The sequence below is a fragment of the Artemia franciscana genome, chromosome 3 (genome assembly GCF_032884065.1).
Source record: "Artemia franciscana chromosome 3, ASM3288406v1, whole genome shotgun sequence".
Taxonomy (NCBI): domain Eukaryota; kingdom Metazoa; phylum Arthropoda; class Branchiopoda; order Anostraca; family Artemiidae; genus Artemia; species Artemia franciscana.
In genome coordinates, this window is record NC_088865.1 from 18,034,293 (window position 1) to 18,106,381 (window position 72,089).

A 72,089-nucleotide genomic window follows, 5' to 3' on the forward strand; every position below is an offset into this window, starting at 1 on the left:
GTCACTTGTGACGAGGCGGGAAGAGCCAACAACCAAGAGCTCATATGCCATAAGCTCTAGTAAAATTCTAAGAATCAATAGACTGATTTAAAAGGAAAATCAGAGGCTTAATGCCGGTCAGGATTTAAAATAAGAGCTTTGAGACACGAGGCCCTTCTAAATATCAAAATTCATTAAGATCCGATTACCCACTCGTAAGCTGAAAATACCTCATTTTTTCTAATTTTTCCTCTTCCTTCAGCTTCCCAGATGGTCGAACAGGGGAAAAAGACTTTATCAAATTAATTTATGCAGTTCCTGACGCGCCTACCAATTTTCATCGTCTTAGCGTATCCAGAAGCACCAAATTCGCCAAAGCACTGGAACCCCCCCCCCCCTAACTCCCCAACAGAAAGCGGATCCAGTCCGGTTAAGTCAATCACATATCTACGATATTTGTTTATTCTACCCACCAAGTTTCATCCCGATCTCTCCACTCTAAGCGTTTCCAAGATTTCCGGTTTCGCCCTCGAACTCCCCCCAATCCCAACAGATCTGGTCAGAATTTAAAGTAAGAGCTCTGAGACATAAGTTCCCTCTAAATATCAAATTTCATTAAGATCCGGTCACCCGTTCTTAAGTTAAAAATACCTCAATTTTTATAATTTTTCCAAATTAACACCCCCGTTCCAATTATTTCAATCACGTATCTAGAGCTTATACTTATTCTTCCCATCAAGTTTCATCCCGATCTCTCCTCTCTAAGCGTTTTCCAAGATTTCTGTTTCCCTCCTCTAACCATCTATGTCCCCGGATCCAATTCGAGTCGAAAATGGAGCATCTGAGACATAAAATCCTTTTATATATCAAGTTTCATTAAGATCCGATCACCTATTCGTAAGATAAAAATACCCCAATTTTCACGTTTTCGAAGAATTCCGGTTTCTCCCTCCAACTGTCCCTAATGTCACAGGATCTGGTCAGAATTTGAAATAAGAGCTCTGAAGCACAAGGTCCATCTAAATATCAAACTTCATTAAGATCTGATCACCCGTTCGTAAGTTACAAATACCTTATTTTTTCTATTTTTTCCGAAATACCCCCCCCCCTCCAAACTCCCCAAAGAGAACAGATCCGATCCGGTTGTGTCAGTCACGTATCTTAGACTTGTGCTTATTCTTCCCACCAAGTTTTATCCTGATCTCTCCACTCTACGTCTTTTCCATTATTTCCGCCCCCCCCCAACTCCCCCCAATGACACTGGATCCGATCAAGATTTAAAATAAGCGATCTGAGTTACGAGGTCCTTCTAAATATGAAATTTCATTAAGATCCAATCACTCCTTCATAAGTTAAAAATACCTCATTTTTTTCTAATTTTTCAAATTGATTCTCCCCCCAACCCCTCAAACAGAGCGGATCCGTTTCGGTTATGTCAATCACGTATCTAGGACTTGTGCTTATTTTCCCCACCAGGTTTCATCCCGATCCCTCAACTCTAAGCGTTTTCCAAGATTTTAGGTGTCCCCCTCCAACTCCCCCAATGTCAACGGATCCGGTCGGGATTTAAAATAAGAGGTTTGAGACACGTTATCCTTCTAAATATTAAATTTTATTAAGTTCCGATCGCCCGTTCGTAAGTTGAAAATACCTCATTTTTCCGAATTAACTGTCCCCCAATCCCTCCCCCCAGATAGTCGAATCGAGAAAACGGCAATTTCTTATTTAATCTGGCCTGGTCCCTGATACAGCTGACAAATTGCATCTAAACTAGCAAAACCGGGACTGACAGACCGACAGAATTTGCGATCGCTATATGTCACTTGGTAAATACCAAGTGCCATCAAAACTATAAAAACTGAGAGAAACAATTAAGGAAATAAGTTGAGTGAAATGTTACTGATACATGGCCTGGTTCTTCCACTATCCTCGAATTCTTTGGAGTTTCCTCCAGTTACCCCGAAAGAAAATTCGGTAATCGTGAATCTCTTCGAAAATTAACGTTCGTAAATACATGAACGATGACATAGAATATAAATTATTAATTTTTAATAGCGTCAATTTTCAGTGATTTCCGGCATAACCCGATTTTCTGTTAGTAACAATTTAGAAAACCCAGAAAAATTTAGATATAAGAAGCATTGACGAAGCCACCAATCTTGAAGTGTCTGGAATATCTATAGCATTATGAAGAGTGGCTGAGAAATAGTGGCCCATATTCAAGTGCCCTCTAAATGGTGAATTACAATGATAGTGCCCTGCTTATTCTAAACCAACATTTAATCCTCCATAGTCCTTATATCCTAACCAACTTTCCAACTATGTTGTCTTCTAAGAAGCAGATACAAAAAAATTGATGATCTTAACTACATAGAAGTTTACTGAATTGAAATTTTACAAAAATATTTTAACTCGGAAAAAAAACCTGGACAGCAAAAAATTTAGCTACAAACGTTGTTCAAGCAATAGGTGGCTGGTGCAAGAGACCAGAACATCACGTTGAGTAGGCCTCAAAAAGTTCAGTGCCACCATGAGTGGTAGATCAGGCTGTTTATTTAGGAATTCCAGGGACAACCCAGTACACATAGCAGATGAAGGAAATAGATACATTCTGATTTGGATTGGAGCATGCCTTCAACAAAAAATCTAATAGTTGAGGTGAGATAATAAATAAATTTAAATACATGGATGGACACATATATGCATCTAAATCCAAAGACAATAGATAAAATAGCCCATTGTTTTTATCCCTTGCGTTATTAACTAGTTCAATAGGAAGTTAAACAAATATTATCTGCTGTCCTGAGCTGCCCACTGAGCAAGGTTTATAGTATTATGAATAATAGCAGCCTCCTTGAACTGAACAAAATGTTCAATCGCTACAAGATAAATATTAAAAAGGGAAAAAACCGATTGGAGAACCTAAAAGTTTAGGTAGCAGAGTTGGCAAAACACCTTCAAATTTCAAAATGTTGAAGTAAATTTCCTTAAAATTCCAAGAGTGATGGTTAGAGGTGGCATGGATAATATTGCTCAGTCCTACTTTTAACAAAAAGTATGTGTATTTTATTCAGTCAATTCAAACACTATTTTTACATATTTTTTTATATGCACAGGTTCCTCAATTAGTCAAATTTGAACATTGAGAACATTGGTGGAATCCATTAAATTCACTAAAACTAAGTGTTGCTATATTCCAATTCAATTTTTGTATTAAAGTGATGAGAAAAACTTTTAAACTAAAGTTGACACAGAATTCGTGTCGTCCATGGCGACCGATCATCTAGGGGCAAACCAAAAAAACAGGTTAACCCCCTATGTGGGGGTGTGGGAAACAGGAGCTTCTTGGAAGGAAGTAAAGAAAAACTTTGAATAGATTGGGATGGCCAACACGCGCAGCTGTTTTGGCCTCAGGTGGCTTGGCACTGCAGTGAGTTGTTAGTAGAAGTAGTAGATTATTTGTTCGAATGTCTCGTGCAACAGTCCTTTTCAGCTATCTTTTCTGTATTCCTGGGTTTACATTATTGGTTGCATGATTTTTTTTTTCTTGTTTTCCTAAATCAACAGAAAAAGCAGTAAAATCAGTTACTTCTTAGGAAACGACCATTAAGATCTTTCTAATTGCAACACTTATCAGTGCCTAGAATAAAAAAAAACTATGTGCAAAAGCGTACATGCAAAATATTGCTAATATTACTTCTTGCATTTATAATTTCAAATTACGTTTTCTTTCCAATATAAGAATGGTAACAATATAACCATACATGACGTGAATAGTTACTGCAAATGCTTCCTCTGTCATCTAAGCTCTCACTCGAGCCACTTCTTTCGAAATTTGGCGATCGTATTCCCCATCGAACTTCTGAAGTGCTGATTCGTCTTGAAGGACTGCTTCCAGCATCAGAGGGAATAGGAGATGTCACAAATTCTCTGTATTCTGATTCAAAGAACTTGCTCCTACTTAAGTTGGACATTACTGCAGCACATTCATTGCCAGTACCTAGGAAATAAAAATTAAATTCTAATGCATTGCTTTACATAGGCTCATATTTGCATACACCCAAAATTGTAGGAAAAGGGACAGACAGGACAATAAGTTGTGACATAGCCCTCATGATTACTCCTGGTCTCTCTTTCTGTGTCTGTGTGTCCGAGCAGGTGTTTGCTTATCTCTGTGTCTGTCCTTGTATACTTTTGCGTTCGACTCTGTGTGTTTGTACGTTTTTGTCTCTCATTCACTCTCTATGGCTGTGTGTCAGAGTGGCTGTTTGCACGTCTCTCTCTCTCTTTACCTGTATATCTGAGTGCTTGTCTCTGTGTCTATCTTTGTGTGTCAGACCCTGTGTGTTTGTAGGTGTTCTGTCTCTCTCTTGTAAATTACATCATTCTACAAATCTTGGCCACGAAAAAAGCAGTGCTCTTAAATGATAGGGTGTTAGACCAAAGACATTTAATGGAATGTGGTCGAAGAATTTCATCAATACCAAACAACTTGCAAAAGCTGGATTCTTTTTTGTTGATCACAGTAACCAGGTTCAGTGTGCTTTTGGTACAGGTGTGGTTGGAAACTAGGAAGAGGGCAATCTGCCTATAAATGAACATAAATGACACTTTGAAACATGTTCTTTTGTTCAAGGAGTAGATATGGGAAACATTCAAGGGATACCTCTTGCTTTAACCAGAGGCTATGATATGTGTGAGCAGCATATGGGATCAAGAAGCTATAGTCAAAAGTATATTAAATTTCATCTACAACCACCAAGGTATACCTCGCAACCTTTACTATTACAAGAAGAAGAACGTCCTTTGTCTAACAAGAGGTTGTCAGACAAAGGACGTTTAATGGAAGGTGGTCAAAGGATATCCAGAGAACTTACAAAAGCTGGATTCTTTTTTATTGGCCACAGTACCAAGTTCAGTGTGCTTTTTGTGCAAATGTTGTAGGAAAATTGGAAGAGGGGGATATGCCTATAGATGAACAAATGAAACACTTTGAAACATGTCTTTTTGTTCTTGAGTTGATGTGGGAACATTTCAAGGAACTTCTGCTTTAACTGGAGGTTATGACATTTGTGAGCAATATGTGTGACTGTCTTCCCATGTGTCAAAAAAAAATTCCGTTTGTATTGCCAATTAGCCTAAGAGAAACTTCAGTGAGTATTTAGTGGTTAGCCACTTCTGAAAGAAATATGCTAAACAAGCAAAAGTAGTACCAAGAGATTAATTATTTTCTACTCTTTCCAAATACCATAACTGCTTTTCTGACAATACACTCCACACCCACCTAAAATATTACTTGAATGATTTTATAAAGTGGACATCAGCCCCTACAGAGTTAACCATGGTAGCTGTGGCAGGTGGTATTTTGACCCAGACACAGGATTGTCATTGCCCATACACTAAGGTGTGTGAGATCTTCCTTTAAAGAACAATTTTATTATGGAAGCTGCTGATCCAAAGAGTTTGGAATTGTCTGCAAATAGTTCCAAAGCATTCTTAACCACCTTAAGAGTGTCATGTGTAGATCAAACAGAATTGGGCTTAGTTTGGTTCCTTGGGGGACACCACTCTTGACTTAGACTGTTTTGTAGTAGATGAGGTCACCTCTTCCATCATATATGGCAACAATCTGAGTTCTATCAGATACTGAGCTATGGATCCACTAGTCAATGTCATCATCTATCTGATATACAGACAGCTTTATCATTTGGTAATAATAACACATTTTATTGAAGGTCTTGAGACAGCTTGAATAATGAGCACAGCATCTCAGCTACTGTACCAGCAAGTTATTTAAGGAGCCAGGGATGTAAGTTATCTGGGCTTTAGCTTTTTTGGGTTCTAGTTTGCTCAACCTTTTTATAATCCTGTCTGTGGTAATGTGAATTCTTGGTATTGAGTGCTCAACTGGCTTAGGGGTATGACATGGTGGCCTTGCAAGGAGGTCTACTGAGAGGTTAGATGCAGATACAGTGTTCAACGGACCTCCTCAATTTTGAATAGATTATCCTTAAAATTTTGCCATGCTAATTCAATATCATCTTTGTCAATCACTTGGTTCCATGCTACTTCCTGTTGCAAGTCCCTGACCCTCCTGTAGATTGTATATACTTGTTAGGTACATTTCTTTGTTTGTTGACTTAACAGCAGAGCATGACAGACACAGAGGTGGTCACTGATATCAATAGGAAGTGCTCATGGGTTGTTAGTTACAGTCAAATCTAGTATAGATGAGATGTGTTTTTTATACTTGGTTGGTCTATTATTTGATACAGGTTTTGTTGTAGGATAGGGTTGAACCTGTACAAGCTTTATATGTCAGCCATCTCTTCACATGACTTCAAGCCATGTAAGCCTCCATATACAGTTGATGTTCCTGCCTGTCCCTATTCATACAAATGAACTTTCTACAAACTTCTTACTGTTACCATTATCAGACTGGCTTAGTTTGCTTGTAGTTATTTCTTCTATTTTAGCTTCCACATCCACTAGCAAGCGTTTGCTAGCAATGTCACTATCCAACTTAAAAATTGTGCCATTTATGTACAATAAACCTTGCTTGAGATCCTTTCTAAACTGACCAAGCAAGGTGGTTACAGTTTTAGAGGTAGTTGTTTCAATTAACAAAGATGGTGACCAAACCTAAGCCTGTGTTTTCACTTACCTTACACAGTGCACAGAACAATTCAAATGTGAGCCTTTCAGTCATTTTTCAGAATAGACCAAAATTTGACTTCGAGATACCAATACAGTCTGTACACAAACATTAATGACAACTGCTGCATAATAAGGCTGAAGATTATTCATCATGTTCAGTCCCACAGCTACCACATACATTGTCATTCTTCTTAAGACTTACCTAGGTTCTCTTTGGGGATGTTTTGGGTGACATTACCAATTCCTTCTTGAAGGACCAGGTAAACAATAAACCACAGAACAAGGTTCAGTGCCAGTGCACACTGGCCAACTCTTTAAGGATGGGATTCAAACAATTTGAAAAAAGTTGGTCTCAAAGTCATGCATACACTTTTTTCTTGAACTTAGCTTTCTAAGAGGCACTTGACAGTTGATTTTTATATAATTCTTTTCTAATGTACTTTTAAATTCTTTGAAATCTACACTGAAACTGATTCCCATGTATATTTCTAGTTATTTTTTTACAATGCTGTAACAAATTCCCATATGACTTTGGAATAAAGGGGAGAAAATCTATAAACATAAATACTAAGCCAACTTGTGGGAAGTGTGGGTACTTAAACTGCCTTTCCTTAGCAGTTTAAGGATGAAGTCTGGCTGGTACTAATATGACTCGTCTTGTCAACTACTACTCCCTTCTTTACAAATTAAAGGAGATGATTCAAATAGTTTTTAATACTATGAGTCTGTGAAATAAAATGAATAATACATCTGTCACTATTACTTTAAATCATAGTTACAAGCAATTTAAGGATTTCTCCTTGCAAAGCTCTAGAGTTGATGATCTAAGTTGTTTTTCAATTTTCCTTAGTGATCAGGTGCAGTTGGATGATCAGTAACTTCCCAGTTAAGTATATACTATCTGAGGACCACTCAGCATCTAGCCATCTTTTGAAAATGTCAATGGATTCAGCAGCAATTGTTTCTTCAGTGACTTTATTCCAACTGTTGACAATTCTTGAGGTAAAGAATTGAGCAGAGACTCTAGAGAAGGTAGACTGCTTAATAAGTTTCTGTTGAAAACCTATAGTTTTTGAATTAGGACCAACAGTAGGAAATAATGCTGAGAGGGTCATTAACGTATAGGCTAAAATGGCATCACCTCTATTTCTCCTGTATATAAGTATTGGGAGTTTTCACCTTTGCTAGTCTTGCAGGGTAGGAAAGCTCCTGCATGCTAAATATCACTTTAGTGGAGTGTCTCAGCACATCTTCCAAAACTTTTATGTTTCCTTTAAAATAAGGGGAGGCTAGAGGCATTCCAACTTCAAGTTTGGGACACACAAGTCACTTACACAGAAGACTGATGACTTTAGGGGAACAAGTAGAAACAGTACACTTGATCAGCCCCAGAGTTGAACTAACATCAGTAGCAGACTTCTTAGCATGGGTACTGAATTTTAGTTCATTGTCAATAGTGACTCCAAGATCTCACTCATTATTTACAGAGCAGAGTCAGTGGCCTGAGAAAGAATAAGAGCAACAAGGATTCATTTTTCCAAAGTGAATGACATGGTATTGGCAACACTGAATCCAAGAAGCCAAGCCTCAGCCCATTGACCAAGCACTCCAAAGTTATTTTGTAGAAGGGCATTATCTTCACAAGACAAGTCTGGTCCAAAAAGCTTAAGTTCATCAGCATAGAGCATTAATTTACTGCTTATAGAGGAAGGAGCATTATTGAAAAAGATATATTAAATAGTATAGGACCCAAAATACTTCCCTGAAGAACTCCAATCAAAACAAGCTTAGAGGAAGAAAGAATTTGGTTACCAGAGTCATCAAATAACTGAACACATTGAGGTCACAGATAAAGAAAATCAAGGAGCCAGAGCAGGGATTTCTCTTCAAGTTTGACTGCTCATGACAGATGTCAAAACATGTAACTATTGTGATAGATATCAAAAGAGATCACAGATGAAGATATCTTGGAAATATACTATACATAGACAATCTCTAATGACCTATTGTAGTGCTCTATTTTTGACCAACAGACTTACAAAGCAGAGGCAGACCCAAAAAAACTATAGTATATTTAACAACAAATCTATATACAGGGAGACCCAAAAAGATTCGTACCCATATTTTATTTGATAAAAAATCCATTTTTTAGCAAATATCCTTTCTGTTGCAGGACATAAAAGGTGGACCTTTGGATGATCGTTTGCAGCTATAGTTGCCCCGAACATGTCTTAGACCAATCAGCAGAAGATATTCTCCCTGGAGACCTATTTTGTGACAAAATCATACCAGAGTGTACAAATTCAGTTTCAAAAACTTTTCAATTTTTGCAACTTATTTTGCGACCTATTTTGGACAAAGTTTTCCAAAATAGTTGTGGACTTATGTTCTAAAGCCACAGGGGGAACTTATTCAGGGTGGAAAAAGAGGAAAATATTACTGCAGTGAGGGACTCAGTAGGATGCAACCCTAGGAAATCAGTGCATAGATGCAGCCAAGAACTCGGAATAACAAAGGAGTGCAAGGACATGCAAGGAATGCAAGGACAGAAGAAAAAATTGCTGCAGTAAGGGACTCAGTAGGACGCAGCCCTAGAAAATCAGTACGCAGACACAGCCAAGAACTTGGAATGACAAGGGAGTCCTATGGCGTGTTCTCACGTTTAATTGGACAGTGTAGTCCCTCACTACAGCAATGTTTTCTTCTTTCCTTGCACTCTCTTTCCTGCCTGAATAAGTTCCCCCTGTGGCTTTAGAAATAAGTCCACTACCATCCCATGCTCACTGAATTTCCTAACCCAATTAACAATTGTGATTTCGGTGGAAAGTTGCAACAATGGAAGTTTTCAAAACTGAATTTGTACACTCTGGTATGATTTTGTCAAAAAATAGATCTCCAGGGAGAACATCTCCTGCTGATTGGTCCAAGACATTTTTGGGATAACTATAGCTGCAAATGATCATCCAAAGGTTCACCTTTCATGTCCTGCAACAGAAAGGATATTTGTTTAAAAATGGATTTTTTATCAAATAAAATATGGGTACAAATCTTTTTGGGTCACCCTGTACCGTGTACATATCAAGCCTCTGTTAGAGGACATTCTGGTAGCAGCAAACCATCAGGAAGATTGGTGATTCCTTCTTGATGCCCTAGGTGCCTCTGAGGCACAAGCAGATTGAAGGTCTGATGTATATCTGGGACCCTTCAGGAGGGGGTACATTGTAAGAAATGAAAAAGGATATCATATTTAAAATGAACATGAAACAGGGAATCTAACAGAGATACTTTTATTTTATTAAGATGTTTCCTTTTGAGGAGCCTCTGTGCTAGCCTACGCCTACCTAAAGTAAGAATTTCATTATTATTGTGTTTGTGGAGGCTTGAATTCAATGTAAACAAATGTCGAACAATCCACTTTGGAAAGAAAAATGAGAAATGCCCTTATCATATGTTAGGGATGGATGGATCAAGGCAGACTATTATGTCATCTGAAGTGGAGAGAGACTTGGGTGTCATAGTTGATAATGAATTAAAATTCACTATACACACACAGACAGCCGTAGCCAAAGCACTCCAAACCCTGGGCATTATAAAAAGAACAATCACTAGCAGGTCACCTATGGTGATGACTAAATTATATAAGGCATTGGTCAGGCCTAATTTGGAGTTTGGCATGTGTGTTGCTAGCCCCCTCAACAAAGGTGACCAGCAGAAGTTAGAAACAGTTCAGAGATGGGCTACAAAAGCAATTGAGGGATGCAAATATTTAAACTACTCATCCCATCTGAAGAGGCTGAAACTCCCCACTCTTGTCTACAGACGTAAAAGGGGTGATATTATCATGACACATAAGCTCCTGAATTACAACTCTCCATTAAATACGCTATTTCAACTTGAACAGTCTGCCAGAACTAGGGGGCATAGTCGGAAACTGTATCAGAAGAGAGCTGCCACTAGACTACGCAATAACTTCTTCACTTATAGAATAGTGAGTTTGTGGAATTCTCTCACTGAAAAAGCAGTCACTACCCCAGCACAGCTGCCTTTAAAAGAGCCGTTGATGGAGAATGGTCATCAAAGCCATGGCAAACTGAGTGGGATGCCGTTGTGATGTCCAACCATCATCATCACTAACCAGCAATTCTACAGGATTTAATCCTTATTTTGCTGGACAATGCGATTTAAGGTAATTTAAGGTGTTTTCTTTTTATATTTCATATGTTACTAGGGATATACCTGGAGCATTAGGAGGAGGAAAGATGCATTGTCAAGAAAGTGAGCATATTTACTAGGGTGCTAAACCAGTTACCAACCCTCTACAAATAAAGCAACATCCCCCCCCTCCCCAGCAAAATAAGAAAACTGTTAATATCTTGCAGATCTAACTTTTGAATGGCAATTTTTTGTCTTTTCCTTCCTTATCCATAACATATGGCAGTACTTCTAGTTGAGTTTGATGTATCTATTAACAAAAAACAGAGTATAACTTTTGCCAGTGCTAGGAACTCTGCAAGGACTTTGAATTTCTTTTGAAAGGCATATAATTATTATTAATGATTAGATGAAATTTTGATGAGTTTTGAGGAATAGTGTACTTTTTAAATGGTCAATTTCCTTATTATTGGATTAAGCATAGTAATTCAAATTAAGTTCCCCTTTTTTCAAGCATAGGGTATAATACTTTAGCTAAATTGTCTGTTTTTATTTAGGTAGGAATAAGCCTGTAACAAATTCTGGTGACAATGGCAACAATTAGGATTTACCACAACCATATATTTATTGAATAATTTTTTGAGCTGAAGCCTGAAAGAGCAAACAAAAAGAAGGTCATAAATATGAACTAACAATTCAACCAATCAGAATACAGACCTTGTCCCACTGCCCACAGGGTTCATGGACTAATTTGCTTTGCTCTATAGGTAATATTCACTTGCAACAATCACTATTCAACCAAATTTGTTTCACCAAGGCCTTCCTATAGCCATAGAATCTTTTAAGACAAATTTAATCTTGAAATGGAAAACTGTAATCTCCAATCTGTCGGAAGGCATGTTTTAAAATTAACAGAACATAAACATAATATTTAGCAAATTGCACTGATTCACTGGTTCACAGGCTAGTTTAAACTCAAAAGTGAAAGCAAAAGTGGATAATTAGCATTAATGGATGTGTGAGTTTTTTAATTATCTTTCAACTTCCTACTATACAGAAATTACCAGTGATGACATTCCAAATGAATCCACATGGCAATTTTTGAAGAAATGCTGAGCAATGCTATGGGATGTAAAATCCTTCAATTGCTCTAAGTTGTAATTTAAGGTAATTTAAGGTATGACTGGAATTAGTACTTCAAATATAATTTCATTCATATTGTGCAATCCCAACATTTCCCTCAGCTTCAAAACCCTCCCTACTTTATGCATTTTTGTAAATGTTCAGTTTTGTCACAAGCTGTGTAAAGTGTGTATTACTATATATAGCAAGATTCTGATTACTGCATAGGCTATTGTTTCTTTGTCATTATTAGAGAAGTGTGCCCATTTTTTAGCTTTCTAAAATCCCTCTCCAATGAGACTAAAAATATGTAAAGTGGGCTTGCTTACAGGTAACATTACCTATAGAGCAAAGTGTATTAGTCCATGTGCCCTGCAGGCAGCAGGGTCAGGTTTGTATTCTATATTTATTCAACAAAGAGTGACAAAACTAAAAAAAAAAAAAAAAAAAAAAAAAACCTCAAACAAGGTTTATTAAATAAATAGGCTATAGAATACAGACCTCACCCTGCTGCCCATGGGGATCATGGACATATGTATTTTGCTCTATAGGTAAGGTTACCTGTAAGCAAGCCTACTTTATGCATTTTCAGTTTGCCCCATGGAGGAAGAGGGTCAACCAGAAATGGATGTGCTCCTAGAATTAGGATTTCTAAGTGTACTATAGTTTAGACAGCTTGTGACAATACTAAATATTTACCACCACTTTTTACTAGAATGTTGATAACATAGGTATATAAATAAGCTGTGCTGAAGTAGTCTCAGCAAGAGAAAAAGGTTTCATCTTTGAGGGTCTTTAAAAGGGGTAAAATTGAGTTTGTGACGGAAACAAGTGTTATATTTGGATTCAGGATGAAATTTCGATAGTAAAGATAAGTTTTTTTCTTAGCAAGGCTACCTGAATAGCCTACTATGTTAATCAAGATAGTCAAATGCTAATACTCTTCTGTTCCTATTGTACTTTCTTTAGAAGATAAGTATACTTCAGTTATATCATTTATATTCTGTAATTCAAAGACCAGACCTAGACTTTCTCTGGCTAAAGCAAAGGCCTAGCCTACATTAGATGCCTCAAATAGGCCTTGGCTACTTTTTTAGGTGAGAGTCAGAAAAACGAGCGTGTTTGCATAATATATTAGAACTATTTCAAAAAAATTTAGAAGCTGTCACTACCTTTAAGAGGTGACCCTACTAAATTGAAGGAATTAAAAATAAGTAGAGGAGCCAAATTTTCTTTGATTTCTTCATAAAATTCTTTCGAGGGTTGTCGAAATGCAAAGCCGTCACCGAGTCCTATTCTTTGGGTGTATTTAGTTCTTACGATGAGCCAAATGGCTCTCTCATTTGAATACGCCATTTCTAGCGGAATAGTACAGCATTCAGGTATAGTTTTGGTGTTAACCTTTCCTGAGGATCCATGATGTATGATTTGAATTAATACTTCTTTTGTTGGCTTTGACATGAATCAGAGTCCAAATTCATAGATTTGGGGAGCCTGGATCAAACATAATAAGTAGGCTTCAAAATTATTAAGATTCAGCTATGTTTCAATATTAAAAGTATATTATCACACTCTTGAGGAAGAAAGAAATCAAATTTTTTTTTCTTTAGTGGAAGAAAAACCAAAGGCTTATTTTAGCTCATAGTTTTTCGGAAAGAGTTCTTAGGACCAACTTTGAAAGACAACTGACATTGTTCCTTTTATGTAAGCAGGGATTAATGTTGAATATGGTCGTTTTATATTACCACTTTATATCTTAAGCTAGTTAACTTAAGACTGTTCATATTCACTCACATTTTAACTTTTAAACATTTTGCAGATTACCTACCAAAAACGTTTTTTAACAATTTGCCAAGGTTAATGACTTAAGGGCTGTGGAATTTTGATCATGCAATTTTTTTATTAAAATTACGGATTAAGCATTATTAGAAAACAGAATTTCAAGGAATAAAAATTCCTAAAACTAAATTTTAACAGTAAATTTAGTAAAAGCAAAACTTACCTTTGATGTGAATACTTACTTGCTAAAGTATAAAATACATTGTTTGTGGTGGAATGGATGCAGTCATGAATTTTTCCTTGATCATTTAGGAACAAATACCACCATCTTCTATCTTAACTTTGCAACCCTTTTTCGAGTTTTTTTAGGGGTATTGTGTCTTAGAGGTAGCTTTGTTCCTCTCTAGAATCGCTTAAGCGTGGCTTATACTTTTGTTTCCATGCGTTCATTACTTCTGCATTTGTAAAATTGCAATATTATTACTGTCTAAGCCAAATTGCTGTCCTTTAACAGTATCTGGTGGTATTTATCAATATATTTCTAGGGTCTTCGGCACCCCAATTGAGATTGTTCTTATAAAATTGCAATTCTTATTCACAGCAAAAGATGGTGGAAAATATTATTTTCTTTTATTACTATAATCTTTTTTGTTGCTTAAAAACAGTAATAAGTATTAAAGATTTTGAGTTTAAAGGAGCCTGTTGTTAGCATATACGTTAGAATATAATATATATGTGTCCCAATAGGAGCCTATTGATTTAATGCAATCATTATTGAAAGAGAAAATACCCGCAACCAATACTTTTGAGAAAAATGAAGAATGTCTAGCTTAAACCTCATCGAGACGAATGAAGAATAATGGAAGATCAATATCAATATTATTTTTATTATTGTTTATATATTTTCCTCAAAATCAAGGAGAATATTTATCTCAGTCTTAAGTAATTCCAACGGCTCTTTAATTTTCAGCCTCAAAATTATTTCGGAAACCCAATAAAGTTTACAACGTTTAAAATATCAAACACGAATTGATGAAAAGTCGCAAGTTTTTAAAGTCTATAAAAATAAGGGAATGGTAGAGAACATGCAAGATAGTTTACCTTTCTACAAGCGTCTCCAATAGTCCCGGATCGATGCTGCAGCAGTGACATCTTCCAATTTAGGCAATAAAGAGGTCTCGGTCGTCCTCAGATCTTGATCAAAAGTTTTCAGCAAAGTATTCTTTGAGTGACATTGTCTTTTTCTGTCGCTTGGTTTCTAGTCGTTGGGTTTCCAAGGAAGGTGGACTTCTTTCATATGGAGTACATGTCCTAAATGCGTCCGTCCCTTCTTCGTTATATAAGCATTAATGAGAGGCTGGACGGTTCTATTACACATTTCAGAACCAATGACTCTCTGTTGCCAGCTTATATTTAAAATTCTCCTTAGGAACACATGTGGATTAAATAATTCTCTTTTTTTGAAGCTATTGATTCATTTTTCAAACTCCCACTAGCGTAGAGGAGTATGGAGAGCTCATTGCTACTGAAGAGGCGTAGCTTTAGTCGCAAAGAATATTTGCTGCTCCTCCAAATGGGCTTCAATCTATGAAAGGTCCGGTTGTATGATCACTTCTGCGTTTAATCCTGGTCATTACTTCACCGTCACAATCGATCCAGCTACCAAGGTATTTAAAATCCTTCATTTGTTCTAGATTTGTATTCTTGTGATGCAGAACAAGCCGTGAGCTTCAGATTGACATGTTCTTTGATTTGTCAACGCTAATGGTTAGGTCGGCATATTCTGCATTTTCTATAATTGCCTGTAACCTCTGTTTAAAATTTTCTAACAAGACTACGTTATCCGTGAAATCTAAATGAAAAATCACCTACTGCTTAATTCTATGCCATATCCATAATTTTGCCTTCGTATGTAGTCCATTATAACTACAAAAAGTAATGGGGGGGGGGGAAATCTGCTTGTTCCATTCTCGGTCTTAAACGCAGCGTTCAATCTTTTCGTATAGGGAAATAAAAATTTTTACTATTTTTTATGGAACCCCATAATACTTGAGGACTCTCCACAAATATTGACGGTCAACCGAGTCAAACTCCTTTTCGAAGACAATAAATAATAGATATAGTTTGTTGTTCCACTGTTTTGATTCCTCGGCAATCATTCTCAGTACAAATAGTAAGTCAGAGCTGCCCAGGTTGCTGTACTTATTTGCTTGTTTCCACCCCCCCTTCTTTTTTAGTTTCCCTTTTGATTTTTATATATTTCATATTTTGTTCTCTTTTTTGTGTGGATATTCACCAATTTTTGTCACCCCCCCCCCTTTTTACCAGTTTTCACCTTTTTAACTCTTTTATTTACTTTATGCGGTTAGTCCTTTTATGCGGTTAATCCTGTTCTTTTTTGTATATATTTGCTTATTTTGCCCCCCCCCCCTTCCCCCTCTTTTTAAATGTCCCTTTGAATTTCTTTTCTGACTTGTATTTGTAAAAGTTTAGTTTTACCAGTTTTTATCTTTTTAACTTTGTAATTGACTTATTACGGTTTAATTATTGACCCATAAATGGTTATTCGTTATGATTTTTCTTTTTCGTTGTTTTTCTTTGCATTTTTGCCAGTTTTAGTGCAAGCATGTGATTTGTCGACTCCAAAGTCTGAATTCGGCCCTTTGTTGGCTTGTGATAGAATTTTTTTGAAATAAATATGTTAAATATCTGATTTGGGAAGGATTTGAACATACGAATCGAAAAAAGACTTACGAGCACTGATGGTGTTGAGTTGATTCGACTAAACAATCAATCAACTCAATCTTCGCACCTTCTGTCATTGATCGATAAATAAAGTTCAGAACAGGGCTTGATATTAATCCCGTCTTGATAACAAAAAGTGTCTAACTGTATTTATGACCTTGCTATCAAAATCCCAATCACTGTCAAAATCTGTCTGATATTCAAGCCAAAAGTCCGTTTGTTTCTCTAGGTAAAATAAGTTCATAAAGAACTTGCCAGATAGCTTCTTAATCTAAAAAAAATGATTTTTTGTTCGTCCACACTGAATGAAAGCACACTTACAGAGCACACATTCATTCATTACAGAGCACACGAAAGTTTCAGTGATTGTGTGTCATGTGCCTACAAAAGTGGCGGATGAGGATGTTAAGAACAGTTTAAGACATCCCCAAGCATGATATGCTGTATGTTCTTGATGATTTAATTGCAAAAGGTGGAATTCATCGCCAGTATTGTCCTGAAGCTCTAGGACAACCTGGACTTAGTGACATTAATGAAAATAGCACGTTACTAGTAGATTATGCACTAAGTACTGACTTTGTCGTTGTCGGAGCTTTTTTTTTTACCACAAAACGGTGCATTAGTACACATGGACGTCACCAGATAGCTCAACTCGGAATCAGATGGATCCTTGTCTGATCTTTCACAGATGGCGCACAAGCCTTTTAGATGTACGGGGATACAGAGGAGCTGAAGCAAAGTCCGATCATATGCTTATGGTCACTCGCATGCAGATCAAACTTCGTGCTTCTCAGTAACCCAGTTCAAATCCAAAGTAACCATACGATACGGAAAACTGCTTGACCACAAGGTTGGCAAATAGTTTTCTAAGACTCCACAAAATAGGTTTGAAGCCCTAGCAGTGGAAGTCACCGAACCGGAAAGCACTGAAATGAAGTAAGATACCGAAAAAAGGGTATACTCTATGGTTGCTGAAGAAAAGCTTGTATTGAAGAAGAACCCAAAGGAAAGGTGGATCTCCGTTTCCACGTTGAATTTGATTGACGAGCATATGGTACTTAAGCAGACCTTACTATCTGCTGCCATAGAGCGTACACAGTCAGCCTCACAGCTACTCTACAAGGAGAAGGACAAAGAAATTAAAAAGAGTGCTAAGAAGGATGCAAGACTTTACCTCGAAAATAAAGCTGTTTTAATAGAACAAACTGAGAGAAAGAGTGATTTTTAAACTGTTTACCAGCTGACTATTGAGATAGTTGGGAAACACAGTATCAGAATCACCTTGGTCGAAGACGAGAATAAAGGGATTTCATCAGATCCAAATAAATTTAACGAGAGGTGGCTACCCACTCCTAGAAACTATTAAATAGAACGAGACCAAGTGACCAAAAAAATGAGCCTTATACCTCCTTTTTACTGCTCACCATCAATACAAACCAGGTAAGCTCTGCCGAGGTCATGTATGCCGCTAAAAAGCTAAGAAACAGACGAGCTCCTGGCATAGATGGAATTCAGTAGAAATGCTGAAGTATTCAACAAGAATGTGTCTCTCAGTGTGGGTCACCCTTTTCACTAATATACGGAATACAGGGAGGGTTTTAGAAAATATTTAAAAAGGGAGACAAAGTGCTCTGTGATAATCGGAGGGTTTATCAATCTTCTACCAGTACTGTGTAAACTATTGGTTTCTATTATATTGGACCAGAGTCAAGATCAAGAACCAGAACGAAGTTCAACCAGGATTCAGGAACTTTATTGAAGTAAGGATGCTAGGGCTTTTTTTATTTTAATTCTCACATTTTAATATATATATATATATATATATGTATATATATATATATTACTTTCTGTATACTGTACTGTATATTACTTTCTGTATACTATTACTGTATATATATATATATATTACTTTCTCGTGTTGTGCTGAAGATGGCCCTTGGACCTAAGGCCGAAATATCTACTGAATTGAATTCCACTGTCTTGAAAAAAAGAAAAAAAAATCCCTATTGTTTCTACTTTGTGTTTGTTTGGGTTTTATACCCTTTGGTCCATACCTACACTCCTACTAGAGAATTAATCATGAATCAAACACAATTATAGGTCAGCAAGATTTTTTTTACTTTGACCAAGAGATTTTTGAAATAACCACATAAAGATGATAGTCACAGTCGAACAAGGTTTGGTAACCCTGGGCATGGTGGAAATTTCATTTGGTTGCGCGAAACTACAATTCTAATCATAGGCACCGTAATAGCACTACCTTAGTAAAGAGCAATGTGGGCTTGGTGTATTATCATTTTATTAATTTATTATTTATCAATTTTATTTTATCAAGGTACTCCGTACTGAAGGAGTTGGCGTCAAACTTTGAAAAGAGCTCATTCTATTGGAAATTGAAAGGGATAGTGCCCTTTTTAATGGTCGAAGTTAATTGGTGGGCAACCAACCCCCCTCCCAAGCCCGCCATTTTCCCAAATACATCCGATCACAATTTCAAGATAGTAATTTTGTCCAACGTAATTTCCGGAAATTATAAATTTCGGAGGGGTCTCAATGGATTGGTTACCAGAAGTTCTAGTGGCCGTTTAAGATTAAAACTTATCGGAGGGCAGATATCCCTCCCACCTCAATTTTTCCTAAAATTCATCTGATAAAAATTTTTAGATGGCCATTTGTTGTCCTAAAATCTTCGAAGAAGGCACATTCGGTTGAAAATTGAAAATCCTACTGCCCTTTTACTAGTCAAAATTCATTAGAGAACATTAAAAAAGTCCCCAACGACCATCAGTTCCCAAAACACATCTAATCAAAATTTTGAGATAGCCATTGCGTTCAGTGTAGTTGAAAGGTCTGGAAATTATGTCTTTGAGGATGTTAGCCTTCCCATAGCCCTTAGCACAAGGGTTGTAAGTTATGCCCTCCGGGCATATAAGTTTTTTATGGAGAGGATGGTCTTATAAACTCCCGAGGGGGCTAATTTAATTGGAAAACAGATGTTCTGGTGTTCTTTTTAACAGTAAAAAAGATTGGGGTCAGCCACCCTTTACCCCACTCCGTATTTTCTCCAAGTGCCTCCGATAAAAATTTTGAGATAGCCATTTGTTCAAAAATGGTCCAAAGATTATAAAGCCTTTGGGGTTGATTGAATCCTCCAGAGTTTGAGAGTAAGGGTTGTAAGCTATGTTCCAGGAGCATAGAAGATTCTTAGGGAAAGGGTGGTCGTGTTAACTTTAGAAGAGGCTTATTTGATTGGAAATGTATAGTACTATTTCCCTTTTCAGAGACAAACATGAAGAGCAGCTAGCATCTCCTTTCCCTGACATAATCTTTTCCCGAAACGCATTCATTGAAATTGTGGGATAGCCATTTTGTCACCAATAGTCCTAAAATCATATAACAATGTCTTTAGAGTGGAAAAAATATCCCAGAGCCCATGGGCAAGGGCTGGCACATATAGGGTTAGCTAATATGCGTGCCGGTATTAAAAAGTCATATAGGCAAAAAAGGCATATAAGCACAATTTTAATGAAAGGAAAAAACTGTATGGACACAGGTTTTCAAAGAACATATAGACAATATCATAGGGACTCTACAATAGCAAGAAATATCATTCAAACATTAAAATTCAACATTAAAATTCTGGTGTCCTTTTTTAGAGTAGATCCAGAACGCATCTAGTCAAAATTTTCCAATTGTTTCCAAATACATCCAGTAAAAATTTTGGGACAGCCATTTCGTTCAGCATAGTAGAACGGTCCAGCAATTATATGTTTAGGGATATTGGTCATGTCAACTCCCCTAGATTATGCAATTGGCTCATTATGCTTTAAAACTTAATGCTGCTTTAAACCAACTCCAAAGGCATTTTTTTTATGGTTGTCAGTAAGACAATTCAACAATACATCGAAGATTACTGGTGGTAATAAGTTGAAACTTTTGGGGCTACTACAATTACTACTTCTGGTCTTGCAACTTAAATGAATAAAAAAAGTTTAAGTGTATCCATTTTGTCAAATAGCATAGATAGAATCTTTTTTGAATGATATTAAGTTTTATTTTTAGGTTAACTTCAGGAGTTATAAAATGAGATTAAAAATACTGTTTGCATAAGGATTAAAAACTATTGAATTTTTTTTTCAAGATACAAATGGCAACCCAAACTATAGATTTGTATAGAATATATACGAAAATATAGAAAGTATTGCTTTATCCGTGAAAAAGATATGTGAATAAAAAAAGACAGAAACTAATGTTAAAAAGCTTTTTCCACAAAACAAGTTTTTAAAAGAAAAGTAAAGAGCTCAATTAAGCCAAAAATGAGAGAAATAAAGTCAAATAATCTTCGAAGTGTAAAACTAGAACAAAATATGCTTTAACTGTTTTCACTGTTTTTACTTTCATAAATAAAACATTACCTAAACTTTAATGAATAAGTATCAGTATATTTCAATTAAACTGAAAATCCATTGTCATTTGTTTGTTTGTTTTTTTTTCAGTAAAGCGCAAATTTTGTTCTGGTCTTGAGAAGGCATCGGAGTTATAATCCCTACTCATGTTAATTTTTGGTCCTTTCGAGTTTGACTCAGCTACTTATTATGATTTTTGTTTGTTTTAGTTTCATTTATATATTAAAGGTGATTTATGGCAGTCTTACGCTTGGAAGATTCTTTGATTTTATTTATCTCATTTTTAGCTTAAGGAGCTCTCCACTTTTCTCTGATAAATATGTTATGTGGAAAATGTTTTTTAAATCAAACAGTTCGTGGTAACGAACTGTAGTAAGGAGCGACCCGGCTCAATAGTAAATGAAACTCTAAAAAACGGAACTTCGTTGCTAAAAGATATATCAAAAGAATTGAATTTTTATGCCGATTTTAAATATATAAATTTCATCAAGTTTAGTCTTTGTCATCAAAAGTTACGAGCCTGAGAAAGTTTGCCTTATTTTGGAAAATAGGGGGAACACCCCCTAAAAGTCATAGGATCTTAACAAAAATCGCACCATCGAATTCAACGTATCAGAGAACCCTTTAGAAAAAATACCAAGGTCCAATATACAAAAATGTGGAATTTTGTATTTTTTTTACCAGAAGACAGATCACGGGTGCGTGTTTATTTGTTTGTTTGTTTGTTGTTTTTTTCCCCAGGAGTCATCGTATCGACCAAGTGGTCCTAGAGTGTTGCAAGAGGGCCCATTCTAACGGAAATGAAAAGTTCTAGTGCCCTTTTAAGTAACAAAAAAATTGGAGGGCACCTAGGCCCCCTCCCACGCTCATTTTTTCCCAAAGTCAACGGATCAAAATTTTGAGATAGCTATTTTGTTATGCATAGTTGAAAACCATAATAACTATGTCTTTGGGGATGACTTACTCCACCACAGTCCCTGGGGGAGGGGCTGCAAGTTACAAACTTTGACCAATGTTTACATACAGTAATGGTTATTGGGAAGTGTACAGAGGTTTTCAGGAGGATTGGGTTGGGTGTGGGGTTGAGGGGAGGGGAGGGGGCTATGTGGGAGGGTCTTTCCTTGGAGGAATATTTCATGGGGGAAGAGAAGTTCAATGAAAAGGGTGCAGGATTTTCTAGCTTTACTATTAAAAAAAACAAAAAACAATGAAAATATAAACATGAAAAAGTTTTTTTCAATTTAAAGTAAGGAGTAGCATTAAAACTTAAAGCGAACAGAGATTATTACGCATATGAGGGGTTCTAAAAATACTTTAGCATAAAGAGCGAGGTATTTAAGAGGAGATAGATACTTCGCTCTTTATGCTAAAGTATTTTTAGTAATTTCACCTATTTATTCTACGGCCTATCTGATTCAGGGATCATTCTTAAAGAACTGGGACAAAACTTAAGATTTAGTGTGAAGAGCGAGGTATTAACGAGGGGACAAACCCCCTCATATATATAATCAAAAATATAAGAATATAAAAGTTTGTTACGTAAGTTAATTCTTAAGTTACGTGTATTTTTTACTAATAAAAACGTTCGTTAAAAATTAAAAGTTCTAGTTGCCTTTTTAAGTAACCGAAAAATTGGAGGGCAACTAGGCCTCCTTCCCCACCCCTTATTTCTCAAAATCTTCTGATGAAAACTAAGAGAAAGCCATTTAGCCAAAAAAAGAATTAATATGTAAATTTCATTTTAATAATTTATGTACGGAGAGCCAAAATCAAACATGCATTAATTCAAAAACGTTCAGAAATTAAATAAAAAAAACTATTTTTTTTAACTGAAAGTAAGGAGCGACACTAAAACTTAAAACGAAAAGAAATTACTCCGTATATGAAATGGGTTGTCCCCTCCGCAATCCCTCGCTCTTTACGCTAAAGTTTGACTCTTTGCCACAATTCTACTTTTTAAAACTATTAAAAACTTTAGCGTAAAGAGCGAGGGATTGCGGAGGGGAAAACCCATTTCATATACGAAGTAATTTCTGTTCGTTTTAAGTTTTAATGTCGCTCCTCACTTTCAGTTAAAAAAAACTAGTTTTTTTATTTAATTAATAACAAAAAACATCATTTAGGTTACCACATTTGCTTTGGATTTAAAGTAAGAATCTTTTGGAACAAAAAAAGATCTCTGGTTTGATCAACGGTTAAGTTTACTCTTCAGCAAGTCGGTTAAATGGTTAAAACCTAGAGAACTCCAGGTAAAAATTAAACAGCTAGGAAAGGTTAGAATAGCAGAAAGCAGAAAAGGGTTTGATTTGGAATTCTATCACTGATCGATTCTGCAACCTGTGGATTTTTGAAACTTGATTATCCCTTTTTTCATCTGATCTAAGACTTCCGTTTATTCTGATGCGCTCTCAGCGAAACTAAAGTGCTATTTTTACGTTTAGCTCAAAAATATGCATTATTTACACATAAAAAAAAATGCAACCACAAACGTGGAAATCGAATACTAAAGCGAGGTTGACGAAGGAATATGGTAGTTTTATCAGTGAAAAATGAAGCTTGCTTATAAAGTCTTTAAGCATAAAAACAATTGAGAATATTGACTTATACGTAGTTATATCATAGTCATTCTTATAGCGACTTCAAGAAAATAAGTACCTGAAATCACATCTTGACTTTCTATGCGATTTTATAAATAGTGTGGTTATATTTGGTTTTTAATTATTAGTTTGTTTATAATGTTATTAGTTTGCATATTCAGAAAATAGTTAGAATCATCGATTGTTTAAAAGCTCTAAGTGGTACCTAACGTAATTTTAACTTACCTAATGCAAATTGTTTTTCGTGTATGAATGGAAAGGCCTATATTGGTCTTTTACCTTTCCGCTGATTATAAATAAATTATAAACGTGATTATTATTATTATGATTATAATTATACGATTATACTGATTATAAATAAATACATTTAATAAATGAATGATTATATAAGGAAATAAAACCAGCTTCCTTGGCAAGGTAGCGAAAATGAATAAACTATTCTGGCTAACTTTAGGAGCCATCTAAAATCAGGCAGCACTAAGTCTCTCGAATGCATTTTGGGAAGAAATTGATGAAAAATTTGTGACAAGCTAATTTTAGGAGTTATACCTTACAATTTAATAAATAAATGGCTAGGTGGAGTCCGTACAGTGAGAATGGAGGGTAATTAATCATATTTCTCCTAGGAATATTTCTTTTAAAGTAAGGCTATAACTTCAGTTTATGCCCCCTTCTAAAGGGAACAATATAGCCTAATGCCAAAATAATAGTAGCCAATCATTCAGTCCCTTATCTCTATATCTAAATGCGATGGTATCCATTGTGACAGTGTAGCCATTCCCCTATGATGCATCCGACGTAACCCTAAGCTATTCAAGTTGAGTTAGTGTAAGTGAATGAAACTCACAAATGGATCCAGGGTAATTAACCTCTTTTTAAGAAAGACCACTTTTTTTGGCATCTGGAAAGTTGAGATGGGTTTTGGGACCACTCCTATTTCACTACAGCATGATGCAGTGTGAGGTTAGTTACAAAAGCCCCACTTTCTTGGTGAAATTTTCATTAATAATTTGTCAACATAGGGCTAAATTAAAAATGTGGTCTCTGTTTTGACAAGTAATTGAAAAAAAATGTATTTAATGTTTTTGATTTATGGAATAAATCTTTCATCTTTGAAGAGAAGTTTCTGAAAATTTAATCTTTGAAATTTCATTTTGCTATAGGCCTACAAGTCTCTTGTTGCCCTACTTCTCAAGTAGCCTATAACACTTCTGTCTGGTTTTATTTAAATGTAATGGATAAGCTTCATGTAAAAAAGGTACAAAGGTGGGCATCAAGGATAATTCCTTATCAACATCTTCTCTACAAAGAGCAACTCTCAAGGCTTGGTATTCCATCATTGCATTTCAGACAGGATTATGGTGACCTTATCAACTTGTTCTGTATTATTAAAGGTATAAACAACCTAGATTTTGATTCATTTTTCAAATACAGTCACTATCACACAACCTACCAACATCATTACAAACTGTACCCTCCAAAATCAAATAAGAAAATTAGACATTGTTCATTTTCCAGTTGGGTTGTTTCACCTTGGAATAGTCCATATGGAAGCTGGGAATGTGCAGATATTTAAACATTCTTTAGTGGAATCACCAATCTATTTGGGAATTTTTGATGTTTAGTTATTAGTTATAAGTTGAATTTTTGGTTATGAGTTTTGTTTGAGTTTTGGATATAAGTTGGTTTTTTGCTTTCTTTTTTCTTCTAACATTTATAAGTGTTGCTAATTAGCTTATTTCTTGTTTTGTGTCTATAGCAACAAGCATTATTGCTTACCATTTGATGTATTGATAAATAAATAAAATTTATGTATTTAGAATCAAAAGAAAATCAGCTTTCTGTTAATATGTAGATAAAACTGAAAGGATATATATGTCAAAATAGGCCTAGGGTAATAGGTAATTCCAAAAAGAGGTCCTTGTAATAAGTCCATAAACTAACAATTTCAAGTGTTTGATCTTAAATAATTTTAATAGTAACCATTTTGATTTGTTGCTTAGAGTTTTAGCTATTCATTGATATATAGAATTCTTCCCGATTCCTCTGTGGTAACAAGATGTGAGGGTTTTAGTTTCACATAATTTTGCTCATTTGGATATGGGTGTTTTACCCTAGTACTATTTTCATTCCCCATGAAGGCATTTTGAAGTACTTGCCTTCACCCCTCTCAATCCAAAAGACTGAATTGATAGTAATGGTAAGTATAATATAGATACAATTCCATTTTTGGCACTTGGACTGGTAACATTTCCAGTTAACTCACTAATGATATAGGTAAGAAATACATACAAATTAGAATTGTATGCTGAATCCACCAATCTTACTTCTCCCAGTTATATCTAAAGTGCTATCTAACGTCCCAGAACCCTTCCGTATATGTCACCACAGCTAAAAAAAGTCATTAATAAGAAAAAGAAAGCTTGGAAAAAGTATAAAAATTGTGAGAGTGCAGCCCATCTAGAGCAGTACAAAAAGGCCAGGAACAAACTGAGAAATGCGACCAGAAAAGCAACCATAAGATATGAGGAGTCGATAGCACTAGAGGCAAAAACCAATCCAAAAAAGTTTTGGAGATATGTCACTTCAAACAACCCAAGCCGCAGGTCGATCCATCATTTTACCTCCAGCGATGGAACCAAAATAACCGACCCATTGGTAATGGCAGATACCCTCAATCAATGCTTCTCGTCAAATTTCTCTAAAGACCCTGGATGCCCCCCACCGGATATGCCAACCACCCACATCAAACACCCTATGCCATCGATCCAGTTCACAGCTTGTGATACTTACAAGCGCCTAAAAACTTTGGACCCATCCAAGGCAAAGGGACCCGATGGCATCCATCCTAGGTTGCTGAAGGAGACCGCAGCTGAAATAGCGGAACCCCTGACAAGAATATTCCAGATGTCAATAGCTTCCAAAACTATTCCCTCTGACTGGAAAACAGCAAATGTCATGCCAGTTTTCAAAAAAGGACAGAAAGATAAACCACAGAATTACAGACCCATCAGCCTGACTTCTGTCCCATCAAAAGTCATGGAAGGCGTCTTAAATGATGCAATCGTTGCACATCTGGAAACTAACAGCCTGTTATACAATGGACAACATGGTTTCAGGAAGGGTCGCTCTGTGGAGACAAACCTAATTCAATCATATGACATAATCACCAAGATGATTGAGGAAGGCCTTCCAGTTGACGTACTCTTGCTGGACCAAGCCAAAGCTTTCGAGAAGGTAGTACACTCGTACCTGGAAAGGAAACTAGAGTTCTATCAACTCCACCAAGATGTAAGAGAATGGATTGTCCAGTTTCTCAAGGATAGAATACAGAGGGTGATGATGTATGATGAGGAGGGGAATCAAATCATGTCAAACCCAACTCCAGTGCTCAGCGGAGTTCCGCAAGGAACTAAACTGGGACCTACCCTCTTCAACATGTTCATCAATGACTCAGCCCAGTCAGTGCAAAATGACCTTAAACTGTTTGCAGACAACTTGAAATTGTTTGGCCCAGTCGCAAACAACCAACAGTGCGCAGCTCTGCAGGCAGATCTGCACACCCTCAACAACTGGTCCTCTTCCTGGTCCCTCGAGTTTAATGCTGAAAAGTGCAAAGTCCTACATCTTGGCCCTAAGAACCCAGGAATGACATATACAATGACAGATCGTACTGGGAAGCTCATAACTTTGGAAACTGTCACCGAAGAAAGAGACCTTGGGGTCATTGTTGATGACAAAATGAAATTCCATAGTCACAGCAAATACCTAGCTGCAAAAGGCAACAGGTCCCTTGGTCTCATCAGACGTAATATCACCAGTAGATCTCCCAGGACAATCAGGAAGCTATATACAGGACTGGTCAGACCGCAACTTGAGTACGGAGTCTCTCTTGCCGTTCCCCACTATGTCGTGGACAAGATGATCCTTGAGAGCGTTCAGCGGAGGGCTACAAAACTACCAACCAAATGTAAGAACCTCTTGTACCCTGAACGCCTCAAGAAACTCAAGCTCCCAACCCTGACGTACAGGAGGAAACGCGGAGATGCAATCCTGACCCACAAGCTGCTGGAGAATGGTGTCACACCAGGGCTTTTTAATAAGTCGCTCTCTAGCCACACCCGGGGCCACACCAAGAAGCTCCAGCAACAAAGAAGCTCACGGAGAGAACGTTCCAACTTCTTCTCAACTCGTGCTGTTCCACTGTGGAATTCCCTTAGTGAAGAAACAGTTCAGTCCAAAACTGTTGACAACTTCAAAAAAGCAATTGACCGAGACTGGGCAGCGATGGAGTGGAAACTACACTGGGAGGCCAGTGGATCTACTCAACGGAACTAGACAACGCACTTCCACCTCCATCACTCAACCGGCGAATCTACAGGATGTTCACCCAACCTTATTCGCCGGACAGTGCGATTTAAGGTAATTTAAGGTAATTTAAGGTAACATCTTTCTCCCTTTTTATTTGGGATTCATCCTTCAGGTTTGTTGATTTCTCCTCATCAATATGGCTTCTGTTTCAAATTTTCAACTGCTCATACACTAATTGATGCCACATAGTTTATATATTCTCAACTTGACCTTAAAAATACTGTATTAGGATTATTTCTGAATTTCTCTAAGGCCTATTTAGGCCTTAGTTCTCTGGTAGAGTACAGAGTGTGAGTCTGGGTGGGGTGACTTTGCATCCCCTACCTGTCCAGAGGGGTGTTCTGCAGGGCTCTGTTCTTGGCCCAATAATTCTCCTTTATATTAATGATTTGGCTATGGACCTAGGTCTATCAGTGCACCCAGTACTTTTTGCTGATTATAGCAACTTTTTCATCACCAGCCCTAATTTACCATCTGTCATCACCTCTATCCAAATCCTTCTGAACAGAGTACAGGAGTGGTGTCTTGTTAACTGCATGACCATTAACAGCAAGAAAAGTCAGGTTGTATTATTTCAAACCCCTTGCAAAATAATGAAACTCGGCAAGCACTTGGCCTAAAATACTTTACCAATCTCCTCCTCCAGGTTGAAGTTGCCAAGTTTCTTGGTGTCCACATAGACTCCTCCCTATCATTTGCAACACATATTTCATACATCAGAGCCATAATTTTGCAACAGATAAGTATGATTAATTGTGTGAATCATTTTCTTCTTCCCAATATCCTTGTCACCCTTTATTACTCTTTTATTTACCCATATATCTCATACTGCAGATCTGTTTGGGGCAATACTTATCCTTCAGTTACCAATAAATTAAAATCTGCCCAAAACCATGCTGTCAAAGCAGTTTTTTGGCTGCCCTGGCTGTATACCACCCAGGATTTGTACTCTGATTTTGGTATTATCCCTTTTGAACAAATCATCAACAAATTAAATCTATCCCTTACATACTCCACTTACCATAAACATCTTCCTGCCCTATTATTATCTTGTTTTAATAGAAATAATTCTAAAAGCCTCTGTCTCTGTTCATTCAACTGTTCCTTCATTGTCCCTAAGTGTGTCTCTAGTTCTGGTGATCTCCCATTTATAAATCTATGCTTCAATTGAATATAATACCCTGCAGAGTTGAGCTATACACAAGTTTTCACATGCTGTATAACAATGTACTAAATTTTGTTATTATATTTCTCTAAATTTTATTCAATTTGCTTTAATTACCTGTGTTTTCTCTTTATTTACTTTCATTTTCAATTTTTTGTTGTTATGGGCCTCAATAAGCTCACTTCAAAGATCCTAATTATTATTAGTGTTATGTTTTATTTTTTTTTTGAATAAATTAGATTAAATTGGATCCAACTACAACTTTCATTACAATCAATGAATGTACTTTAATGTGTGTAATAATCTCTTTATTCTAACATGATGAAGCTAATTTTCCTTAAATCATGCTTGTTAGTGATAGGATGAATCCTGTGTCCAAAAGCTTCAGTGATGATAGTAAGTCCTCTATAGTGTCCCAAGCAGTGGTCTACAGTTTATTGAGCCTTTTCCTGTCCACTGATGACTTGAACACATCCACACTGGGAGAGGTTGTTGTTTTTTCACTGAGGGAGTTCAACAAGCTTTTTGGATTGTCTAGTCAGAATTCGTCAGGAAGGGTATTCTCAGCATTCAGAAGCTTGTATGCTGTTATCACATTGCCTTGGGTGCATCTATACATTAGAGCAGCATTTTGAGCATATGGAGCAGGGATGGATAAGCAACATCATAGAAGTCTTTAATACATTTTGTTGCCCTCCTCTAGACTGATTCAATGGCTGTTTTCTCAGTCTTGTTGATTAGGCATGTGATACACATACTCTAGGCTCTAGCATTGGTTGAACAAGACTCTTATATAGCTTAGTCATAACAGCTGGAAATGTTAGTGAACATTCTTTTGAGTAAGCCAAGGGTCTGATTAGCCTTTTCAATAGCTGCTTGGTCATAAATATAAAAATTCAACTTATCATCTATAAATGATTCATCTAGAATAGCTGCTAGAAATGGCTTTGCAGGACCCATCACTACAATAATTTGTAGATATTATGATATTATGTCTTCTTTATAGGCATCTGTATCTACAGTTCAGCTCAATAGACCTTTCCAAAATACTTGATTTTACTGTTGTTTTGCAGAAGAAGCTTAAATCTTTTAAAATAGAGATGTAAGTATTTGGGAGATTAACTGCATGCTGCAATTCAAGAAAAGCACAATTTAAACTAGGCTACCTTTTGTATTTAATTTAGAAAGAAAAAAATTGCAGGCAAAATACAAAAAAAAGTCGCAACCAGATCTATCCTTACCTTTTCCTACAGAAGATCACTATCAATCTGCTTGTTCTGCCCCTCAGCAGAGTCATTCCTAGGGTTAATTCCACCCAGGGAAAAAAAATAACTACATCACCCCCCTCATGGCTCAAATATAAGCACAAAAATTGATCAAAGTGAAAAATCCCACAGCTATGGCACTATCCCTCCCTGCTGCTGCACCCAGGGTAGCTAACCTGGTCCCCCCCCCTTTGAATGGCTCTGCCCCTGAGGCATTACTAGCCATGAGATGTAAGGTCAAAATCATTAATAACTTGAGCAAAAGCTGGTGCTGGACCCCTTGTACTATTACCCAGCTTGTTGAATTTGCCTCTTCTTTTCAAGATATTCGTCCAGCAGTCAAGGAATTTAATGTAATTTAGAGCTTTCTGGGCACCAAAAAAGTAATCCTTTTGTAGTTTAAGCATGTGTTCTTGTTTCCATTATGCTAGAGCTGTCCTGGCCAAGTGGATTGGTGTGCTGGATCCAGGATCCTTTGTCTGAGAGGGTGCAGGTTTGAATCCCAGTGTACCCAATTGTTTAGTTTGGGATGGGGGTCAGTGGCGTGACTCTGTAAGCTTAGCCAGCATCGACCCAGCTCTAAATTGATACCTGGAGAAATCTGGGGAAGGTAAACAGGAAGGGTGTGCACTTCCTTCCTTCCACTCCCATTGCACTTCCTGGCTGAAAAGCCAAGAAATGGAGATCAGCACTGCCAGTAGGGATTGTAAAGTCTAATGCTGTATCCTTTACCTTTCTTGTTTCCCTTCCTTTCCACAAATATTAGGTTATAGCTGTATGCCAGTCCTCTGACTCCTGTCCTGTGTGCTATACCAGAAAGAAAACCATCTGCAGCCAAAGCAGCATTGCCAGTTCTGCACTCTTCAGGAGCACAGCTGAGTTTCTACATTTCCTCTACAGATTTGTTGTTCTTTAAATGCTTTGTTGCTGACTGGATTTCTGCTAATATGAAGGGAGTTCATCTCTTAGTAGTTCTTTGGCACTAGCTGCTTGGCTTACAAGATCCTTGTTAGTCTACTCAACAGCATCAGCACCAAGCAAATTAGAGAATGGCCCCTTTATTGATTTAACTTGGCATTTTTCTCATTGAGTTGATGGTTGTCTACAAATGTAACTGATTTGGAGAATAACAGAAGTTTTCACTTTAAGATCAGAGAGATACTAGTGAAGATAATTGAAATCACTTCTTGTGGCAGCATCCTCAAGAGTGTTTGCCTCCCTCTCTAGAAAGAGGTTTTTGCCTCTCTGAATCAGCCCATTGAAGATTCTGTAGGTCAATATGTCATCCAGGGTCATTACTAGCCCAAATCTTTGGTGGGGGGAGCAAGAGATTCTACCAACTGGCTGGTCATTTTTACTGACTGTTTTTGTTGAAATTAGCATAATGTCCTTTTCAAATATAAATGTAAAATTACTGCACAGGTCCATAAAACCAATGTATTTACCAACCAAGATTCATATTTTGTTACATATCATGTCACTATTTTAATGCTGTTTAATTAGCCAAACATAAAATTGTGGCACCCTTGGTAAAATCATGGCAAGAGATGGTAGGACTGATGCATTTACTGACCAATTTTGAAATTTCTGTAGGTAAAATGTCAGGATTTTTATGGTCTTTGTTGAACCAAACAAAGAATTTTAGCAGAATTCGAAAAATCATGGTGCAAAGCCCCACAATCTCATTGAATTCTTTTCTTTTTTACCAAGTGACCAATGACATTGGAGGGGGGCATGTATGCAATACAGTACATAATGCATATGTCGAAACAAAAATATTTAATGGTCAATGATGATGGTGACTCAACTTATAAGATGCATCCCATACTGTTTGCAAAGGTTTCCTGTACCAGTCTTTGTCAACTGCAGACTTTAAGGCTTTAACACTGGGAGATATAACAGCATTCTGGCTAGGGGAATTCCATAGGTTGACTACTCAATTAGAAAATGATTTATTTTGCAGTCTGGTGTTGGCATGTTTCTGGTAAAGCTTCAAGGGGTGGCCTCTAGTACTCTGCAAACTTACTATCTGGAACAGGCTAGGCATCACACTTGGACATGTTCTTACTTGTATGTCATTAATACACCTCCTTGCCTACATCTATATGTAAGATATGGTAATTTGAGCTTGTGTAATTGGGTATGATATTAAAGATGTTGAAATCCCTTTACACATTTAGTTGGACATTGCTGTAATCTAGAGTTGATATCTCACCCTTATTGACTGGAGTTGTAATACACATCCCAAATCCTAATTTGGTCTGATCAGGCCCTTTAAGAACCTAGTAATCACATGTGGAGATCTGCTGCAGAATGTTCTTTTTGTTAAACCAAAAATTTGGTTGCCTCTTGCTGCTACAGACTGTCAATTAACTTAATTAAACATTTAAGTTAAACTTAAGCTAATCATCAACCAAGACACCCAGATCTTTTTTGCTCTGACTGCATATGAGTGGCTTTTTTGAACAATAACTGGAGTCCATAAAATAATGGTACAGAGGGTTAATTGCTCCAAAGTGAATGACTCTGTATTTCTGGGTATGAAATTCAAGCTGCCAGGACTTTGCCCACTTTGACAGTGCATCAAGATCAACTTTGATGGCTTTGGTACATTGTGGGTAAAGGACAGGACCAATTATTCTAGGATCATCTGCATACAAGCAAATTTTGTTCTCTGTGATTGAAGGCATATTGTTGATGAAAATATTAAATAAAGTTGGACCCAAAACTGTTCCTTGGGGCACTCCACTTTTTACATATGCTGTTTCTGAAAAGAAGATTGATCTTCTTTTCAAAGAAGATTGATTTTGAAAAATAAAGAACATACAGAAAAAGGAAGTAAGACTAAGCACTAGGCTAAGTTACCCCCCCCCCAAAAAAAAAATTCTGAAAAGCAAGGATTCTCCTCTTGTTCCTGGTTGAAGTACCAGGTTTTTGCTGCATAAAGCAGAACTGGCATGGCCTTGCTATTAGAGACTTGCAATTTAGACCATAGAGAGACTCTTTGGTACTACTAAACTTTTGATAGTGTATTGAAGGCTCCATTGGTTTGACCAATTCTTGTGAGCACTTTTTTTGCGGTGTATCATGTATCTTCAATTATGCTTCCTAGGTATTTGAAATGGACAACACCATTTTGTAATTGATAAATTGGTTTCATCCTCTGGATCCATCTTCAAAGAATAATAAATAAAATAAAAATACACATTAAAAAAAGGAGTATTTTCTTTCAAGTTCAAAAGTGCTGCTTTATGATTTACAAGCTGTTTCTGTTTATAATTTTCGTTGATTCTGTACTCTTTTATTGAGACCAAGGTAGAGGAATGTAACACATATCAAACAGTTCGCGGTAACAAACTGCAATAAGGAGTGACCTGGCTCAATAGTAATTAAAACTCTAAAAGACGGAATTTTGATAAAAATAGTTAGATCAAAAGAATCGCATTTTAATGCTGATTTTAAATATATAAGTTTCATTAAGTTTAGTGTTACCCATCAAAAGCTACGAGCCTGATAAAATTTGTCTTTATTTTAGAAAAATAGGGGGAAACACCCCCTAAAAGTCATAGAATCTTAATGAAAATATTATCATCAGATTCAGCGTATCAGAGAACACTACTGTAGAAGTTTCAAGCTCTTATCTACAAAAATGCAGAATTTCATATTTTTTTTTGCAAGAAGACAGATCACAATGCGTGTTTATTTGTTTGTTTGTTTGTTTTTTATTCCAGGGGTGATCATATCGACCTAGTTGTCCTAGAATGTTGCGAGAGGGCTCATTCTAACGGAAAATAAAAGCTCTAGTGCCCTTTTTTAAGTGACCAAAAATTGGAGGGTACCTAGGCCCCCTCCGACGCACATGTCCCCCCAAAGTTGCTAGATCAAAATTTTGAGATATCCATTATGTTCAGCTTAGTCGAAAACCGAATAACTATGTCTTTGGGGACGATTTAATCCCCCGCAGTCCCCAGGGAGAGGGGCTGGAAGTTACAAACTTTGACCATTATTTACATATAGTAATGGTTATTGGGAAGTGTACAGGCGTTTTCAAAGGATTTTTTTGCGTTGGGGTGGGGGCGGGTCGGGGGAGGGGGCTATGTGGGAGGATGGAGGAATTTATCATGATGGAAGAGAATTTCCATGAAGGAGGTGCAGGATTTTTCTAGTACTATTTAAAAAAAACAATGAGAAAATAAATACATTTTTTTTCAACTGGAAGTAATGAGCAGCATCAAAACTTAAAACGAACATAAAATATTACGTATATATGGGGGTTCGTCTCCTCCACAATACCTTGGTCTTAACGCTAAAGTATTTTTAGTAATTTCAACTATTTATTCTATGGCCTTTGTGATTCGGGGGTCATTCTTAAATATTTGGGACAAAATTCAAGCTTTAGTGTAAAGAGCGAGGTATTGATGAAATTTAAATTTCGTTTTATTTATTCATGTGTGGTGAGTCAAATCAAAAGATGCAATTCAAAAACGTTCAGAAATTAAATAAAAAAACAAGTTTTTTAACTGCAAGTAAGGAGTGACATTAAAACTTAAAACGAACAGAAATTATTCCGTATATGAAAGGGGTTGTCCCCTTCTCAACGCCTCGCTCTTTATGCTAAAGTGTTTTTATTGTTTTGAAATGTAGAGTTGTGACAAAAAGTCAAATTTTAGCGTAAAGAGCGGGCAGTTGAGGAGGGGACAACCCCTTTCATATATGGAATAATTTCTGTTCGTTGTAAGTTTTAATGTCGCTCCTTACTTACAGTTAAAAGAGACTTGTTTTTTTTTCATTTAATGTCTCCTAAAAATGGACAGTTCTCTCATTACTAAATAAATTAGAGATTAGTTTCCCTATGATCCTTTATTAGTAGTGGTATTAGAAAGTTGGCAAATGGCAAGAAAATCAACTTGAACTAAATGAGACAAAAAACTCTTTTTAATACTATAATTCTTGCACAAAAGCTAGTCATCCAGTAATGCTACTTGGAAAATCTTAAGGGTCTGACATCTTCTTTGGTGTAAACACTAGAAAAAAAAATATGCAACAATGACTGTGTTGAAAAACGGGTCTTAAAAAAAAAATGCACAAATAAGCTGAAGGCAGAAAGTGGTCTCATGATCCCTATTTAAAAGGTCATGTTAACTCCCTGTCAGTAAGATTTGGACGCAGAAAAATGGCTTAAAGAACAGCAGTTTAAAATATAACTTAAATAAAGAGTCCGAATATATGGATTATGGAAAAAAAATTCTAAAAGAAAATAGACTTTTGATTCCATGAAATCTGCAGCCAATAGATCGCTGATTGAGGCCTATAAATGACTGAAATGGTATTTAAAAAAGGGTATGGCTGAGATATAGGTGGCACAATTCAATGGTAGATGAAAAATGATAGACAAAAATGGTAGCAACTATTTTCAATACAGCTCAAATGCACATAAACCAAACAAATAGTTGCTGATTAAAGTACTGTTCCAGCAAAAGATATTGCAAAATAAAAAAAACTATGCCTTTTTTCTACTTTTTGATATTGTTTTGATGTCATTTTTGCAAGTGAAAAGTTCAAATGTGAATAAAAATTAAGAAAGAAAAATGGAACTACTCAAGAATGACTGGAATAGCTCAAGAAAACACACTGCTTTCATGAAATGAGAGCTCTCAGGTTGTGTATTTCTTTATATTGTCTCTGGGAATCGATCATGGAAAGATATGTGCAGATGATCATTCCAATTTTCTTTCTCACTTTGAGAAATTTACTGGCCTCAGATCAAATTTTTTTATACATTTATTTTTTATCTTCAGACCTGTGTCGTTGTTAGTTATATTCAGTGATTTTCCTCTCAAGTCTTTCTGAAACGGGTTTCTAGGTCCAGATGGTTCCTTTTAGCACAAAATCAGGACCTTAAGTCTTTATTTTGGCTCTCTGACCCTGTGTGAAGCTAGAGCATGGCTATGGGCCTTTTCATTACTGCATAGAGTTCAGCATAACTCTAACTTTATTTAGAAATATTTTGGTTGATTGATCTACCGTAACTCCATGGTCTTTTTCACCATGACTGCTTGTAAGTGGTGGTTTTAACCCATCTTTGGATTCCATAAATACAGGTACTAGGGATTTTTTGTTCTAAAATGTATAACCTAAGAATTTTGGATATTCAATTCTAGTTACCAATCATTTTCTGGATACTACTACTACTACTACTAATAACTCACTGCAGCACCAAGCCGCCTAAGGCCAACACAGCTACGCACGCTCCTCCTCCAACCTAATCTATTTAAAGCCTCCCTCTTTACACCCTCCCAGGAAGTTCCCATTTCCTTTAAATCCTTATTTATGACATCCTCCCAACCCAGACAAGGACGACCTGCTTTCCGTGTAGCCCCAGACGGTTGGCCAAAAAGGACAATCTTCGGTAATCTGTCATCCTTCATCCGTAGAACGTGGCCTAGCCATCTCAACCTTTCTTTCATTATAGCCCCAGAAAGCGGGATTGAACCACACTTTTCGTACAACCTACTGTTTGAAATACGGTCAGTCAGCCGGGTACCCAGAACAATCCGTAGGCAATTTCTCTGGAAAACATCTAGTAAATTTTCATCTGCTTTTCGGAGTGTCCATGCTTCAGAGCCATATTTGACCACTGTCATCACTGTAGCTTCCAATATTCTAATCTTGGTTTGTAGGCTTATCTTTCTATTCTTCCAAACTTTTTTTAACTGTGAAAAAACACCCTGAGCTTTAGCTATTCTACTTTTAACATCTTCACTGCTCCCACCATCTTTACTAATAATACTACCAAGGTAACTGAAGCTCCCAACCTGATCAATCTTGGATATAATATATTTGTTTATTTTGGGTGATTTAACCTTTTAAATAAGAAAAGAAGCTATAAACATTAGCTTGATGTGGCCAAATTGAGCACACAACAAAATATAAAGATTTAAGTGTAACGATACTAGCCCTGAATTGTGTCCCTACAAGGTTTTGGTTGCTCTCTACAAGGATGCATGCAGAACGTTTTGTTTGGAGTGGAGTTTTACAATGAAAACATCAAAAATGCATCAATAATTTGATCAAATGCATTTTTGTTATGTTTTTACAAGACAGACATTTGGAATTAATATGATATTTGGAATTAATGGATAATTCTCTAAAAAAAATTTTAATCCCCGACCTCCCCCTCCCTTGAAAAAAGACAAATCATCCAGACTAGCCCAACTAGAAACTTCTTCTGAGGGTATCCTTTCTGTCTAGCATATCCAATCTTTGGGGTACACAAATGAAAGGATATGTTGAAATGAACTAATTTCGACAAAGTCCTGTGGAAATTATCTTTAGAAAAATCAATCAGCTGACATCCATAGCTTAGGTAAGCTTATTACCATCTATCATTATTATGTACAAAAGTCAGGTTGGCCTCAGAGAATATATTGTGTGCACAAATACACCTCAAGCCAAGTAAATATAGTTTTTTCATTTATTTATTTTCTGACAAGGCACATTTTTCTTCTAGGACTGTTGTTGCTATTGCTGGAGAGGATTTTGTTGTAATTGCTTCTGACACAAGATTGAGTGAAGGTTATAGCATCCTAACCCGTCATCAGTCAAAACTGTTTAAGCTTTCTGATGGAACAATTCTTGGCTCAACAGGATGCTGGGCAGATGTGTTAACACTGACTAAGAATATTGAAGCTAGAATGAAGGTAAGTTCAAAATTTTAGCCCTAATTTCTTACAAGTGAACTAAAGCCTGAACATCTAGTGATGGGATCATGAGATCTTTCTGGGGTTGGAGTGTAATTCTTACGATTGTAAATACCCAGGAATGTGAGTGCACCCCTAGTATTTTTGGTCTGATGTCTTTTGGCTGATCATGTTTTTTTCTAACTTTACCAAACCACTTTTAAAGGAAAATTTAACATAATTTCAAATATTCTGTTTCCAGTGTAGTATAGCAAATAACATGTCACACGGACAATTACCCCTTTTCAGAATAATCCTATGATATCTCACCCTGCTCAACCTTGGACCCTGAGGTATGTTTGTTCTCTGAGGATCATGCTTCAATGCATTCTTCCACACAGATTCAGCTTTTTGACTTGGGGTAGGCTTGGAATATTGTTCCTAGTGGTGGATGGTGATGAGAAAATGCAGTTTTAGTCCAAATTTAAGCCGCCAGTGGGGGATCCTACCCTTGCTCCTCCTGTGTGCTTTAAAGGTGTATAGATTTTTAAAATCTTAGGCCTCTTCTGATTTTTGACTGATTTCTGATTTTGAGTTGAAAGTCCACTCTTTCTTTCATTTGAAGTGTGAGAATGACCATTGAAACATTAAAGCTAGTGGTTCAGTTTTTTAGGACATGAGTGGGGGTCTTTTCAAGGGGCATGTGAGCAAAAAGGCTAGAAATCACTTTGATAGAAAGTTCAACCTACTGCTTTTAACATAAAAGACTAGTATTAGTTTTTAGTTTTCTTTTTGATATTGTAAATGTCACGGAGTCTATCAACCTTATTTCTGAGTGGAAATAGCATACTTCATTTAAAACTAATACAAATTACTAACCAATTGTATTGTATTTTAGCAGCTGTATTGATGTTTTCATTTGATTCATATTTTCAAAAGCTATATTTTCAATGAAAAGATGTTTTACCCTTCATTGCAGTTGAAGGACCAATTAACCTTACTGATTAATAACAAAAACTATACCTCACTTAAGAATGGTTCAGAAGTACTAACTGAACGTATCTTGTTGTTTATTTATTATATCAAAATTGCAATGGTAAGCATAGCCTTGATTTTGTAGAGTTGCACAGACCATCATACACATAATAGATGCGTGCAGGATTAGATATGAAAGCTTGATTTATCAAGAAACTATATGAGAAATTATATATATACTTGAACTTTTGGTGTATAGGGTATTGGTAAAAACACTTTTAAACACATTTCTCCCCCTCACATATCGGTATAACTCCCCTAAGCTTTGATTTTGACTATACTCACAATAGTTATGTTGGCTAGTTATAATATACATCCCAAAAATTATATAGCGTTAGAGGACAATGGAAAAAATTAAGTTTTTATGCCCCACCCCCTTAGTTTGAATACCACCCCTCCACAACTAATTTTATTATGCCCTGAATAGCCTTGTACTATTTTTTTCGATGATACGTTTTCTGTAGCCTCTGTATATTTTCTCGTAGATTCTTTCTCTGCCTATTTAATGTTACTGAAGCGTTTGATTGCTCAGGCGTCCCAAGGTTACCAGAGTTGAAACAATAAGAAAACTATTCATTAAACGATTGTTTTGGGAACTATTAAACTGAAAATGAATATTTATTATTGTCAAAAAACTTGCTCATACAATAGGTAGATTTTGTGTGACCAAATTTTTTTTCTTCTCAAAAATGAGTTTGGAATGGAGAAAAATACCTCTAGCGTAAGCTTATTTGGTGATCAGATAAAATATTTTTGTCTAGTTCTTTGCAAATTAAAAAAGGAATTTGTTCAGGTATGTTGCAAAAGTTGAATTTATTTAAATTGTCTACGTATTATTGTATTAAAAAGCTATTAAAATGCTAATTTTATAAATGAATTAACCATATCAATGATGTTGATAAGTATGTCAACCATTTGAACCAATTTAACTCTAATCGGATCTATGTGTCAGTAGTTTAGGGGATCCAGCTACAGAAGATTTACCCTTGTTTAGGCACTAAAGCTTGCCTATACTTAGATGAACAAACAATTTGAGTCAGTGACCTACTTAGAGACAGATATCTGACGCTCAACTAATTTGTGTAATATTCCTGTATGAACATTATTAACAAAATAAAGCAAACCGCTTCATTTTCATTTCAAATCGGACTGATAGAATTTATGATATAGTGATAAACTTTACATGATAGCATATATAACATAAGCATAGTGCAACCGCTTGTATCATCATCTTCATGCGAATGAGTGCTTACATCAACGCTTCTTTTAGAGGGAACTTATGATAATCCATGCCCCACCTCTAAGGGCCCCAATGACCCCTCTTTTTTGTACTTATTCTTTTTGAAGTTTTATTTTTTTAAATTTAACTTTCTTTTACACTTAGAAATGAACCTTTTTTCAGGTTTTAAAATGACATAAAATATACTTAAAACAAAAACACCATCACTTGTGATATTTCCGAAATATAACACGAAGGTCATAAAGACATGTTAGTTGTGATTATTCATACTAGAAAAATAATGTTTGTAGTAACATTTTTTTTACAGAATTTTTTGAAACTCGAAAATTTTTTTGAGGTATGCATAAAGATGAAATTAATAAAATCGTATATATTTTAAGTAATGGTACGACATCCCTTTGAGGGAAATGATACAATAAACCCTCTTGAAGCGTATTGCTTGATGCTGGATTATGCATAAGATGAAATTAATAAAATTGTATATATTTCAAGCAATGATGCGACAACCCTATGCGGGAAATAATGCAATAAAGCCTTTTAAAGATTATTGCTTGGTATTGGAGTATACATAAACATTTAATTAATAAAATTCTACATATTCTAAGCGATGATAAGAAAGTCGTGTGAGGGAAATGATTCAATAACGCCTTTCGAAAAGTATTGCTTAGTGTTGGGGTTTACATACACTCGAAACTAATAAAGTCGTATATACTTTAAGCGATGATCCGACAGCCCTAAGAGAAAAATGATACAATAAACCCTTTTGAAAAGTATTGCTTAGTATTGGAGTACACATAAAGTCGAAGTTGATAATGTCATATATATTTTAAACGACAATACGATATCCCTATGAGGGAAATGATACAATGAAGCCTTTTAAAGAGTATTGCTTAGTATTGGGGTATACATAAAGCCGGAGTTAAGAAAGTCATATATAGTTTAAACGATGGTACGGCATCCCTCTGAGAGAATGATACAGTGAAGCCTTTTGATGAATATTGTTTAGTATTGGGCTATGCATAATAAAGTCATATATATTTTAGGCGATTATACGACAGCCCCATGAGGTAAATGATACAGTAAAACCTCTTGAAAATTATTGTATTTTTGGGGTATCCCTAAAGTCAAAATTAATAAAATCTTATATATTTTAAGCAATGATATGACAGCCCTATGAGGGAAATTATACAATAATTCCTTTCGAAGAGCATTGTTTAGTATTGGGATAATGCATAAAGTAGAAATTAATAATGTCATATGTAGGTTAAGCGAAGATACTAAAGCACAATGAGGGAAATGATACTGTAAAGCCTTAATTGGTGACTAAATATCAAAATATTAATAGAAAATTCTGAATTCTAAAATTCTGAAAATTCTAAATTCTGAATGTTTTAGTTACCGACAGAGTACCAAAATATAAGTTCAAGTACTTTTGACTACAACAAACTCAGCTACTTGGTAAATTCCAAGTCTTCTTATAGGTGACTGGATATAAAAAAAAAAATTAATAAAAGCACCTTTGAATGGAACAAACTCAGTTAATAGGTAAATTATGAATGTTTTAGTTGCTGACTGAGCATCACAAATTTAATAAAAGCCCTTTTTACCACGATAAACTGAAGTAAATGATAAATTCTGACTGTCTTAGTTGTTGACTGAGTATCAAAAATTCAATAAAAGCACCTTTGACTACAAGAAACTTGGGTATTTGATAAATTTCCAGTGTTTTAGTTGCTGGCTGAGTACCAAAAAATTAGTTTTGATTACAATAAACTCAGGTAGTTTGTAAATTCTGAGCATTTTAGTTGCTGGCTGAGTACCAAAAATTAATAAAAGCACTTTTGACTACAACAAATTTAGATACTTAGTAAATTCTGAGTCCTTTAATTGGTGATTGAATATCCAAAAATTAATAAAAAAGCACTTTTGCATGGAAAAAACTCAGAATTTAGGTAAATCCCGAATGTCTTGGCTGCTGACCGAGCGTCAAAATCTAATAAAAGCACTTTTGACTATAATAGACTGAGAGGACTTGATAAATTCCGAATGTTCTAGTTACTGAAAGAGTACCGAAAAATTTAAAAAAAAAACACTCTTGACTAAACAAACCTATCTAGTTGGTAAATTCCAAGTCTCTTACTTAGTGACAGCTTATAAAAAAAAATATAATAATAGCACTTTTGAGTACAATAAATTCAGCTAGTTGGTAAATTCTGAGTCTTAATTTTGTAACCGAATATAAAAAAAGCACTTGCTCGCAAAAAACTCAGCTTTAGGAATTTCCCGAGGGTCTTATTTGCCGACTGAGTATCAAAAATTTAATAAAAGCACTTTTGCCTACAATTACATCAAGTAGTAGGGAAATTCTGAGTGTCGACTCGGAAATAGTACTACCCAATATCCGGTTTTTTTCCAGGCAAAAGTGCTTTGGTATTAATTTTCTTTTACACGGTAATCAATTAAAAGACTTGGAATTTACCATGTGTCTAAGTTAGTTGTAGTCAGGAGTACTTATGTTAATTATTTTTTTGTTATTCAGTCAGCAGCTAAAACACTTGGAATTTATCAAGTCCCCTCAGTTTATCGTGGTCGAAAGTGCTTTTATTAGATTTTTTATGCTCAGTCAGCAACCAATACATTCCGAATTTACCTACTTGCTAAGTTTGTTGCATGCAAAAGTTCTTTTTATTAGTTTTTGATATTCAGTCTCATATTAAAAGATTCAGAATTTACGTACTAGCTGAGTTTGTTCCGTGCAAATAGGTGTGCAAAAGTTCCAATGCTACCAGTAGCATAATTCTGAAAGCTGCTGACACTTTAGCAGCACAACTTGTGTTTTGACTGCTTTGAGCAAAGTATTTTTATTTTTAAATTTGCAGAAAATGAACAAATGTAATTTAGTATAGGTTGCAGTCAGAAATACCAATAGTTTTCTGAATCACAATTAACAATGTCATCTAATTCAGTGGGAAGCCATATACTAGCCATAAATATCATATTCCATAATTTTGCATGTGCTAAATTAACAAAAGCACTGTGTTATATTTACTCTAATGCTGCTAGTGGAGTATAGTATTCGAAGTCTGAATGATACTGCGTATAGCTAACTGTTGTTACTTTATGGATGGGGTTGTACCCTCCAATACTATTGGTATTATAAGATTAATGCATACCCAACTGCATGCTTGATACTCATTGTTTACTATACTACAACTATAAAAATCACCTTTTTATTTTGTTGGAGAATAATATTGATTGGTCGCCTGGCAGTCACATGCATTATGAAGCTGTAATATTAGTTTTGCTCTATTCTAATCCCTAAAATGAACAGAGAACCGCTGCTACATTGTAGTTTGGCTGTTATAGGCTACTAATCTACCACGTTCCAGCTTTTCCATCGCCTTCTTTAATTGTATGGATACTTTGATAGCTACCAGCCCTTTTAACATTCTTTGAACTGACGAATCAACAGTTTTGAGAGAATTTGGCTATTTGTGCGAGATTTGGACAAATATTCACTTTCAGTTTGAGAAAAGTGAAGTAAGTAAAAACGTGTGCACAAGATAGAAGGATAACAGCAACTTAAAAGTAATTGTTCTAATTAGCGACATTGAGATTTTAGTAAGAGCAAGTTTTAAAAAGTCGCAGCACGAGAAAAGATCCATCTCTTCTTGCAGGAGAGAAGAGATGCATACATCTTGTGAGAAGAAATATTTCAGAAGAGATGCATCACATGGTAAAGAAAGATTCCAAAAAACGAAAACAGCTTTTTTTTGCATTGTAATTGTTCTTTTTTAAAGTTTTGGTTCTTTATGGGTTGAGTTACTTACAGTTCATAACTACAAACTATTTGATCAATCTTCAAGCACAGTTATCAGATAGTATGTTAAGAAATAAAGACCAACCGTTTGTAAAAAAAAGTCTGTATATAATATAAAACTTTACAAGAAAACAATCTGAAAATAGTAAGCGAATTTTTACTTTCGGCTATAATATATAATTTTTTATGAACCGTGTTTTGGGGTCACTTACGTTTTACTCAATTATCCCCCGAATTTGAATATAATCTATAGCATAATTTTCTCTCATTAAAATTTTTATTAATTTTATTAAAATATCTCATTAAAATCGACCAATAACCGATATATTTTTTACGATATCCGATAATGACACTGATCCTCATATTGGCTCTTGACCCTCATATTGACCCTCAATAATATCGGTGGACTGATATATTGGTTGGGCTCTACTTTAGAGGAAAGGAATATGCACAGAAGTGCTTTTAATAAATTGTAAGTGGTGATCTAACAAAGGAGTATTTATTGGGTGAAGTAACTCAAGCTTTTGAAGACACAAAGGGCCTGAGTTTTTACCTTTTTGATGGAACACTACCTGCGAATACCCTCAAAACTCCGTATTTGCTGTTTTTTTTTTTTTTTTTTGTCATGGAAATGTAAGATACATCCTTTTGTTTTGAACTCAATAGCGTGACATTTTATCATTTTTTTTTTCTGAAAGCTGGCCCTCTAAAGCGATTCTGCTCTTGGCTTCAAATTGTTTATGAAGTGCCTTTCATTTACTTTTAGCAATGATGTGTAGCTATTTAATTATATAAATAGCCAAGATTTTTCCATATTTTGCTTTTTTTTTTAGATTTACCTCCATCAACATTTGAAACCAATGTCAACTTCTGCTGTTGCTCAAATGTTATCCACTATGCTCTATCAGAAAAGGTTTTTCCCTTACTATGTGTCTAATGTTTTAGCAGGTGAGTCAGAATTTATTCTATTGGTTTATAAGTGACATTGTGAATTATCAAAGGGTGGTAAAAAATTGTCTGTTTTTATTCGTTTTGAATAAACATTGCAACACTTGAGAGGATCCAGAATAGGGTCTCAAGGGGGAGCTATAGCAATGCGAGAGGATAACTTTATAATCTCTCAGTATGAGATTTGACGTGGTATCAGCTACTGCTTTCTAGAAGTACATCTATCACCCTCCTTTGAATGAGTTACCCTATCTGTACTGTCATTTTCCTGGCTGATACGGCAAACATGCGGAAAATCGGCACGGTCAGATTACCTACATGAGAAGATGCTTCTTGGTGATTGCTTGATGAATACTTTCCTTGAAAACCCGCCTGTTCAATCCTTTAAAAGAATGTTAATTCAAATAATTAAAAACTCAAGGAATGTCAACTAATATGTTTGATTTCTGAACATTTTCATCTGTCTATAAATCTGAATTCTTACTAGAGTCAGTAATATGTTTGGTAAAAGTCAGAAAATAGTAAAGAATCTTGGATTCTAAAAAAATTCCAAGGGAAATCTTGCCAGAGACCAAAATCTTACAAAATGAAATAACTGGGAATAAGAGAGGTAGTAGTTCAGAGCATGGGGTTACCAAGTGAATGACAACTCCTGGATGATTATGTGAGAAAGATTTCAAAACTAGGTAGATTTATGATACTTATACTACTACTAACATCTCACTGTAGCACCAAGCTACCTTAGGCCAACACAGTTGCGCCCGCTCCTCCTAAAACCCAATTTATTCAAAGCTTAACTCTTCACTCCCATCCCATGTAGTTCCAGAGAAAGAATGAAGTTCCCTCTTTATGACCTCTTCCTACCCCATTCGGGGAGACGTGCTTTTCATTTCATCCCAGATGGATTGGCAGAAAGCACAATCTTTGGCAACCTGTCCTCCTTCATTTGTAACACGTGCCTAGCCATTTTAACGTTTCTTTTATTATAGTCCTAGAAAGTGGCCCGAATTACATTTTATTCGGACAGCTTCTTGTTTGATCAGTCCAACGGGTGCCTACGACTAAGTTTAGACAGTTACACTGGAAAATATTTAACAAACCTTCCCCGGCCTTTCGAAGCACCCACGTTTGAGAACTGTACTGGACGACTGTGCTTCCAATATATTTAATTCTGTTTCGGAGATTTATCTCCCTTTTATTCCGAACTATTCTTGGAGATATATATATATAAGAAAAACAAGATAGGAAACCAAGAAATGTAAAGAAGAGACATTTTGTTGCTGTGAGGAGCACCAAATAAGTTAGCAGAAAAACGAGGCTATATCTGCAAGTAAGTAATTAAGATAAAACAGAAATAATGGACCAGACATTTTGAATGGCCACGCTTTAGTTAATACTAAAAGAAATGTTGCGCGAATCAGTTGTTTTTTGTTAATTCAATGTAAAAGTAAAATACTTTAAAATCCCATCAAAATGACGTAATCTATTTGCGGTATATGACTTGTTCCATTCATAAAGACCATAAAAAATACATAAATCGGCACCTGTATACATATATGTAGATTCCAATAGTTCCTGTTATTTTCTGTGTATAATTTAAATATTCAACATTACTTTTGTGACTGCTCTTATCCACAAATAAAAACAGAGGGAGGGACCTATGCAGCAAAACTTATTATGCAAAGTTAGGGGGCAATCAAGTGGCTTGACTAAAAAAAGGTGAACTCGATGGATTTTTGAGGCGCAATTTTGCTGTAATTAAGAGGAGGTACCTTTTACATCTTTTGTTGTTTACCATCACCATTGTTGTTCAGGTTGGTGTCAAACTGGTAGATTTCTTTGACTACTATTTATTCTTCCATTCTTGTTTTTAAGGGGATTCAATATCTTAAGATCGTTTTGCAAGCCGCAGTGTCGGCTGAACGCTCAAAAACAAAGGGCTTATTAGCTATTTCTCCCAGGTACTAGCTAGCATCGAGAACTATTGAAAATCTGTGGCTTAACTATGAAAGTTGACGGAAGAAACATTGAAGTTTTACATCTCCTGTTTTGGCAAGGCTTTTAATCAAAGCGGGTAGCACCAATGGGGCTCCCAAAGCTGCCAAATTGATCAAATTATTTCCTTTGAGTGAACTTTCCTGAATTTTAAAAAGAAAATTCTTCTCCCTTTATTAATTAAAAAATAATAAAACTTACATTTTCTAATCATGCAAGTTTCATTAAGGCTGAATATCAATCTTTATCTCTGGCACAAAACCGAAAAGGCTGTATAATTTTTGAGGATTTATGGGGGAAAAAATGTCAACTTTTAGTTTTCTGTCATATATTCGGGTCTCTTATCATCTCTGCAAGCTATGGCAAGACCATCTAATCAGTTCTAAGTAGTTTGGCCGCACAAACTATAAAAGTTTATAATGGATGAGATAAGGCGATCCATTGAGGTATCGAATCCCATTAATCTTATTTTTTACCTTATTATGCTGGCACTCATGGCAGGGGTTAAATAGAGAGGGCGAATCTCTCTTTCCTGGAAATACCGCTGCCTCTAACAATAAAAGAAAGTCATTATTTTTTTTTTACTTCTTTCCCTGGAGAAGATTTTCTAGTCCTCCACATCCCTCTAGTAATAGGACCTGTTTGCACCTATGCCTTTCACAGCTTGATCAATGGTTAAGACGTTTTTTATTCAGGGTAAAACGTAATAAAAGAACATTTTGTTGTTATATATGAAGTAAGAGGTCAATCAGTATTTTTTCACTGAAATCTTATAATATTTAAAAATTAAGGTAATCGATTTAATTTTGAATAGCACAAACTTAGGCATAAGTCGACAGAAAAATGTGTTCATGTTCTTATATATTTACTCTAAATTGCATTCCTTTGTCCAACTTCTGATAGGCCGTACAAAAGTTACAAAATTGTAATCTGAATTGTTTAATATTCTAAAAATTTCTATGTCTTTTAGGTATTGATAAGGATGGTAAGGGTGTTGTTTATCATTATGATCCTGTTGGTCATATGGAGAAAGATGTTGTTACTTGTGGTGGTACATCTGCTCCGCTAATCCAACCTTTCCTTGATAACCAGGTAACTAAAACCATTCTTTTGATCTATGTGTGACAGGGGGCCTTCAAGAACTCATATAGATGGAGAAGGGAGGAGGGGGCACAAAAGATGTTCCATGGGAGGTGAAGGTTTTGCCAGAAATCACGTTCTATTTTGAAGTCTATCAAATTGTTTTATCTTTTGATATTCTTGGTCACATAAAGGTGAGGGAGGGGCCCAATCTGTCTTCCCTTACGGGTATCCATGTCCAAGACGATTTATTTCAAAAAAGTCAATTGCATAATTCTTTGTAATTAGAGGGCAGCCAACCCCCCTCTTGTATGTTTTTTTTTGGCTTCTAAGCTTCAGTGGCGTCGGATCAAAAGTTTCGGATAGCCATTTTTCTCGGAATACTCGAGTCCAAATAGATATGTATCTGTTGGATTTATAACGAACAATTTTGTTTAGGAGCACAGGTCTCCGAGAAAAAGGGCTAGCAAATTTTTTACCCACCGGCCTGAAAGTTTTATACTTAAGTCCTTCAGTCAGGGGAATTACAAAAGACAAGGAAAACGAAAGGATCTAAAACAGTTTTATTTCAAGTTATATCTCTGAGCTCCTGCGCTTAGGGAACCCCAACGCACCACAAAAAGGCTGAGCTAGTAGACCCCCTAAAAAGAGGGACCTGAAGATGGGTCTTTTTTGGCTAGGGAAACTTATGTATAAAAGTGGCCTGGAAATTGGCCAAAGCGACCTCAACACACAAAAATTAAGAAATTCTGGCGATGGGGGTGCAAAATACTTTTTCTGAGCGGTTTAAAACTTGCATCCGTAAGTCCTTTGCCGAATTGTAATCTGTATCTGCTACTTCAATGCTTTTTTTTTTACTTATTTTGCATTAATTATTAGATAATCTCTCATCGGTGCATGATTTCTCTACAAAAAAAGCTTGTCAACATTTCTAAGGCTGAAAAAAATGCTATTGAGTAATTGGGTATGTGAAGCCCTCTGCTCTTTAACAATTATGTGACATCAGAGAAAGGGTAACTGAAGGTACTAACAAGTCTTTTTTCCTAATTCAATATACAGAAGGTTCTATTAAACCCGTAATGAAAGTAAAAAAAAAATCACAGGTGCGTTTGTACTTATAATAAGAGTAGTTTAACACTTTGTTTTTGTGACTTTCATAATATACAGAATTGAAAAAAAATATTGTTAAATAGCATTGGAGACGTGTGCCAGAAATCTGTTGAGTGGTTCATAAACCTATGGAGTTAAAAAAAAAAAGTCCGCGAATAGCAACGTTAAAGGCAGAAGATAATAGTGAAAGACATCTAGAAACGTACGCAGGCTGAGAAACTGGCAACTCGAGCGTTGTCAGAGCGAAGGATATGTGATGGTACGATAACACATACGAGGCCACATTTGTGAGGGCCAAAAGCAGGTAACAGCTCGTGAGGGTTGAAGACCGAGCGATCGGAGGAAAGTGATAAAAATCAATGAAACTTTCGCTAGTAACAGTAAAGTGGAGGAAATTTAGAAGGGTTGTAAAGACATTAGGGATTACTTCCATTTGAGACATATCTTGTTTTTCAATGAATTACTTCTTTTCTCTCACCTTTCAATGTCTAAATTTTCGAATGGATTATTTTTTTTAAGTAAATAGAAAAAAAGACTGTATATTTTAAAGTTTGTATTTTCTGAGCTCAGCACAGTGTATTTTACCTATGCCCGTGGTTTCGATTAGGCGAGGGGGAGGGGTAACCCGTTAAAGGTTTTTTAAGCTATTAGTTGACTGGAAAAATATAAATTATATCTAACTTTTCGGATTTTTTGGGTGGGGACTGCGTTCAAACCCATAAAATATTACTGTGTATATTCTTTTTTTAATTAATTATGAGTCAATTTTCATACAGGAGTGACGAATTCAGTTCTTGGTCAGACGAGGATCATAAGCAAATGTTTACTCAAGCAATTAAAAGAGTGTATTTAGGATTTTAGCTTAAAAAATAGTTTCGATAATATACGAGTATATTCACCATTTTGAAAGATAAACCGATGGATTAATAGAGGGTACTTGTATTAGTATTTTGCTTTGTAATGGTAAGAGTGTGCTATGTAATTTCAACTTATTTTTCCTCGTCACCAAGTTATTTTTTTTCTTATTTCGTATAGATCTCGATGTATAATATGGAAAATGTTCAAAAGAAGATGCCTACTAAAGAGAAAGCCATTGGAATTGTCAAAGATATCTTTATCAGTGCAACAGAACGTGAAATTCATACTGGGGATGGTCTTGTGATAAATGTTATAACCAAGGATGGAATTGACACGCAGCTTATGGAACTGAGAAAGGATTAAGCTATCCTTCTACTATTGTATTTGGAAAGATTATTAAAATATTACAACAGTATAAGTGACGTTGTCATTTAAACTTAAACTAATTTTCAGTTTACATTCATTCTTAAAAAATTTCTTCATTAAATCTTATATTCTTCATTTAAGTCTTGGTTTTATTTTGTGAATTACATTCACTTGTATGTGGATAAACAAAATGGCCTACGGTGTAGAACACACTATTTTTTTTTCGTCGCATGTTGCCAAGGGTGATTTGTTACCCTTCAAACCTAATATACCGCGATTTGTTCATAATTTCAAAATGTTTCAAGTGACTGTATAACAATGATATTTTAAAGTTCGCGAGAAGAGGTTTCTTCGATCCGGAGATCACTTTTAACGGAAGGGAAGATGATCAGGCTTTATTCATTCAATAGCTATTTATTCAAAGCAACACTCATTTTTGATAATTCTCTGCCCTAGTAAATTCGAATCTAGTAAATCAGTATACTTCTGTAGTAAATTCGAACCTTTCAATATTGTTTATTCATAAGTTTTCCTGCCAGTTTTAGTGTCATACGCATTGATTTTTGCATATGGCTTGAACGCTTTGACTTACAATATTACTATCACTTCTGGTTGTAGTGCTGAATTTTTAAACCGTAATAAAATAGCAGGTATAGTTTAGTATTTTGCTTCCATGAAGATATTAGTCAATTTTTAAGAACGGGTCTGCTGATGCTGAATTTTAGGGGATTTCCCAAGGTTCGGTTAGTTCAAGAATAGGAAAAAAATTTACCTTTCTCCAGGTGGTTCTATTTATATATTTTTACAGTATCTGAATGATATTCCAAAAGGTTTATTTGCCTTTATTGTAATTTAGTAATAATGGGCGATTTTTAGTCTTAAGCTTCTGGGGAAGGATCTCTCCCTTATATTTAAATTTTTGTCTAGCACGATAAGAATTGGAACATTACCTAGAAATAAAATTCTAACAAGGGGACTAGGACGTCAGCAACAATAATCATTAACAGCTTTTTTACAATCGGAATAACACATGTTTATGTTATCTCATCAAAAAATTTCTGGTCCTTTTGCAGTTACATACTCTTTGCCAACTCAATTTTGCATGCGGAGATGTTTCGGGGGAAGTACCCGGGGACCCTTTTCCACGAATTTAATTTCCTGGAAAAATTCCTACGGAAGGGGGCATTTCCGGAGTAATAGAGGAACTGATTAGATATTAAATTCTTTTTTTAAATCAAAGTATGCTAAGGATGATTTTTCAGGCTGAATCGTCCGCAAGAAAGTTTACGGGGAGGGGGATTTTCAGTGAGAATGGAACTGTCTAGACGCAACAATGGAACGAATGAAACTGTCTGACAAGGGGGGAGGGTTGGATGGAATTTTCACGGAGGAGTTTCCCGTAAGGGGGAGCATATTCAGGGAGGGGGAACCAGATTTCCCTGCATTATTTGAAAAACGAACAGAAATTAAATGAAAGAAGCTTTTTAACTGAAAGTAAGGAGCAAAATCAAAACGAACATAAATTATTCTGTATATGAAGGGTTGTCCCTTCCTTCATATTTTGCTCTTTACGATCAAGTTTGACTGTTGGTCCTAATTTTTAAGAACGGGTATTGAAACACAGGGGCCGTTTAACTATAGTAAGGCACTTTTTTGAAAGGGCTAGCAGCTTTATCGTGAAGAGTAAGATATTGAAGTAATCCGATTACTTACTTTTTTCTGTTGATCATGGTTACAATAACAACCAAAATCCCCATTTGAAGCCGATCGGGAATCGTAACTATTGTGAAGATTATATTTAGGCTAATAGCAAAAATTTATTCCATAAATGGATTTGCCCCGTCTCAAAATTAAGAAAACCAAATTATAGCCAGGGTTACACTGATGTGTCTGTTTTTTCTTTCTGTCTACAGCGCAAGCAGGCTACTAGAGCATCGTACAAGGGTGTTTAAAAACTCATTCACTAGATAGATGTTGACATCTACGCGCTTTTTATGCATTCACCTTGGTAGGATCAGGGTAAAGTGCCAAATGACACCAAAACTGATGCGCCATGGCTACATATGCATAAGCGTCATCCACTCCTTATTTCTGCTCATTGTAAAAAGCAGTGATTATACTTAATATTTTGCTTGATTTTTGTAAAAGCAGAGAATTTTGAAAATAAATAAGGATAAAATATAGAAATTACAGAGTTTATTTATAAACTAAGCATCAACTGATTGAGTTTCTGTCAGTAAAATAACTTCGAGCAAATATTACGCATGGAGTGCATTTTTATACAAATTATCCTTAGTTCTGACTATTCATCGGGTTGGCCCCATCATCAGTTGTAGTTTACTCTTTAATATATTCCAACTAAGGAAACAAACAGTTTTTTCTGTTTGTATATTAAATATGGCGGTTGCAGTAGCGATTGCAACCTAGTAAAGAGCAAACCTTGCCCCATTGTGGCCAAAATTTACGAAACGGGTTAAAAAAGCTGTTTAGTGAAAAATATTTTCGACCTAACATTATTTTGGAAGTTGTAATTTTCACTGAAATCCTCTGAACGGCGGTTGATTTTGGTTATAAAAAGTAATTTCTGAAGATTTAAAAAAAAGAACCAAAAACACAGAAAATGACGCTGAATTCAGATAAACAAGAGCTAAGAGCTGATGTGGCCCTTGTGACGAGGCCGGAAGAGCCAAGAGCTCATATGGTATGAGCTCTAGCAAAATTCTAAGAATCAATAGATTGATTTAAAAGGATAATCAGAGGCTTAATGCCGGTCGGGATTTAAAATTAGAGCTCTGAGACACGAGGTCCTTCTAAATATCAAAATTTATTAAGATCGATCACCCACTCGTAAGTTATAAATGCCTCATTTTTTCTAATTTTTCCTCTCCTTTCAGCCCCGCAGATGGTCGAATCGGGAAAACTACTTTATCAGGTCAATTTGTTTAGCTCCCTGACACACCTACCAATTTTTATCGTCCTAGCACGTCCAGAAGCACCAAACTCGCCAAAGCACCGAAGCCCACCCACTAGCTCCCCCAAAGAGAACGGATCCAGTACGGCTACGTCAATCACGTATCTACGACATTTGTTTATTGTACCAACCAAGTTCCATCCCGATTTCTCCACTCTAAGCGTTTCCCAAGATTTCCGGTTTCCCCTCTAACTCCCCCCAATGTCAAAAGAACTGGTCGGGATTTGAAACAAGATCTCTGAGACATGAGTTCCTTTTAAATATTAAATTTCATTAAGATCCGTTCACCTGTTCCTAAGTTAAAAATACCTCAATTTTTCCAAATTAACACCACCACCCCCCCAGGTCCCCCAAAGAGAACGGATCCGTTCCAATTATGTCAATCACGCATCCATAACTTGTGCTTATTCTTCCCATCAAGTTTCATCCCGATCTCTCAACTCTAAGCGTTTTCCTAGATTTCCGGTTTCCAAGATTTTTGTTTCCCCCTTCCAAACCTCTATATCCCCGGATCCGATTCCAATTGAAAATGGAGCATCTGAGACATAAAATCCTTCTATATATCAAGTTTCATCAAGATCCTTAAGATTGCTAATATAAACGTTCGTAAAAAAATTAATAGCTCCAGCTGCCTTTTTAAGCAATAAAAATTGGAGGGCAACTAGGCCTCCCCCCCACTCCTTTCTTATCAAAATCGTCTGATAAAAACTATGAGAAAGCCATTTATCCAAAAAAAAATGCAAATTTCATTTTAATTATTTATCTGCGGCGAGCCAAAATCAAAACATGCATCAATTCAAAAACGTTCAGAAATTAAATAAAGCAAAGAAAATTGTTTTAACTGCAAGTAAGGAGCGATATTAAAACTTAAAACGAACAGAAACTATTCCGTATATGAAAGAGGTTGTCTCCTCCTCAAAGCCTCGCTCTTTACGCTAAAGTTTTTTATTGTTTTAAACAGTAGAGTTGTAAGAAAGAGTCAAACTTTAGCGCAAAGAGCTGGGCGTTGCGGAGGGACAACCCCTTTCATATACGGAATAATTTCTGTTCGTTTTAAGTTTTAATGTCGCTCCTTACTTGCAGTTAAAAAACTTGTTTTTTTTTTAATTGATTGAAAAAGAAACACTAAGTCACAGCTGCAGAGCCCATCTACCAAGTTTAGCTCAATAGTGCCCAATATATGTGTGCTGGCTCGTCAATGGTGTCACCAGTTAAAGCAGTTTTCTGTGCCATCAATATGCAAATTAAGTACAGGAAAGATACTTTATTTGACCTTTCTTCACCCCTGTATACGGTGGCGCTATCTACTTTTTCGAACTTAGTGACTTAATTTTCTGACGAAGCCGCCAGATGTTGCTATTGTCCCTTTTTTTAGATGTCAGCACTATTCACAGTAGAGCTACTTCTACGCACGAACCGCCACGCAAGCCGAGTGATATTTTCTTCTGTTTTTTTTGTTAGTTTGTTATTTAGCATAGTGAAGCAACGCAAATTAGCCGTTAGCTACGATGTTGTTTAAATAAACCTATCCCTCTCTCTGAGAAGGTTATATATATATATATATATATCTATATATATAAAAATAAGTTGTCTGTGGATGGATGGATGGATGGATGTGTGGATGGATGTGTCAGGTGACGTCACCTGAAAAAACTGGATCAGGTGACGTCAAAACTGAAAAAACTAAAAAAAGGCAAAAACTACAAAAAAAACTAAAAACTAATAAAAAAAATAAAAAAGCTAAAAAACTAAAAAAACTATAAAGGTAAAAACCAATAAAAAACTAAAAAAAAAAACTGAAAAAACTAAAAAAAGGCAAAAACTACAAAAAAAAACTAAAAACTAATAAAAAAAGTAAAAAAGCTAAAAAACTAAAAAAACTAAAAAAACTAAAAAAAGGTAAAAAACTAAAAAAAATAAAAAATAAAAAAAAACTAAAAAAAAGGAAAAAACTGAAAAATAAGCTAAAATAAAGGTAAAAACCAATAAAAAACTAAAAAGAAAAAAAGGAAAAAACTAATAAATGACGACACTCAAAGAGAAAGCGACCAGGACAAAAGGAATGTTCGATTAGCAATCAACAAAGCACCGGGACACAGGGAGTATAAATGACGACCAGGACATAAGTAAAAAAAAAAAACTATCTATAAACCAATAAAAAACTAAAAAAAAAACTGAAAAAACTAAAAAAGGGCAAAAACTACAAAAAAAAACTAAAAACTAATAAAAAAAGTAAAAAAGCTAAAAAACTAAAAAAACTAAAAAAACTAAAAAAAGGTAAAAAACTAAAAAAAATAAAAAATAAAAAAAAAACTAAAAAAAAGGAAAAAACTGAAAAATAAGCTAAAATAAAGGTAAAAACCAATAAAAAACTAAAAAGAAAAAAAGGAAAAAACTAATAAATGACGACACTCAAAGAGAAAGCGACCAGGACAAAAGGAATGTTCGATTAGCAATCAACAAAGCACCGGGACACAGGGAGTATAAATGACGACCAGGACATAAGTAAAAAAAAAAAACTATCTATATATATAAAAATAAGTTGTCAAACTAAAAAAAGGCAAAAACTACAAAAAAAACTAAAAACTAATAAAAAAGCTAAAAAACTAAAAAAACTAAAAAAAAGGCAAAAACTACAAAAAAAACTAAAAACTAATAAAAAAAATAAAAAAGCTAAAAAACTAAAAAAACTAAAAAAACTAAAAAAAGGTAAAAAACTAAAAAAACTAAAAACTAAAAAAAAATAAAAAAAAGGAAAAAACTGAAAAATAAGCTAAAATAAAGGTAAAAACCAATAAAAAACTAAAAAAAAACTGAAAAAACTAAAAAAAGGCAAAAACTACAAAAAAACTAAAAACTAATAAAAAAAGGAAAAAACTGAAAAATAAGCTAACATAAAGGTAAAAACCAATAAAAAACTAAAAAGAAAAAAAGGAAAAAACTAAAAAAAATTTTCATCTAAAAAACTAAAAAAAACTAAAAAAGGTAAAAACTAAAAGAACTAAAAAAGAAAAAAATAAATGACGACACTCAAAGAGAAAGCGACCAGGACAAAAGGAATGTTCGATTAGCAATCAACAAAGCACCGGGACATAGGGAGTATAAATGACGACCAGGACATAAGTAAAAAAAAAAATTAACAAAACTAAAAAGAAGGTAAAAACTACAAAAAAACTAAAAAGAAAAAAAAACTAAAAACTAATAAAAAAACTAAAAAATCTAAAAATCTAAATAAACTAAAAAAGAAAAAAAAAGGAAAAAAATAAAGGAGAAAAACAAAACTAAAAAACGAATGTATATACAGACCGGTACACCGGGATACAAATGACGACCGGGACAGAGGGAATATAAATGACGACCGGGACACAGGGACACAACTACAACGGGGACACCGGGGGAAACAGGGGGATATAAATGACGACCGGGACAAAAAAACTAAAAAGAAAAAAAAACTAAAAACTAATAAAAAAACTAAAAAATCTAAAAATCTAAATAAGCTAAAAAAGAAAAAAAAAGGAAAAAAATAAAGGAGAAAAACAAAACTAAAAAACGAATGTATATACAGACCGGGACACCGGGATACAAATGACGACCAGGACACAGGGAATATAAATGACGACCGGGACACAGGGACACAACTACAACGGGGACACCGGAGGAAACAGGGGGATGTAAATGACGACCGGGACACCGGGACAGGGAATGGTCGATTAGCAATCACCATCAACAAAGCTCAAGGGCAATCATTAGAATCATGAGGTATAGATCTGAATACAGATTGTTTTCCCATGGACCATTATATGTTGCATGTTCAAGAGTCGGTAAACCTGACAATCTATTTATATGCAAAGACAATGGGACAGCAAAGAATGTTGTATATTCGCAAGTTTTACGTAGTTAAAACCATATATATATATATCTATCTATATTCACAGGTGGGACATAGGGACACAACTACAATGGCGCGTAACTATTATGGCGCGTAACGACTTACGCGCGCGGGGGGGCTTGGGGGGGGCGCGAAGCGCCCCCACCAACTAGGTGTTGGGGTGGCGCGAAGCGCCACCCCAACAGCTAGTATATATATATATATATATATATATATATATATATATATATATATATATAAAAATCAGTTGTCTGTCCGTTATGTCTGTTACGCCAGATTATATCTTCTATATATATAAAAGAAAACAAACTAGAATGTAAAAACTGGAAATTGCATAAATATTTCGAAATATTTTGACAATAGATTAAAATAATTCGAAAAAAGAAAAATGTTAAAAACTAAAAAGTAAAAGCTAAAAAAAATTAAAAATTAAAAAAATTAAAAAAACGTAAAAAAAATAAAAAAGATAAAAAACTAAAAAGAAAAAAAAACTAAAAAGAGCTAAAAAACTAAAAAAAAGAAAAAACTGGGAATTGCACAAATATTTCAATATATTCTGACAATAGATTAAAGTAATTCGAAAACCTTAAAACAGATACCCCAAATTTGAGGTTTAATATAAATTGTTGGAGCTTTAGCATGCTTGGCACGTAAAGATTTTTCCAAGTGTCAAAATATTTCGATATATTTTGACAAAAGATTAAAGTAATTCAAAAAAAGAAAAATGGTAAAAAACTAAAAAAAAACTAAAAAGAAAAAAACAAAAAAAAAGAAAAAACCTAAAAAGAAAAAACGTAAAAAATAAAAAAGATAAAAAACTAAAAAAAGCTAAAAAACTAAAAAAAAGAAAAAACTAAAAAAACTGGGAATTGCACAAATATTTCAATATATTTTGACAATAGATTAAAGTAATTCGAAAACCTTAAAACAGATACCCCAAATTTGAGGTTTAATATAAATTGTTGGAGCTTTAGCATGCTTGGCACGTAAAGATTTTTCCGAGTGTCAAAATATTTCGAAATATTTTGACAATAGACTAAAGTAATTCTAAAAAAGAAAAATGGTAAAAAACTAAAGAAAAACTAAAAAGAAAAAACTAAAAAAAAAAATAAAAAAATTAAAAAATTAAAAAAACTAAAAAGAAAAAACGTAAAAAAATAAAATAGATAAAAACTAAAAAGAAAAAAAAACTAAAAAAAGCTAAAAAACTAAAAAAAGAAGAAACTAAAAAAAAACAACTGGGAATTGCACAAATATTTCAATATATTTTGACAATAGATTAAAGTAATTCGAAAAAAGAAAAATGGTAAAAAACTAAAAAAAAACTAAAAAGAAAAAACAAAAAAAAAATTAAAAAACGAAAAACCTAAAAAGAAAAAACGTAAAAAAATAAAAAAGATAAAAACTAAAAAGAAAAAAACTAAAAAAAAGCTAAAAACTAAAAAAAAAGAAAAAACTAAAAAAAAACTGGGAATTGCACAAATATTTCAATATATTTTGACAATAGATTAAAGTAATTTGAAAACCTTAAAACAGATACCCCAAATTTTAGGGTTTAATATAAATTGTTGGAGCTTTAGCATGCTTGGCACGTAAAGATTTTTCCAAGTGTTAATGTTAGAATGAACATTGACAAATTGAAGAAAACAAATCAATAAAAAGAAGAAACTAAAAAAAAAGAAAAAACTAAAAAAGAAAAAAAAAACTAAAGAAGAAACTGTGTCTATACATATAAAAATAAGTTGTATATATGCATGTTTGTTTGTTTGTGGGTTTGCATTTGACGTCATTATAAGTATATAAGGCTTTGTATATGACGTCATTATAAGCTGACACTACAGACCGGGACACCGGGACACAAATGACGACCGGGACACAGGGAATATAAATGACGACCAGGCCACAACTACAACAGGGACGCCGGGGGCACATTGGGATATGTAAATGACGACGGGGACACGGAAATTTCGATTAGCAATCACCATCAACAAAGCTCAAGGGCAATCGTTAGAAAAATGCGGTATAGATCTGAATAAGGATTGTTCTCCCATGGACAATTATTATGTTGCATGTTCAAGAGTTGGTAAACCTGACAATCTATTTATATGGACAGACAATGGGACAGCAAAGAATGTTGTATATTTGTATGTTTTATGTAGTTAAATATATATATATATATATATATATATATATATATATATATATATATATATATATATATATATATATATATATATATATATATATTCACAGGTGGGACACAGGGACACAACTACAATGGGGCGTAACGACTTACGCGCGCGGGGGAGCTTGGGGGGCGCGAAGTGCCCCCACCAACTAGGTGTTGGGGTGGCGCGACCGGGACACAGGGAATATAAATGACGACCGGGACACTCAAAGAGAAATTACAGACCGGGACACAAATGACGACCGGGACAGAGGGAATATAAATGACGACCGGGACACTCAAAGAGAGATTACAGACTGGGATACCGGGACACAAATGACGACCGGGACACAGAGAATATAAATGACGACCAGGACATAGGGACACAACTACAACGGGGACGCCGGGGGCACAGGGGGATATATAAATGACGACGGGGTCACGGAACTTTCGATTAGCAATCACCATCAACAAAGCTCAAGGGCAATCGTTAGAAAAAAACGGTATAGATCTGAATAAGGATTGTTTTCCCATGGACAATTATTATGTTGCATGTTCAAGAGTTGGTAAACCTGACAATCTATTTATATGGACAGACAATGGGACAGCAAAGAATGTTGTATTTTTGCATGTTTTACGCAGTTAAATATATATATATATATATATATATATATATATATATATATATATATATATATATATATATATATATATATATATATATATATATATATATATATATATATATATATATATATATATGTATATATATATATATATATATATATATATATATATATATATATATATATATATATATATATATATATATATATATATATATATATATATATATATATATATATATATATATATATATATATATATATATATATATATATTCACAGATGGGACACAGGGACACAACTACAATGGGGCGTAACTAATATGGCGCGTAACGACTTACGCGCACGGGGGAGCTTGGGGGGCGTGAAGCGCCCCCACCAACTAGGTGTTGGGGTGGCGTGACCGGAACACAGGGAATATAAATGACGACCGGGACACTCAAAGAGAGATTACAGACCGGGACACAAATGACGACCGGGACAGAGGGAATATAAATGACGACCGGGACGCTCAAAGAGAGATTACATACTGGGATACCAGGACACAAATGACGACCGGGACACAGAGAATATAAATGACGACCAGGACACAGGGACACAACTACAACGGGGACGCCGGGGGCACAATATATATATATATATTATATATATATATATATATATATATATGTATATATATATATATATATATATATATATATATATATATATATATATATATATATATATATATATATATATATATATATATATATATAGTAGATGTGTTCAAATCGAGACTATGTCTAAAATTTTTCCCTACTGCAAGGCCTTGAAATTTAATGGTGAAACAATGGGAATGTGTTGCGCCTCAAGAAAAGTTAAACTTCCTCAACTGGCTGCACCCCCAGAGCTATTGAAGACTTTGCTTACTTGAACTATGTCAGAATCTAAGCGTATTTTATCACAGATCAGAAAATATAACTCATGTTTCCAAATGACGTCGTTTGGTGCCCAAATTGAAAATCCATATCAATTTATGCCTACTTTCAAAGTAAAGGGGCAAATTTATCATAGAGCAGGGTCCCTTCTACCATTTTCAGGCGAGAATCATAAATTTTTACAATTGCACTTCATCAGTTATAGAAATTCTGAACTGAATGCACGTTGCGATATTTCTCCCGACGTTGAAAGGACAATCGTTTCCCAATTGCAACTTCTTTTCCACGAAAATAATAATTTTGTGCGTCTGTTCAAAACAACCATCGATTTGATGCCTACTGATATGCATTAAATTGTTTATTTCCGCTGACAAAAGGCCTCTTGGCCAACATTTGCGTAGATACAATGCTCCAACTATCGACGAAGTGGCAATCGTTATGGTCGTGATCAGTTTTTACCTCGAGATATTATTCTTCATAAGCAAAACGCTCAGTTGGTAAGAATTGCTGAAACTCGTCGATGCTACGATGCCCTACAGTATCCTATCATTTTTTTTGGGATGGAGCTGACGGCTATCACTTTAATATTAAATTGATAAATCCAGCCACTAACAAAGAAATGAATAAGAAATGCAGTGCAATGCATTATTATTCCTATAGACTAATGATTCGGTAGGATGAAGACAATTATATTTTAAAATGCCGTCAATTGTTTCACCAATACATCGTTGATATGTATGCAAAAATTGAATCAGAACGTTTGCTATTTATCCGTCTGAATCAGACCAAGCTCCGGTCTGAACAATACATTCATTTGCGAGATGCAGTTGTAAATGACGGTAATACCACAAACGTTGGAAGATTAACGATTTTACCTTCGTCATATGCTGGCAGTCCCCGTCATAAAGGAAAATGCACAAAGCAATATCCTCGACTTTTAGTACCCAACACAATTACTGGCAATGATGGTTACCCACAATATAGAAGAAGATCTACTGAAGATGGCGGTAAAACAGCAGTAATAAAGAAGCATAACGGTACCACCATCGAAGTAGATAACCAGTGGGTTGTTCCATATTCCCCTTTATTATCAAAAACATTTTGTGCACACATAAAGGTTGAGTACTGTAACTCCGTAAAGGCAATCAAATACATATATAAAGACGTCAACAAAGGCAGTGACATGGCAGTTTTTGGCTTGCAGTCCGAAATCAGTGATATCGACGAAATCGTACAATATCAGGCTGGAAGATACATAAGCAGTAATGAAGTTGTTTGGCGAATTCTTTCATTTCCGATACATGAACGTAGTCCAGCTATTGTTCAATTAGCAGTACATTCACAGAATGGTCAACGTGTTTATTTTTCGGAATCCAACGTGCAACAAAGAGCCCTGAATCCACCGGATACAACGTTAACTGCTTTCTTTTCGCTATGCAAAAATGATTCTTTTGCAAAAAAACTGCTGTATACTGAAGTGCCTTCGTATTACACGGGGAATACTAAAAATAAAGTATTTGAACGTCGAAAACAGGGTAATTCAGTCGACGGCCAACCTACCATCTTCAAAGATACCACGATAGGAAGACTCTACACCGTTCACCCCAATGAACATGAATGCTTCTTTCTACGCCTGCTTTTGGTGAATGCACCCGGTCCGACATCCTTTGTGTATTTGAGAACTGTAAACGGTACTATACATGAAACTTACCGTAGTGCATGCCAAGCTCTGAATTTATTGGAGAATGACCAACACTGGGATAACTGTATCAATGACGCGTGCGAAACGTCAACTCCAAGTCAAATTCGTGCATTGCTTGGAATCATACTAACAACTTGCTCTCCTTCAGCTCCTACAGAGTTATGGGAAAAATATAAATCGAAAATGTCCGAAGATATACTTCACCGAAAACGGTTAGAGACGTCAGATATGATGAAAGAAATAGAAAGAAAAAAAAGAAGAAAGAAATAGGTTGTGAGATTTAGAACATGGGCATGTTTGGCATAGTTGGTAGCCCTCTCCTAAAAAATTCATGTAAAGACACGCTTAGGCCCTCGGTAGAGGTAATATAGATTTAGGCCTAACTCGGCAAGATCCAGAAAAATTTAGTTCGAACTCTGCAAGGGTAATCACCAAACCAACACTGAATTAACTCAAATCCACAGAAACAATCCCAACCTATTGTCATTCTAAAAGAACACGGGGCTGCGATATTGAGGAAATCCTAAAATGGGTAATAGTTGCCAAAATCACAAAAAATGTACGTGTTCACCTGAGTAAGCACTGGAGTTTCGCCTCGTAATACTTTCATACTTCCTTTCTTCGCGAAATAACTTGATTCTGCTTTGTAACTAGAAATGGGTATTTGAATAAATAGCTATTGAATGAATAAAGTCTGATCATCTTCCGTTCCATTAAAACTGATCTCTGGCTTGATTAAAGCTTAGGCTACTTCATATCAGGGACGGATCCAGGATTTTCTTTAAGGGGGGGGGTAGAATATATTGCTTCAATAAACTTGCGAACAAAGAAATACCCGCAATTAAAACGGAACCTCGTCAATTATGTGTCGTAGGTAGGTAGAGGAAATGGCCGCAAATTTAATCTAAAATCTTATGAGAGCTTAAGTTTTAATAAATTTATTGAAATTAAAATGGTATAAAAATATTGATACAAAAAATAGTAACTCATAAAAACTACCCCGCCATAAAAAAAAGCTTTTCACAATCTATAAACAAAATATGATATTTAATATTTTGTTCATAATTTTTTGCCTTTTCACTTCTGACCACTATAGCGAGTGAGTTAAACTTTTTATTGTAAATAAATTCAAAAAAATGGTTTTGAACTATCTTTTGGGGTCTTGCACTCTTTATGACAATTTGTATTGGTCAAATCATTTAGTATGTCGCCTACCTTTGTGGCATCGCTTAGTAACTATGATAGTAATGAAGAGTGGGAATGAGAATAAGGACACAACTTATATATTTGTGAAATATATATTAAATATTAAATACTAGTTATTTTAGGGGCGTAACAAGAAAACAGAACGAAAAACGAGGGTTTTAAGTATAGGCAATAAAGCATTAGCTTAATCACTGTTTCTTTTTACAAATAGTGTTTTAATAAACAGTGACAACTTCAACAAAATATCAAAAAATTACTAATCAAAATTTTACTTTTCATAACAAAGTAGCGTATATTTCTGCTTTTTAAAGTTCAATATGTTTCACTGAAATTACAGAATTCACAATTTTACAAGAAATGGTATATTTTAGTATTTCCACTCCCGCCATATCCATTTGTTACACGGTCAATACCTCAATATTTCGGTGAACGTTAATAATGTCCAGTCCTGCTAGTCTAGAGTCTTATTAGTTTAGAGCTCTTCGTTAGTATTTCCTCTTCTATTCATCCTTAAATATTCGAATAAAGACCAAAATCGTCAGAAAAATAGGAACTCTTCTTAAAAATGTATGTAGGTATGTGCTTCAAACTAAGTATATGAGTCGAAATACTCCTAAAAAAACAAATAATTATGTGTTTGTTATCTTGGTATTTGATAGGTATAGATTGGTGATTTAAATTATCAGGGTTTCAAGCTTTGGAGATTTTTAATTATTTTTTTTTTAATCTTGATATTTTCAGATATTCAATTCAAACGTTTTAATCTCGATATGTCAGTTGAGCACAAAAATAAAATTTGAAATTTGGCTCAGATTTAGCATTAAGTAAGAGAATTGTCCTGTAATAATTTTGATTTATAGGCAAACTAATCATGGAAATATGATTGGATGACATATATCAAAATAAGTATAAAAATTCTCATCGGTATATACAGCAGCTTAGACAATATGGACAAAAATATTCAACCCTATACAAAAAGTAACTATATTTTGTAACTGGTTGGTATTGAGAAGGTGGGAAATTCTAAATTAATATTGCAGTTGCATTCTGTTTCCGTAGTTAACTCAAGTTGTGTGAATTTCCCTTTTTTTATCATTTCATTTTTATTTTTAAATGTTTGAAAAAAATCAATGTCATTCCACTGATTCAAACTGAGAGTTCAGAGGCCCATCTATACCAGCTAGTAAAAAAATAAACAAATGATTTGTCGCCTTCTTTTATAAACAATTTTTCGAAAATCTATTCTTCTTAAATGATTACTCCAACCTTTGAAGGAGTATTTTGCCTCATATACTTAGTTTTAAGTATATACTTACACGAATCTTTATTAAAGTTTAAAGAGTATGGCCTTTATTTTAATGTTTTAGGATGAACAGAGGTGAATTGTCATATAATGTAAAGCTTTAATTACATGAAAATAGGCAGTAAAGTGGCCACCATTTGCTCATCAAAATCCAAAATTTAAATTAATAGTTTCTCTACTTTTCACGCATTTACTTTCTATTATACAAATCCCCTAAAAAATAACAATGTTGTAAAAACCACCCTGCTTCGCAAAAAAAAGCAAACCCAAAAAACCGAAACAGCTATCCAAAAAAGGTAATGATATCAATTTCTTTGCCTCAGTGCTATAGCAAGACTCAAAAACATATTTTTGACAGTAAACAAAATTGAATATTTTACTTTTCATCCCCACTGTGACAGCACAATCCCGAACTATCATTTCGACAGCCTAAAGAAACTAGGATTATAAATTTTCCCTCCTTTTTACTACGAAATGAAAATTTTCGCCTCCCAGCTGGCTTTTATGGTAAAACGGACAGATTTCCTTGATAAACCTAAGTTTAATTATATACTTTTTGGCAGTATACGTCATTAGTAGAATCTAACAGAGACCGCAAAGGTAACTAAAACCTTGTTTCAAACTTGTTTGGAAAAGGAAACAGTCTTAATAATTAGCAACTTATTAAAACTAAACTGTTAGAAACCAATTACAAAAAAAAGCTTACGTCCGAACTCAAACCAGAGCAAGCGAACCCGACCCCTATGTCAGGGGGTCTGTGCCCTCCTGGATCCGCCAGTGCTTCGTATGTATAGAACATGGCATAACATCTCATGAGGAGAGCTAGACAAGGAACAACTATACTGTACCCCTTAGTCCTTTGATAGTAGACAGTTTTTTTTTTCTGCTGTAAAGTCTTTTTGGCCCAGGGATTACTTTCTGTAGGTTTAAATCTGATCTCAATTTTTTTTTTTTTTTTGTGCACTTGCCCAGATTAAAGCCTAATTTACCCAGGGTAAATGCTCTGGAGGTTTTGGGATGATCGGACAGTAAAAACTTGTTTCTTGCGCTTTTGCTCTGCGAAAAAAAAAAATCGTGCTTTAAGGTCTTGTTTACCCCGTCAGGGGTAAAGAAGATGGGTTAAAGACCCCGTCAGGGATTTTTTTTTCAATTGAAAATATTAGCCCCAGAGCTCCCTTTGATTTTGGTTTTAAAGCCAAGTTTAGGTGTATATACAAAATGTTTTGGTTCAGTTGGACGTTCGAGATTGCTTGTTAAGATCGCTTATACACTCTTACTGTTGTCATACAAGCTGAATCAAATGGTATATGCTAAAAAAAAAAAAAAAAAAAAAAAAAAAAAAAAAAAAAAAAAAAAAAAAAAAAAAAAAAAAAAAAATCTTAACCGAAGTATGAACGGAGTTAATTACAACTAAAATCTGAATTTTGTGATCATAAATCCCATCAAAAAAGAAAAAGTTCAATAATCACTTACAGTCTTGATACTTCTACGTTCAGCTCTGTTCAGTGATGCAACGTCTTAGTTAACATGACTAAAAGAGCTTTGGGTTGATATATGCAACAAGGTACTAACTTCAAACGGAACCATTTTAAGGGTAATTACTACTTATGATGCCCTTTTTATGATTGGCTACCCCTTCTCTCATGGCATAATTTTCCTCTGGAGGTTATTTGCCTATTCTATGGGGTAGCAGCATCTAAAACTAAATTATTTACCTGCCAAGATACGCACAGTAGTTTTGCCATAAATGTGTTCAGCACGGTCAATCTCATACGGGTTGATAACCTTTTCCGCTGATTTATAGTTTGGTAGATGCTCTTTGGTACCGACTCTAGACAATTTCAGAGTTATAACTACCTATGAATCGTTTTGATTATATTCTACCCCTTCTTTTAAAAGGTGATTTTTCTCTGGAAAGTTTTGACTTTTATATGGAGTACCCATACAGCAGGTAACAATGCAGGTATTGGTAACAGGTATTGGTATTGGTAAACAGGTATTGGTAATGCAGGTAACAATGCAAAGGCTAAGTTTTTCATGCATCATTTCTCCTGGCGTGTTTATGCTGGAACTGGAGAGAATCAGGTACGAATTTCCTGTTAATGATGTTATTTTTTTCTTATCGAAGGGACGACATTTTTATCATATTCACTGATCAATGTTGAAAACTGTTCAAAGTTGTTGAAACTTTCTCCATTGTTTCCTTCTTTTTTAGTTTTATAATGGATTGGAAAGAAAAATAATTTTGCTGAGGAATGTTATAATCTTCTTTTTTCTCCGAAGCAGTGATTAGATAACATAAGTGCTTTCCACCTCCTTTACAGGCTATGGTATCCTTATGGGGATTAATGCCGCACATTTATTTTCCTGCTTAATAATTTAAGAATAAGTTATACCTCATGAGCACGTGCACTATCTGCTGATTAAAAGGGGGACTCAAATTTGAACTCCAATATCCTAAGATGCTGTCTTGTAAACCAAAAAGAAAGGAGTTGCTAATAAGAAAGGAGGACCCCAGGATTCTCTGAAACACCTATCAGCTTCAAACAATTTAAGTGGCTGTACACTTTACGCAGACACAAAACAAGCACAGACATAACGGCCAAATAACAGCGGACAGAATGAAACGACAAATTCCACTGTATGTCTCTCTTTAAATAGCTGTGTCTACAGATGTACAAGAATGATTAGAGTTAATTTCTGCTAAGCACGTGTCACGAGACGAAGATCGCCACAAGATGAGTGTCATGTCGTAAATAAATACTATGTAAAAATGTGGAGTAAATAATTGCATGTGTTGGTACCTGCTTGCTCAAACAATGTTAATCAGAATCAACTATGCATATACGAGGTTATGTGTAACGCTACATAATTTATCTTGATTTACTCCTTCAATTTGGTTTTAATATCTTAGTTTTTCGATATAAATTTCTTGAACAATAAATAGTTGCTTTTGTGTAAAAGTAACAAAAACGTTTGACACATAATTTCGTTTTGGACACGGGGATATTAGGCGGAAATTTCGAACGACATGAAGAGACGTAAATGCCAATTATTTTAAGAACTAGTTATCTATTGGGGTTATGACCATTTCTGAGGCCCCATGACTATCGAATTTCGCAAGGGCCTGCCCATGCAGTTTTTCTCTACTGAGTGGCAACCGTGCTTCTATAAAGTGATGTAAAGGCTCTTTGAAAGTGAAATTTTAACCTGTCATCCGAAGTTTAAGTTGATGTTTACGGTTTCTATACACTATTTGCTTTCCACTTTGAATAGCTGTTCTTCAATCAGCCTGAATATTCTTGTTTAAAAGTAGAGTTTTAAAAACAGACTTGAACCAACGCACAAATTTTACTAATAAAATGCCATACTAAAAGATATGAAAATAACTCACAATGATGATAACGACAATAACGTTTGTTTGCAAGGATTGCATAATAGAGAAGAATAATATGCAAAAAGGTAGTCGAAATCAGTAATTTCATCTTGGGTGTCCCTTATCGAAGCTCATTGTCTAGAAACCAGAAGAACTATAAAGTACCTCCTAAACATTAAAGGTCTTTCATCAACCTGCCGCCCTTTCATTTCCTCACACTTCCGTCTCATGTGTTTATTTGACATCTTGAAAAGAGCGCGCTTTTCAAACTATACAGTACAGCCACTTGTCAAAGTTTTTATTAGTCTGTGTGAGGTGATATAGCTCTGCTATGGCAATATGGCGACGTCTTGTGTGGGGTAAACAAACAATTTCATTCTCTGATGCCGGGAACACTGTGTATTTAATTGATTCAATCATTATGTTTGGATAACTTATGCACTGCTCCAAGTAGGTGTCCGGTTCCATTGCCGGGTGGCTTGAAATTGTGCATTAATGCAAACAATGGGGATGATGCACAACTAATATTTAGAGTCAATTTTCCGTCGATGTAAACTTTTGAGATGATTTGGCATATGTCTTCCATCAAGTCATCTTTGGCTAAGAATAAAATTTTTCAGAATCCCTATTTTACCGTTCTTTTGCAAAGTGCTTGATGTGGGAGCGAAGGAATAGGTAATTTCTAGCAACACATATTTACACTTGCGAATAAGAAAACACATTAGATTCAATATCTGAAGATATTGTTTCAACGGGTAGGGTTGTTTGTTGCAGCAGCCAAAGTATAGGCAAATTATACGAAACCAGTCGGAAATTACGAATAAAAGGCAAATGTCGGGGAAGTTTTGACAGGAGAAGGCTGTGGACTCCTCTGGTATATGTTTAGTGGAGTAATGTCTAGGAATGCGAGTGGCTGAGCAGGTACTGTTCTCAGTTTTTCTCTTTATATTTTTATTACTGATAAACAAAGTAAATGTCAATTGACAAAAAAAAAAAAATCATTGTTGAATAGAAACTAAATACAGGAGATCCAGTCAGTAAAAGGATTTTCAAGAGTCACAGCAATGTGGCTGCCCACTTGCTGCCACCTACTTAATTTTAGGGAGAACAGAAACTAAATTATTTATAGTGAAAATCAAAAGTCAAACAAAACAGAAGAACTGGATAAGCTTCACACATTGTATGAAACAAAATAAAGTAGATAATCTTATTGCTAAGCCAGAAATCTTTACAAACTCCATATACATCTTGAGAAGTTTTTTTTTTGGGGGTGGGGGGGTCTGGATAGAGTGAGCCTCGTTAACCACATTATTGGTTAAAATCAGGTCTTCTATTGACCATTTTTTCGAACGTACCACCTGCAAAGAGCAACTATTTAGGCTGATTATACTTTTGGATGGGAAGGAAGATTTTAGTCATGATTTATCATACAAAAAATGTTCTTACTCTTCTTGCAAAGCTTCTCACTCCTTCGCAACTACTCTTGAGCCCCATATTAAGGGGCTTAAGAGTAAAGCCTTACTCTTACTAACATATTATATGTTATATATAATATATAACATATATTAGAGACTCGATCCTAATATATGTTAGGATCACCTGAACAAATAACAATCTTGCGGAAAAGAAGGGTAAGAATTAACCATATGAAGGACCGAATCCCCGTATACTATTTAGACCGGAAAGTCATTTTAATCTGATAGCAAACTGATTCTAAATTAAGTCTTGGAAGAAATTAGATCTTATTTGTGCTACGCTATAAGACTGAAGTCTTACAGTAACAGATTAGTAAAAAAAAAACTTTGTTATGGAATTAAAGAGGAAAAGTAAAACTGAAAACGAACAGAAATTATAACTTGATAGAATACGCAATTATATTTACAAAAATAGCTCAAATAAACTGACTCGCGATGTTTTCCAATATTGATGGAATTATAAAAATAAGTGATTTACTGAAAGCAAGAAACCGATCCCAAAAACAGGATGTTCTAATAGGGGAAGAAAATTCCATGAATATTCTGCAGGAAATATAATGCCGACTTATAAGTCTCTCGGTAGTCTTTCACAAAGTATTATGTTAATAACTTATCAATTATAATTCCTAAAAAAAACGATGCATGTTGTGTTTAGTAGAAAGTTTAGTAAAGTGCTAATTTTTATAATCGTTAGAAACTGGAAAATATTCTGAGTCAGTTTAACGAGCTGGTTTTATAAATATATTTACGTAATTTGCGACAAAAATCTTTTGTTCGTAAAAAAAAAAATCTGTTTTTTTATCCGTTTTTTATATTTTTTATATTTTTATATCCGTTTTTATGCTTTTTATCTTCAAAATAGTTTTGCTCATTTTAGTCGTTTTCGTTAATATAGACGTTAATAGACGTCATCGTTAATAGACGTCATCGTTACTATAGACGATGAATTATGAAAGCCAATATGGGTTTTTGTTAAAATTAAATTTTTAAAACAGGTTTTTCAGCTGAAAGTAAGAAGCAAAATTAAAACTTAAGACGAACAGAAGTCATTCCGGCTGCCCCCTCCTCCATTCTTCGTTCTTAACGATAAAGTTTGTAGTACCTATAATTTTTTTTTTCTAAAAAAATCGTAAGTCGTTACGCGCCATAATAGTTACGCGCCATTGTAGTTGTGTCCCTATGTCCCACCTGTGAATATAGATATATATATATATATATATATATATATATATATATATATATATATATATATATATATATATATATATGGTTTTAACTACGTAAAACTTGCGAATATACAACATTCTTTGCTGTCCCATTGTCTTTGCATATAAATAGATTGTCAGGTTTACCGACTCTTGAACATGCAACATATAATGGTCCATGGGAAAACAATCTGTATTCAGATCTATACCTCATGATTCTAATGATTGCCCTTGAGCTTTGTTGATGGTGATTGCTAATCGACCATTCCCTGTCCCGGTGTCCCGGTCGTCATTTACATCCCCCTGTTTCCCCCGGTGTCCCCGTTGTAGTTGTGTCCCTGTGTCCCGGTCGTCATTTATATTCCCTGTGTCCCGGTCGTCATTTGTATCCCGGTGTCCCGGTCTGTATATACATTCGTTTTTTAGTTTTGTTTTTCTCCTTTATTTTTTTCCTTTTTTTTTCTTTTTTAGCTTATTTAGATTTTTAGATTTTTTAGTTTTTTTATTAGTTTTTAGTTTTTTTTTCTTTTTAGTTTTTTTGTCCCGGTCGTCATTTATATCCCCCTGTTTCCCCCGGTGTCCCCGTTGTAGTTGTGTCCCTGTGTCCCGGTCGTCATTTATATTCCCTGTGTCCCGGTCGTCATTTGTATCCCGGTGTACCGGTCTGTATATACATTCGTTTTTTAGTTTTGTTTTTCTCCTTTATTTTTTTCCTTTTTTTTCTTTTTTAGTTTATTTAGATTTTTAGATTTTTTAGTTTTTTTATTAGTTTTTAGTTTTTTTTTCTTTTTAGTTTTTTTGTAGTTTTTAACTTCTTTTTAGTTTTGTTAATTTTTTTTTTTACTTATGTCCTGGTCGTCATTTATACTCCCTGTGTCCC

At 35.0% G+C, this 72,089-nt stretch overlaps 2 protein-coding genes across 2 annotated transcripts in view; one reads left to right on the forward strand and one right to left on the reverse strand.

Annotated features, from left to right (window-relative positions):
• Positions 1-13,266, reverse strand: part of LOC136025483 (LIM and calponin homology domains-containing protein 1-like) — a 120,501-nt gene extending 107,235 nt beyond the window's left edge. Inside the window, exons 1-2 of the mRNA XM_065701516.1 lie at positions 13,083-13,266; positions 3,744-3,979 (exon numbers count right to left, since the gene is read on the reverse strand). Coding sequence (XP_065557588.1) covers positions 3,744-3,979; positions 13,083-13,266 — 420 coding nt within the window. The remainder of the gene's footprint in view (positions 1-3,743; positions 3,980-13,082) is intronic.
• Positions 13,267-23,925: 10,659 nt separating this feature from the next.
• Positions 23,926-50,504, forward strand: LOC136024966 (proteasome subunit beta type-1-like). The gene is made up of 5 exons (XM_065700571.1): positions 23,926-24,040; positions 37,749-37,938; positions 44,846-44,960; positions 47,926-48,047; positions 50,181-50,504. The coding sequence occupies exons 1-5, from the start codon at positions 24,006-24,008 to the stop codon at positions 50,364-50,366; spliced, it is 648 nt and encodes a 215-aa protein (XP_065556643.1). The 5' UTR covers positions 23,926-24,005; the 3' UTR covers positions 50,367-50,504.
• Positions 50,505-72,089: the final 21,585 nt, after the last annotated feature.

What these genes read in the sequence shown, in the direction of transcription:
- LOC136024966 (XM_065700571.1), top strand. Translation starts at nt 24,006, where the DNA reads ATGGCTAGGTGGAGTCCGTACAGTGAGAATGGAGG. An exon ending in CCGTACAGTGAGAATGGAGG is followed by an intron (nt 24,041 to 37,748) that starts GTAATTAATCAT and finishes TTTTTCTTCTAG; the next exon opens with GACTGTTGTTGCTATTGCTG. An exon ending in AACCTTTCCTTGATAACCAG is followed by an intron (nt 48,048 to 50,180) that starts GTAACTAAAACC and finishes TATTTCGTATAG; the next exon opens with ATCTCGATGTATAATATGGA.